Source organism: Rattus norvegicus, chromosome 1 (assembly GCF_021556685.1).
Source record: "Rattus norvegicus strain SHRSP/BbbUtx chromosome 1, alternate assembly SHRSP_T2T, whole genome shotgun sequence".
In the NCBI taxonomy this organism is placed as follows: domain Eukaryota; kingdom Metazoa; phylum Chordata; class Mammalia; order Rodentia; family Muridae; genus Rattus; species Rattus norvegicus.
Window position 1 is genome coordinate 213,275,154 of NC_141534.1, and position 71,084 is coordinate 213,346,237.

Sequence of the window (71,084 nt, forward strand, 5' to 3'; positions counted from 1 at the left end):
AAGGGAGGAAAGGGAAGAGAGAAGAAAAGAACTATTTTGGCTGGCGAATGGATGGGTGGGTGGATGGGTAGATGGATGTATGAATGAGTGGGTAAATGTTGAATGGAGAGATGGCTAAGGGGATATTGAATGGATGGGTAGGTGGATAATCAGGGCAGAGGTCAGGTGAGTAGGTAGGGGGAATGGATGTGGAGCAGAGAGATAAATAATACATGAAGAGAGTGGATGATAGATGGGTGAAGGCATAAATCAGTGGACGGTTGGCTGGGTAGGTGGCTGGGTGGATGGATGGATGTTGGATAGATGGATGTTCGGGACATGAATAATTGGAAGAGTGTTAGATGAATGGGGAGATGGATGGATGGATAGATGGATGGATGGATGGATGGATGGATGGATGGATTGATAAATAATGTTGAATAAATGAGGTTGGGAGCATACATTCATACATACATACATACATACATACATACATACATACATACATACATACATGAATGTTGGTAGATGGGTGGGAGAGAGGTGGGTGGTTGGATGGGGGAAGAGTAGATAGATGGGTGGGTAGAGAAAACTAATCATCCCCCTACAAACTCATTGTCTCCATAGAACAATTCATTTTTCCTTCTTTGTCTCCTTAGAACTGGACAAGGATCTCAGTCAAGGGACAAGGCCAGGTCTCCCTTCAGCCTGTGTTTGTCCGTTAAGTACTATTCAGTTTCCTCCGAAAACACCTATTCCTTCTCAGCCTGCATCCAAGCTTTCCTCTGCCCTGTGCCTTGTGGCCCAAGGGCCCTGGTTTCACTCCATCCACTAGTGGGTAGCCATGTGCCTCACACTCTCCTGCATGCCAGGACAATGTAGAGGACATGTTGCCCCAAGCAGGTGATGGCACCAACCTCAGGCTCAGAGTCCTCTCCCATGATCAGAAGTGGCGAGAGGCCATGACAAAAGCATTTGAGTTAATTATGACAAGGCTCCCAAGGGGCAGGAGTGGGCTCCCAGAGAGGCACTAGGAAGTGGGTATCAGCTGAGATTCAAAGATACTCAAGAAAGGCACATCAGGTCCAGAGAGAACATGTGAGTTCGCAGTGGCAGCCATGGCAAATGACTCCATGCCCAATGGCCTAAAAGCAATGAATTCTTCTATATTCCCAGAGGCAACCAGTCTGAAACCAAGCCATGGCAGAGAGATGCTCCCTCCAGAGGAAGCACCTGCCTCGCCAGCCTCTGGCGGCTGCCTGTGCTCCCTGGCTTTGGTTACATCCCCAGTCTTCACTTATGCCTCACTTCGCTTGCCCAAGTCTTTTCCTGTGTCTCTTACAGGACTCTTGTCATTGAATCTCTGGCTAACAAGGATGATGCAGAATATTGCCCTGAAATTCCTCTGTTGGCCTGCTCTCTTGACAGTAACACAGTAGCACGGGCTGGGTGAGGTTCGTTTGGCTGATTTCAGCTCATGGATCTGATGAAAGACTATAGGCTGCAGTTGGCATTAGTCCTCTTGCTGGTGGTGTCCCCGGTAGCCCAGAGCATCCTACAGAGACATGGGGTGTGTCCATGTGCTCATGCGTGGCTGTGTGTGTGTGTGTGTGAGTGTGTGTGTGTGTGTGTGTGTGTGTGTGTGTCTGTCTGTCTGTCTGTCTGTCTGTCTGTCTTTGATAAAGCCATCAAAATTCTCTACTCTAACCTCATCTGACCCCAACCACTTCCTGGAGGTTCTATAAAGCATCAGGAGGATTAACTCCAGTCCCCAACACCACACAATGGGAACTATGAGCTCCAGGGGTGGGCAATAATCCAACATGGAATTACCCTCCTCACATGGCCAAAGAGAATCATGATCACAGGCCCTGGGGGGATCAGAATAAATGATTCCCTTCTATTAGAGACAGGGTCTCACTAGGTACCCCTGGCTAGGGTTGCCCTTAATTCTCCATCTTTTGCCTCCACTGCTTGAGTGCTGGAATGACAGAGGTGTGTGACTATGGGCTTTTTCAGACCCCCTTTTACACAAGATACATGTCCTGGGCACTGGCCCTGAGGCAGGCAGGTTTCCTAGGGGACAGTGATAAGGCAGGACCACTTTGAATGGTGAGTGACACTTGTTCTCATGGGACCCAGGGCTGCGGCTGGCAGAAGTCCATGACTGGGTCTGAACTGGGGAGGGGTGTGATCCACTGCCTTGGGGGAGAGGGGAGGGAGAGGGGGCGGGAAGGAAGCAGTGCCTACAGGGCACAGGGGCTGTGACTGAGGGTCCCTCTAACCAAGGGGCCCAAGCAGGGAAGAAAAGCAGATAAAACAATGGCACCAGAGCCTGCCACAGGAGCTGGCATAGAAGGGCCTGAAATGGAGGAATAGACATGGCCATGTGAGACAGCCCTGCGTGAGAGCCATGGGGTTCTCTCCTCATGGGGGCAGATTGAAGGGACAGAAACCCGGGCAGGTGCTCCACAGACCTTGGTGCCCAGCAGGTACTCCTAACATAGGTGGCTGGGCGTTAGGGTCTTCCTAAAGGCATGTTAACTCCCTATAGTACACCCCGGACCACAGAAGGGCTTTCTACATGTGCGCAAAATAAGCTTTCACTGTGGGGCTGTCCAGGCCTCCTCCCGGCAGTGTGGCCATGCTTCTGTTATGCTGGGGTTAGGCCTTCCTGCCAGGGCAGCCTCATACCATGGCCTCAGCAGGCCCTTCCCACTTCAGACTTCACAGACCCTGTAAAGCAGAGCCTTGACTATTTGGAGAACATAAATGCTTGCCAGTGTGGCCCACAGCTCACCCAAAAGGTGGCGCCACCTTAGTGGCCGATGCTCTCCCAGGAATCAGCACAGCTATCTCAGATCTTCACAGTGCATCACTGTTCCTCCCCAAGCCACCATGCTTGATGTCAAGTGATCTCTCTCCTCTTTCCCCATGGCTCCCTTTAGTCAGGACCCTCTTTCTCCGAGTCAGGAACTGGGATCAGCAGCAAGCCTCGGCCCTTGTCCCCAGTGCTGCATCCTATTCTCTGTGCCTCCCTTAGAGACAGACAGCCTGCCTCTTCCCTGCCTGGAACCACTCCGTAGGTTAGAACTGTGTACCCTGGAAGTGCCAGGTTCTGTCCCCACCAGGCCAGTTCATAGAGGACAGGTAGCTGGGACCTGCTCTCCTCGATGCCCACAGGCTCAGAGAATGGCCCAGAGGCATCTTCCCACAGAGGCCTGGGAGACAGGGCCAGCAGGGCTCTGGGCCTGGGTGATGTGGTTTTGCACCGTGGATCTGGATAAACTGGAAATGCAAAGGTTTGTACTGGGCAAGCGGGGCCAGGCAGAGGAAGGCTTCAGAGAGCTGAGAGCTGGGCCAGGGCCAAGCCCAGCACACGGTCACCGGAGCCAGTGTGTGCACCAGCCACCCCCAGCCCAGCCCTGCACACAGAGCCCCTCCACAGCAGGATGCTAGGGGGCTAGCCAAGCACGGCCTGCATCCACGTGGTATATTAATCAAACGGGCCCTGATAGTGATCAATGAGAGCCCTTGGCAGCGCCTGCCTGGCCAGGCTCCAGACTCACCTTCCAGCTTTGGGAAGGCCGAGGGTGGCAAATGTGGTCTTTGGCAAGAGATGGGGCATTGTCTCCCAGCTGTGGGAAAATGCATGCCGTACAAACATATCCTCAAAATGAACTTACAAGGAAATGTCCATGATGGCCTTATTAAAGATAAGTACCCTGACTGCACATGACAAAAATAAAGTCCCCATCCAGGCTCAGATCCGGCTAAGTAGCCTCAGAGGATCGCCTCTGTGAGGGTACAGACAGTAGGGAGAGACCACTCGTGGAAGTTGCCACAGGGAAATCTGGAAGCCTTTGTAGCCCCGCCCCCACCCCAAAGCCCCAGGACAGGGTGAATTCATGGAGGTCCCAGGCTGCCAGAGACAGGGTGGGCTACATGTGGGGGGCACTTTGGCCTCCAGGGCCTTGCATAGGAATGGCTTAATTTATGAACCTGTCATATGGCCCTTCGTCCTGGGACCCAGGCTAGTAGCCAAGGAAGAGCCCAGGGTGAGGTCTGCAGCCCCACAGCCTTGATGCCCAAAGCCATTTTTCAAAGGTGTTTCCCAGGAGCTCTGGAAGGAAGCAGGTTTGGGACAGGGCCAGCCAGCGGTGTCTGGGGTTCTTGGCAAAAGCGCTACCCTCCTAAGATCAAAAGTCCTTCACGGTATTCCCACTGGCCCGAGAGCCAGGTGAAGTGGGGCCATACACTGTGAGCTAGGCAACACCAGGGTTGTCTTTCTGGGCTGGACAGGGGCTGAACACAGGTGTGCCCCTCTGATCCATGGGGACCCTGGCCCAAGGGGCTGTGGCTCATGTTACAAAGACCCACAGTAGGGCCCCCTCAAATGGGCACTCCCTAGGGATACTCTCCGACTGCTTTGGGGATCATTAGCTCTGTGACAAAGGGGCTCAGACTAAGGAAACAGGGAAGCTACAAAGTTCACAGCCCTGCCAACTGACATGGCACTGCTCATACAGGCACAGGGAGCTCAGGCAGAAGAGAGTTCGACACAAGAAAACGCCTGCTGTTAACGGCGTAACCTAAGGGCTGGGTGTCGTGGTCTTAGACTCATCCAGGGTGGTCTCCCCACCATATGAAAACTGGAACAGCCTTTCGGAATCACCATTCCTGGGTCCCCTGGCTTGCTGGCTGCCATGACAGCAGGGACAGTGGCCCTGTGTGTTGTTGACAGGATGACCCTGTGAGCTGCAGCCAGGACAAGCCCCAAATCTATGCCAGATCAGGAGACTGAGGCAGTGGCCAGATTCATCTTGGGTACTCGTGGGACACCATGAGGAAGAGCAGGTCTCCAGAGAAAGTAAGGCTGTCTTCAGGAGGCCCCGTAGATACTCAGAGGAGGGATAGTTCCTATTTGTCATCTGAGAGAACTACTCAAAGTACAAAAAGCATGGGAACCACCTGACAGAGGGAAGAGCCAAGACTGACCCTTGGGTCTCCTCTGAAGAAGCTGACCTCCTCTCCCCCCCAGGGGGGGGGACAATTAACGTTATGAACCAGCAACTGGCTGGGTTGATAGAGAGAAATCTGTCCCCATCATCGTATATGACAAACTTCATAGAGGCCAAACCGCCACGAGGTATGAGGCAGGCTGGGGCTGAGAAGGGCTGCCACAGCTACCCTGTCCTGCTTCCTCCTCTCCCCTCCTCCCCACTCCCATCTGCCACACCTAGCGCTTGTCCACTCAGAACAGCCCCGGGGGCAGGCAGTCCCTATGTGAGGCCAGAGGACCTCTCCACAAGTAGATGCCACTGGTCAGAGAAAATGCCCGTGCTAAGCCAAGCGTGCCTACCCCGTAGGTTTGGTTAGTCAGGGTTTTGTGGGCGTGCCAGCCAGCTGGGGTCATATTGGAATACGGTGTGTCCTAAGCCCAGCAGTGGCATCCTTGCCAGAGGAGGTAGGCACACTGGGAAGATGAAGAGGAGACAACAACATGGGGGATGGGGGGCAGGAGTAACCCAATATGTGGATTCAGCTTTCATCAGCGGCCTGATTGGATTCAAATTCGCCTATCAATGTGTCTGTGAAGGGGCATTCAGAGAGGTTTAACTGAGGGGGACCCGCCCCGAATGTGGGTGGCATCGTCACATGGCTGAGGGTCCTGGAGTGAATGAAAAGGAGAAATGAACTGAACACCAGCGCTCTCCTCTCTGCTTCCTCATAGGGTGGGCGGTGGGGTGGGGTGGGGGATGATGACCGCTGTATCCCTTCAAACTGTGAATCACAGTGACTTCCTCCTCCCTTAAGTCACTTTTGTCATGTCACAGCAACAACGTGACATCAGCAACCCGAAAAACTAGGAAGACTCTTCCCTGTACCAGCCCAGAGGCACCAGCCCACCTTGACCTTGGTCTTGAGGCTTCAGAATGGGAAGGTGGGGCTTTGCAGTGTGAAACCATGCAGCCAGCTTGGCCTCGAAGCAGCTACTCCAGGAGGTCAGGACAGCTCCCATCACCCTGAGTTTGGGGAGGGAACTTACAGATCAGCTGCTGCCCAACACGAGGACTCCATCCCTGCCACTTTACTGACCACTTGAGGGACGAGGGGAAACACAACAGAAGCCAGTAGTCCACCTTAGTGGACTTGGAGGAGGGCCTTACCACCCTGACTCCTGCCTGGCCTGGAGTTCCCCTCCATTGGCCACCAGCCACCACCACTGGCTGGAGCAGAGATCACCGCCCTGCATGCCGTGGTCACGAGGAGTCCCTGCCCTTTAGTTATGTGGTAGTTTATGTGCCAGGGGAAAGCAAGGCCAACCAGTCCCTGGTGCCCCCAGACACATTCCTGGCATCTCACAAAAATGCTGAAGGTAACTGATTAGAGCAGTGCTTTGGGCTCTCTGGGCCATGAACTCTGAGCCGGAGGGAGGCAGTGACTTCACACCTCCTCCTCCCCGTCTCCCTCCTTCTCTCCTTCTCCCTCCCCTCCCTTCCCCCTCCTCTCCCTGCCAAGTGTGAGCTGCCTACCACATCAGCAACACCATCACCGTCTCTCTAGTACCAAGTTGGTTTCTGGAGGCTTCAGCCCTGATGCACACAGGAGGGGGGTGTTAAGGTGAGGAAGGTGTGTAAAGATCTGAGCCTCAGTCCCTGTCAAATAAGGATAATCATGTGTGCACGTTAAACTGCACATGACAGAGTCCCCAAGGTGGCCACCGTCACCCCAGAGTCTGTCCCAACACTGGCCCAGCCCAAGGTCAGCCATTTTCCCATTCAGATTCTGGTGCCTTCTACCCTCTTCAATGTCCGTAGAGGACAGAAGATACGTCAGAACATGGCCAGATTTGCACCCCAAACTGGACTGCTTGGCAGCTCAGGGGCACAGTGGAAACCATGTGGCTGGCCCAGAAGTGACATCCGTCTATCAGTCTGCCCACCAGATGCCTCCTGGGCATCTTTCTATATGCCAGTCCCTCCCTGAGCACCTGAGACTTGGCCAGAAGCAAAACACACCTCTATCCTGGTGGGGCTCACATTCAAGCCAGAGAAAATCATAATAGAAAACCACTAACTACACACCACATCAGACAAGAGGAACACCAAGGGGCAAGCCAGGCCGGGAGAGGAGGCAGGAATGATCTGCATATCTACGGAGGCCAGCTGCAGAGCACTCAGAAAATGCTGACTGTGGCCCCAGGACAGCCCTGGAGACACACTCCTGTCCCACACAGGATGCACACATTCAGATGTGGAAGAAGGCCACAGTAGAGAGGACAAAGCACATGGGCCTTGGAGTCAAGGAAAGCTGTCCAGATGGGAAGGAAGCCTGTATGGAAATAGTAAGGAAGAGCATTTGGGACACACCAGCCTAGCCTTAGTGTGAGGAGGCAAGGGTTCTGGGACAGGATCCGCTCACCGCCACTGGAGCTCTGCTGCCCTCTGCTGGCCTGAGCAGGGATTTCAGGTGTCCTGGTCTGGGACTCCTTCCATCCGGGCCTGTCTCCTGGACAACCTGTGCCTGCCACAGGCCCTCACCTGTATGCAAAACACCTATGGGCACCAGTTGATACTACCAGCTGGACCCTATTAAGGACACACATCCCGTTACCCAAGACAAGTCTGGGCACCCTGTGAGTTTACAAGGTACCAGTGACACCAGCCCACTGCAGGCCCCAGTGGAGGCTTGGTGGCATCTGGGTCTGCACACAGGTGCCAGCTGTCCCCATGCACACCTCACCTGTGGGAGGGACACAGCTTAGAATGCTCACTGAGACAGGTGCACACAGGACAGAGCACCTTTGTACAGACGCAGAGGGAAGGAGGTGCTGTCAAAGAGACCCCAAACTGTGTGACGAGTAGAGAGCAGAGCCAGGTCCCCACTGGCCATTGAGCCCATTAGAAATGCAGACCCTTCCTTGCTTCCTTGTCACGCCAGGCTTCTGACAGGCATTTTCCAGAGATGTTACACACCAGACAAAGCCTTTCTTAGGAGCTGTGGTCTCCAGAGTGCCTACAGATCCAGAGGTCAGTCAGGTCAATCTTAAGTTATACACAAGGAATGGGAGACAGATCCAGTATAGCACCCTGGCCTGGAGAACCCCACCACCACCACCAGATACTCTCTCCTGAGAGTCACCATTAAATAGGTCTATCTATCTGAGGTCCACAGATCCCAGAGGCTGACCCAACCCATGACGGCTAGAACAATCTTCACCTAAGAAGTCGTGCCTGCTTGTGAACCCCTCCCGCTCAAGACAGTGTGCATTCACCTCAGGGCAGCCCTCTGTCCCCCTGGTATCCATAGCCCAGCTCAGGCAGCTACCAATGCTGTCGCTTCAGAACAAAGTGACAAGCCAATGTGAGCAGAACCTGCGTTCCTGGATCACTACATAGAGACAGTCAAGAGCTGTCACTTAGGCCACTCTGTCCGTACTGACTTCCAGTCCCACCCCAGGAGTCTAGTGTTCTAGAGTCCAGCAGCAGAGCAGAGCTGCTGGTAAGACGCACTCACAGAGGCTGCCTCAAGCCTCTGTGACAGGCCCCCACAGACCTGAGTACTCAGACCAGACTGACTCCCCTCACAGCTTGCAAAGCCAGACATCTAAGCTTGCTGACATCCAGGCCCCACCCCTCTAACTGGCCCAGGGAGGAGCCTTCCTTGGCTCTGGCTTCCAGATTCCCAGGCCTCCCTCAAGACATGCCTGTATCACTCCAGGTCCACCTTCATCTCCACCGTGTTCTTCTGTCCCGCCTCTCAGGGACGCCAGTCATTCTATGAGGCTGGCCCTACTCCCACTGTGACTCCATCTCAAGATCTCTTCTGCAGAGTCCATGCTCAGGTAAAGTCACACAGTGCTTAGGGATCAGGACTCAGGAACTTTCGGAGATCACCAGGGATGGAGAAGGATGGACATGGCCGTTCTCAGAGCGTGTCCCCAGGTTTGTACAGCACAGAGACGCCCCACCCAGACTTATGAGCCAGAATCAAGGGTGGGAACAGCAGTTTGTTCACGAGTTCAGATGGATATCAAAGCTTAGGGACCAAGTCACCTCCCATGTTCCCGGCTGCTGCGGGGAGAGCCTGGCAGTGGAGTGGGTCGTCTTATACCGTGGGTTTCTTCCCTGGGGCTGAAGCACCTGGGACACGTGGCATACTTGACCATGCCTGCCACCCTCAGCTCTGCTAGGAGAAGCAGCTGCCCAGGAGGCTTCTAAATGTTACTAGGGTGGGACTCACGGAGCAGCTGGGTCACCTCATGCCCACGACCAGGCAAGCAGGCTAAGCCCTAGCTAAAAGCCAGAAAGAAGCTTTTCCAACACCACAGGCCAGCACACAGAGTAGAACCCTGTTGGAACACTCATGGAGAGTCCCCAGGATCCAGGAATCCCAGAGAAGAAAACCAAATGGTTCACCAACACCTGAATGCACACAGTGGCCATTGTTCTGCTGTGGCCAGGCCCACTGAGGTACCATATGACTACCACTGCCTACCCTTGAAGTGAAAATTATTATAATTATCACTATTTACTATTATTATGGAGTAGAGGACTCATGTTGCCCAGACTGGCTTGGAACTCACCCCAGAGATCCCCACCTTCCTGCTTCTACCTCCCGAGTGCTGGGATGATGGACGTGAGCACACCCGTCCCTTAGAAATCACACATGTGACAGTGTATCAGGTTGCCCGGTGTTCCCATCACTCTGAACTGCTCTCCAGTACACACACTCCTGGGGTGTTTCAGGCCAATCTAAAAACAGTTCCAAGACAGAGCCTGAGATCCTGTGGGTGCAAAGGCCTGGAGCACAGAAACGTGCCCAAGTCTAAGCTTTGACTCCCCCCACCCCCCACCTACCCAGAATGCTCTGACTCTAAAGAACCTCATACATTATCACTATCGAGGTAGGATTTGAGGAAGGCGGTTATTTGTTCAAACATCTCTTTTCTGGGTACTTGGAGTGTACTGTGGAGTGGTTTAGGACACTGAGAAACACAAGTCCAGACCCAGAGGCCTGCAGATCCACCATCAGGGGAAGCCTAGCAGGCTCACCCCTACAGCTCACGTGAGCAGACCCCTCCAACAGGCAAGATGGCTCAGTGGGTAAAACTTGCCACTGTAACTCTGATGATCTGAGTCCTTCCATCCCAGGAACCCATGCTAAAAAGAATAAAGAAAAAAGCAAGCCAGATTGGTGGCATGCATGTGTGACACCAGCACTCCTGCTGAGACATAGGAAGCCAAGAGAACGAGTGGGACGTCTGGGGGCTGGCCAGCCTAGAGTATGCTGCACAGTGCTTCAAACAAGAGTCCTGGCCTCAGAGAGAGAGAAGGACACACACACACACACACACACACACACACACACACACACACACACACACACACACACACATTTAAAACCTATTTTACCAGATTCTTTCCATCAGAATATGAGACACAGCTCCTCCAGGCAGAGGCCTTTTAACATCTGAAGATCTGGGGCTAGAGAGATGGCTCAGCAGTTAAGAGCCATCACTGGGTTAGATCCAGTGAACCTGGATTAGAGATCTAACACCTACATGGCACCTCACAACTGTCTATTTCAGTTCCAGGGAATCCAGTGTCTTCTGGTCTCCAAGAACACTGTACACATGTGGCACAGGCATACACTCAGGCAAAGCATCCATACACTCTTCTTTTTAAAAAGAGATTGACCACAGTAAATGCATCAGCACCAGATCCTGGTTCTCGTGCCCCTAATCCACCAGAGAATGTTAAGGGGTGGGGGAGGGACGTCCTCCAACAGTGAACTCAAGAACAGCAGGGATGCCACAGCAGCAGAATCGAGTGTGGGCCAGGCTAAGGGGAGGGGCGTTGCCATCCAATGATGAGAACTCCTGTGGCTTCCCTGGTTTGGGGAAGGGAGAGCAAGGATGTAGAGATGAATGACGAATTATCCTAAGACCCACAAAGGCACCAGGAGAGTGTATGGTTGTCCAGTAAGTCTGGAGACAGACAGGTGCCACATCAGTGTCTGATCAGGCATGGGGAGAAGCCCAAGGTCCCAAAGGCAGCTTGTCAACACCTGCCATCTTCATCCCATGGGATGCAAGGCCTCTGCCCAGACCACCTCCCACCACTGCAGGTGCCCTGAGAGGTGGGGGACACCAGGAGGTACAGGGGAGAGAGGCAACAGTTTCAGGTCCTACCAAAAACCTTGCAAGGCTGGGGCAATAGTTTAGACAGTGTAGCACTTACTAGCAAGTATGAGGACTTGAGTTCAACCCCAGAATCCATGTTAAAATAAGTAATGACACCCACATGCTTGTAATCCCAGTGTAGGGGAAGGAAAGACTACTTTCTGAGTTCCCGGCAAGTGGGAAACCCTGTCTCACAAACAAGGTAGACAGCTCCTGAGAAGACATCTGAGGTTATCCTCTGGCCTCCACACACATGTACACACACATGTGTACACACATATGTACACATATACATGTACACATACATGTACACACATATGTGTATACATACGTGTGCACACACATACATGTATACACATGAAGCACACACACAACATTCCTGTGCTGATTATCAAGACGCCAGAGTCCTATTCGTTTAGCTATCGCAAATGGCTAGAGTCACACTGACATGTGCCTGGGCATGCATGAAGCCCTGGATTTAATCTCAAGCACTGAATATGATAAAGATGTAGTGGGATTAAAAATTGATGCCTCACACAGAGCTGAGGCCCTTAGGGGCAGGCTGACTACCATCATGAGCCACCATGCTTGTCACCACAAGGAAGGGGGGCCTCTTGAGTCCTGCAGCCAGCCTGAGTTTGGTGAGAGCCCCATGGATCAGCCCAAGGCCCCTCCTCTCTCCGGCTTCCATCGCAGTCGCTGGAAAACAGTGGTTCTGGTTTCTCAGGAATCTCCAAAGGAAAGGATGCTCTAGGTCTGAGGAAGCTGTTGGTCCAGAATTGCCATCCCTAAGTGCGAGAGGTGCCTTCCCCAACCCCGTCCAGGACTGGCCTTGTTCTCTTCAGTGGCAAGCAGAACTCATATAAGACCGTCAGGCAGAGAGGGGTAACCCTTGCAGCAGAGCCCATCAGCCTGGCCAGTCCTGGGCTCTGAGCACAATTGGGAGCCAAAGCTCCCAGCCCTGGGTAGGTGGTGTGGAGACAGTGAACCCTAGCAGAAGGTTTAGCCACTCCAGAGTCTTCTAACCCACCCCTAACCAGTCTCTGGGAGCCAGGGAAGCTAATAGTCCAAGGCCTAGAAACCCAGGAGCTGCCCTTCAGGAAGTCCCTGGTCAAAGTTGGGCTTCCTCACCATCTACACTTCCTCCAGAAGAGGGACAGATGGGAGTCATGCTCTGATTATCTGAGACCAAAGCAGGAATCAAGTGGGCTCAGACCTTGACCACCTCGTGCATGTAGCTTCAGGCAGTGGCTAAGCTGTGGGATTCAAGTTCTGTCCAGAAACTCCCTCTCTGCCCCTGCACATGACATGTTCCAACCAGGTTCTCCGTGGAGAGGAGAGTTTCCTGCTAGAACCCTGCTGGCCAAGGCACACAGCCCAGCTCAACGGGGAGGGGACTACAACAGCATGAGGGTACTGTGCTGTTCTTTGAATACACTACCCCAGGGGACATTTGTGTCACCTGAGCTGTGGAGAAACACCTGAGCTAACTGTGCCATCCACTGTGCCCTTCCATGGTGCCCTCCATGTGCCCCTCACCGTGCCCTCACTGTGCCCTCACTGTGCCCTCCACTATGTCCTCCATTGTGCCTTCACTGTGCCCTCCACCGTGCCCCTCACTATGTCCTCCACTGTGCCCTCACTGTGCCCTCCACTATGTCCTCCACTGTGCCCTCACTGTGCCCTCCACTGTGCCCTCCACTGTGCCCCTCACTGTACCTTCCACTGTGCCCTCCACTGTGCCCCTCACTGTGCCCTCACTGTGCCCCTCACTGTGCCCTCCACTGTGCCCTCCACTATGTCCCCACTCTGCCCTCATGGTGCCCTCACTCTGCCCTCACTGAGCCCTCACTGTACCTTCCACTGTGCCCTCCACTCTGCCCTCACTGTGCCCTCACTGTGCCCTCCACTATGTCCTCCACTCTGCCCTCACTGTGCCCCTAACTGTACCTTCCACTGTGCCCTCACTGTGACCTCCACTGTATCCTCCACTGTGCCCCTCACTGTAACTTCCACTGTGTCCTCACTGTGCCCTCACTGTGCCCTCACTTTGCCCTCCACTATGTCCTCCACTGTGCCCCTCACTGTGCCCCTCACTGTGCCCTCACTGTGCCCTCACTGTGCCCTCACTGTACCTTCCACTGTGCCCTCACTGTGCCCTCACTGTACCTTCCACTGTGCCCTCACTGTGCCCTCACTGTACCTTCCACTGTGCCCTCACTGTGCCCCTCCACTGTGCCCTCACTGTGCCCTCCACTGTGCCCTCCACTGTGCCCTCACTGTGCCCTCCACTATGTCCTCCACTGTGCCCTCCACTGTGCCCTCCACTGTGCCCTCACTGTGCCCTCCACTGTGCCCTCCATTGTGCCCTCCACTGTGCCCTCACTGTACCTTCCACTGTGCCCTCACTGTGCCCCTCCACTGTGCCCTCACTGTGCCCTCACTGTGCCCTCACTGTGCCCTCACTGTACCTTCCACTGTGCCCTCACTGTGCCCTCACTGTACCTTCCACTGTGCCCTCACTGTGCCCTCACTGTGCCCTCCACTGTGCCCTCCATTGTGCCCTCCACTGTGCCCTCACTGTACCTTCCACTGTGCCCTCACTGTGCCCCTCCACTGTGCCCTCACTGTGCCCTCCACTGTGCCCTCACTGTGCCCTCACTGTGTCCTCCACTATGTCCTCCACTGTGCCCTCACTGTGCCCTCACTGTGCCCTCACTGTGCCCTCACTGTGCCCCTCCAAGGCTGAGTTTGAGAATAAAACCAACAGCAACTGTGGCTGTTGCTCCTGTTGATTAAAAATAAGCAGAGGCAGAGACGGGGAAGGAGGGAGACCAGCTCTGCTAAGGAACAGCCTCTCATCTACCACCACAATCAGAAGCCGAGAACTATGTCCTTATAGTCCTAGTGAGTGCCAGGCCTTGAACCCAGGTTCAGTTAGGTAGTGGTCTTGGCCTGTCCACTGTAGAAGGCAAGCTGTGGTCAAAAGAAGCCGCAGCTGGGAGTGTGGCTCCATTGGCCAGGTGCTTGTCTCATGCACGATGCCCTGGGTTTGGTCCCAGCACTACAGGATCTGGGTCTGGTGGCACAGGACTACCGTACCAACATTAGGGAGGAAAAAAAAAAAAAAAAAGGAGAAGGGCCAGAAGTCCAAGGTTGCCCTCAGAAATGGTGAGTACAAGACCAGCCCCGGGTTATGTGAGAGCCTCCATCTCCCATTCAAGACCAAAGGATCAGGGCCAAGGAGGCAGGGAGGCCCGGCTCACCTGAGACAGGTGCTGCTGGGGCCCCAGTGCCTGCATGGATTAGCCAACTGCTGTGGGGCAGGAGGAGCCAGGTGCCCCACAGGTGTGCGCCGCACTCCTGCCTAGTGAGGCTCTAACTGAATGACCGAGAAGAAAAGCTCAGGCCCCGAAAGTGTGATTAGAGGGCAGGGTGATGCCCGCCTGCTGCCCCTCTGCTGGCCACTTTGATGTGAGGTGCGTCACCCGAGCCCCACGCCCCCTCTAACTTTTAAGAGCAGTGGTGTGCCCAAGCCCCATGGGCTTTCTCTCTGAAGCAAGGTGCTGTTCTAACCTGTGAATAAAAACCACCAATTATCTCCAAGGCTGGAAACTCAATCTGGGCTGTGCTAGGGACAAGAGCCTACGCCTAGGAGGAGCAGACCAAGACCACATCAAACGCCCTGCTCCTGGGCCCCAGCAACAGATCAGATCGGGCATCAGTCCTGGATCCCAGCCAGCCATCTACAGAGGAGGGCATCAGGAAGCCATGGGAAGATGCCCGATGGCTACCATCTGCTCCTGCAGGTGACAGTGCTGAGGAGGACAACAGGATTCTTGCCGCAGCCACCATTGCTCTGACCCACACCCCCAAACCCCACACAGTGGATCATATACCCACCCCAACCCCACCAGGCCACCCTACCCCCATCCAGCTACTGCTCCAACACTCTCTCCTGCCACCACCTCTGTTCCAGGCCCTGTTCACCCATACTCCACCATCCTTGCCCAGGATGATCGGGTCTCCGCCCCTGCCTCAGCAGTGGACTCAGTACCACCCAGCACCTCTCCGGCTCCCCTTCTGTCACGTTAATGTTCCACACGATACAGGACATGTAAGAAAGTCACACATATGACCACACACCAGGCCCAGAACACGAGGCACCCACACCTTCCCTCATCCTTGCCTTCCCAAGAGATGGCTACTTCTATCGGTCACCTCCTGTGGCACCTGGCAGCGGTTCTCTTGTGGACCCCAGAGTTACAGGCATCTCAGTAGCCCTAGGGTATGGTTCCAGGATGGCCCCACCCCATCTGGATGACAACTGCAGCTCACCATAGTGAGTTCCACACATCACAGAGCAGCAGCAAGACCTAGGCACATTCATGGTCTTCAGATACTTTTGATGGGGAATCAGACCCATGGCCAAGTGCCCAGCCAGGGGCAACTGCACTGTTAACGTGGTCAGGATGGATTACCACTACTCTCTGGAGACTCAGACCAGGGGTGGAGGCTCACACACGATCTCAGCGGTGGGGTACTGAGACAGGAGGGCTGCCAAGAGCCCCATGGAGAGCCCATGTCACATAATACAACAGCAATGGTAAGAATAAGCTGAAGTGAAGCTCTTCTTCCAAGGCAGGGTTTCTTCTGAGATGGAATCACTCTGTAGCCCTGGATGTCTAGAATTCAGTATGTAAACCAGGATGGCAACACACAGAGGTCCACCTGTCTCTGCCTCCTGAATACTAAGATTAAAGGTGTGCCCCACACCCATCTGGCCAGACCTTTAGAAACACAAGTGATTTACCTGCAATCTCACAGCAACAAAGCACCCTGAGCCTCGCGGTGGTAATAGTGTCAGTGTTTCTGGACCAAGTCTCATGGTAATAGTGTGGGTGTTTCTGTCCAGACAACAAAGAGCTAGAGTGGTGGTTCCCAACCTCCCTAATGAAATTCCTCACATTGGGGTGATACCCCCCCACACACCATAAAATTAATTTTGCTGCTACCTCATAACTATTTTTGCTACTATTACGAATCATAATGTAAATATCTGATATGCAACCCCAAGGATGAAAACTGCCGACCTAGACAAATAAAGGTTCTCGAGGCTATTGGAAGCTACTGTGAGCCCTCAGGGTGAGACGTGGGCTGAGGGCAGTGTGGAATATCTCTGCAAGAGGAACCAGTAGCTAGGTCACTGGCTAACTGTCCTGGAAATTGCTCAAGGACATACATTAAGGAGACTGGCCACCACTGGGAGAAAGAAGAAACCAGAAAGTCCACTGTGTAGGGTTGAACCTGGAAGAACTAAGCTGGAGAGATGGCTCAACAGTTAAGGGCACTGACTGCTCTTCCAAAGGACCTAGCAGGTCCCAGGTCTGGCCTGGAGGAATTCCGAAAGACAGAGAGGCAGAGCCACACAGCCTCACAGGTCTAGGTAATGCTTCCAATGTGGCCTGGGATTGCATGTCAGGGACTTGCAGGAGCCCCTAGTAGCAGCTTCTGTCCAAGGTATCTGGTGTAGAAAATGAAACATTTCAGTGTTCAGGTTGTAAAGCGCTCGTGGGGCAGGTTAAGATCTCCATGTAGATGTGGTCTCCATGTCTCCTCAGGGCCCTTAAACTCCCAGCATGCACTCGGCTGTCCAACTCAAGCCCAGTGCTCGGCTGAAGTGTGGGCAGCCCAAACTTAGGGTTCAGGCCAGGGTGCCTCACTTCACCAAGAGCTCACTGTCACTCCAGCCTCCTATGCCACCAGCACCGGTGTCTTCATCATCCGTGCCTCCTGCTGACCCCAGGACTCTCTGGTCATAGGAACACCAGGCCCTTCATAGAACCCTGACCCTAGCACCAGGCTCTTCAGCCTCAGTGGTCTCCCATACCCACTTTCTGACAGCCAGCAGGGAGAGTTGTACGTGGCACCAGCTCCACTCTACACCAGGCACTGCAGGCTGCACAGCTTTTGTGCCCAGTTCTAAGAAAAAGGGGGAAACCCACAGAGCAACCATGAAGGCCCTTGAGAAGTACAAGCCCACAATCCTCAAATAGGTTGCCCCCACCAGAGCCACTAGTGACTGACAGCATTTGAAATGGACAGCACAGTGAGCTGAGGTGGCCCCTCTGGTCCCTCCACACACCCCAGTTAACTAGCACCTCGTGTAGCCTCACTGAGGGTAGGGCGATCTGAGTGGAAATCAACTCCCCACACCCACCGCACTCTTAACAAAATGACCTGCAGGTGCATTTCTACACAAAAGCTAGGGTGGGTGACTCTGGGTGGACTGGGCGGCCCTGGACAGCAGAGGCAGAACCAAGTCACTGATACTCATCTAACAGGCACCAGGCCAGGCTCACTCCGACTTGAGACACGTGAGCAGGCCTGGAAAACCCAGGAGTAACTTCTGGGGCTCTCAGGCCGCCAGGAATGGATAGCGCAGCAGAGCCAGTCTCACCAGTAGGTGGCGCTCAAGGCTTAGCAGTTGGGATTGGTGACCAGAGACAGGGCTTCTGCAGGCTGCCCATCTGGTCCAGCCAAGGTGCCAGAAAACTGGCCCAATTCCTGACAATTGGTGTGGACTCCAATCAACACTCCAGGAAGGCAGCTTGCTGAGGGGCAGGTCCCAGACTGTCTTCAGGAGTTCTAAAGACCCCACACTGAGGATGTCATGGAAATGACCAGGACTTCAGCCTGAGCACAGTGCTTTCCTGATTTTTCTGAAACCCCCTGTCACACTCCCTCAGGTTCCCAGAAGTCCAGGCACTCTAGCCTTCAAAAGAGCAAGCCCCAGGCCCCCATTCCATGTCAGTGCCCATGGCAGACATCACTCGAAGCTAGCCCATAGCTTGAAAGGACCCCAAGAAACTCCAACAACCCCAGAGTTGCACTGAAATGGGGAACCCAAAGGTCTGTCTCAGAGCCTTGAGTTGGTCTTTCTCCCACCTTCCTGCCCCAGCTCCCTCTGCCACCAAACTCAACAAATGACACGGGGCCACCTTGGGCTTACAAGTCTTTGTGCATGTCATTAAAAGATGCTTCTCATCACAGGTGGGAGCTCTCACCTTACAACCTGGTGCTCTCCCTACCCAACAACCCTGAGGTAGAGGGAGAGGTCAGAATAAACACAATCTCCTTCTTTACAAAACAGAAAATGGCTGACACAGTGACCCACCCCCCCCGACACGCCTATCACATCCATAGGCACTGAAACAAAGAGGTGACATTCCCTACACATGACCCTGATGCCCTGGAAACCTGCCAGCTACTGTCCTGGGCAGGCTTGAGTTCACAAATGCCACTGACGCTGAAGGCACAGATGAGCTTGTGGGTAAAAGACAGCCGAGGCCTTCTCCATTCCTGGCTTTGAGGATGCTTGGAAATCTCTCTCCTTAGTGAGTCACCCAGGCAGCTCTGAAGAACAGCAAATGGAAGAAGGCCGTCCTGTAGTGCTGACCACCAGTCTGTCACGGCTACAGAGATTGCACGGTGGCTACTGCTGAGCAGCTGCAGGAGAGGAGTCCTTATTCCAGCCTCTGTCTATCCTTGAGTGGTCTGTCCCAGGTACCATCTTTTCATGCTCAATCTCGACCGGCTGCTGTCTCCACAGCCTGGGCCACGCCAGCATCTCTGTCCTGTCGCCCCAGCTAGAGGCCACTCTGATGTCACCTGCACAGATGCAAGTGTGGATGCTTGTGTAGCTTCTCCATCAGTTCCTCCTCCTTGGGCTCTTCTAGGATATCTCTGCGGGGTAGGGACAGTCACACAAAAGCTTCAGAGAGGTGGGCCTTCGCCTCTCGGAGACTGCAAAGTCAGCAGGTAAGATCTGCAAGTGCCCAGTCTCAGAGATCCCAACCAGGAGGCACCTTCCAAACAAGCAATGGCAGGCCGTGGGGACATAGACACGTAGGTCCTGCCTCAGGAAGATACAGGTGCTAAAAACCTCTGTGTGCATTGACAAGCACACTACAGAGGGCTGAGGAGGGACTCTATGTAGAGCATGTGTGTAGCACGCACACAGCCCAGATTCTACCCCCTCATCAAAAAGAATTAAGGGAAAAGCCTGGAATCCTAGAGCGCCCCTCTCACACCAACGGGCATGGCTACAGCTGACTGCACACAGCCAACACCAGTGAAAGAAATCGGGGCTCCTGACAGATGGCCCTAGGATGGCAGCCACTCTCCCATACAAGCAGAGGACACACTCCATGATGTCACAAGAGGAGAAGGCATGGCTCCTTCAGGCTACCTGGCTGTGCCCTATGGTACCAGCCAGAAGCTACGAGACAAGGGAAAATAGATGGTCCCTTCCATGTGCTGGAGCCTAAGCAGAGGACAGCCCAAGTCCCTGGTAGAAGCAGAAGTGCCCACCACCATGCTGTGAGCATCTCTTGCCAGCCCAGCAGCAGTCCAGATAACTGGGTACCCTGCCAGAAAGCCTCCCTCCCCCCACGCCCCGCTCTGTCAGCTCCATAGACTGGAGACACACTCCCGAGCCCGCACCTGAACATGAGCTCCACAGACATCTCGTAGGTGATCTGCTTGGTCCCAACCAGGAGCTGCTTATGACCTTGAGGGTCCCATCTGTGGAGAAAGTTCTGGAGCAGGAAGAAGAGAAGGTGTAAGTACCCATGCTTCAGAGCCCCCACTGCCCAGTCTGCAGTCACAGTACAGTCACTGTGGGGAGCAGCCCACCCCAGACATCTGGATGCAGAGCCCATGAGATCCAGGCCCCTGAAACAGCAAGATGCCCAACTTCACCCTTAAGCCAGGTTGGGGTCGTGAGAACCCCAAAGACCAGCAGAGCAAGCAGCTCAGAGGCTCCCTTTAGCCTGTAGTCTTGGCTAGCATGGCTTATCCACCAAAACTCTATAAACAAATCAGTAGCAATCTCAGGCCTGAACAGGGGCAGCTGGTACCTCCAGAAGCAGAGCCAGAAACAGGTTGATCCAGATGACAGAGGACACCAACCACCACAGCACAAAATACACCATCGACCACCTGTGACGGACAAGGAGGCCAGAGGGATCTCATGAGTGGGATGAGAGCATTCCAGAAAGACAAACAGCTACAACACACATCTGTGGGGTCTCATCAGTCCTGCTGCTATGCTACAATGTATAGTGTAGTAATCCCCAGGACACCAGAACAAGCCTAGCATGAGGTACAAGTTGGGGCCCTCTGCTGAGCTGGTCAAAGTTCTCCAAGCTATGAGCTAAATGAGCCACCCGACTGTTCCCCTAGGACTCTACCCCATAGAAATCCCCAGGACCCCAGGCAGTCACGCATATACATCCTTTATTTCGAACCACACTTGTACCACCTGGGTGCAGAAGCCTGGGGCCCTGGCTATCTCCCAGTGTAACATGGATGAAGGTTGAAGCCTGCCAGGAGACAGCTTGGTCAGCCTTCTAAGGCCAGCAGCTGGGTTCCCTTCTCAGGCCAGGCCCTGGGCCTCTGGTGTAATGTCAAGGTCATAGCTAGTACTGGGGCAAAGACTTACGGGCCGGAGTAGTGCTTATAGGCTTCCAGGATCACCTGCCAATTGTTCACCACCATCACGTCCCACAGTGTGATCAGAGCAGCCTATGGGGCAGCAGAGGTAGGGTCCAGGAGGGCCCCAGGACAAGGAAGAGGGGGAACCAGAGAACAGGGCAAGACAGAAGGAGAGTCCCAGGCGAGCTGGACCTAAGGACAAGGCAGAGGACTTACAGCAAAGTCGTCGAAGTTGTTGGGCCAGTAACCTAGCTGCTCAAAGCTTCCACACGGAGCTGAGCTGTTATCAGGAACCAGGCTGGAGACACAATGATCCTTGGTTAATGGTGGTTATAGCCAGGGGTCTACACAGCTGGGCACTGCCCCATTTTCCAGCCCAGCATCGACTCAGACCCCAGGAGAAAGGGCAAAGGAAGATACCACTACCTACCCACACGGGGAGAGTGTCTGATGTGACCCCAAGAGGCTCCCATCCCCAGAACCCTGGGCCCCAGGTTCTGAAGAAGGCCCCAATCCCACCCCAGCGATATAACAGCCTAGACCAAGGGTGGGAGGCTGTGCTCAGGACACCCAAGGCAAGACACCTACAAGAACTGTTTAACAGGGAAGGCCCACTGGCATGCCCACGGATTAATGCCCTCAGGCACAGACAGCCCTCACCTGCTGTTTCCGGGAGGCACAATGACACCTCGGAACAGGTTGATCCCAATCATGGCGAACACATAGTATACCACCTATGGAGGAGGAGAGGAGAAGTCGGTGTCAGTGCAGCCACAGGGCCAGGTTGAGGCCAAAGTGGGTGAGGCAGTGGGGCTCAGGGACGCCTACGCCCTAAAGATGTAAGCTGAAGAGGCCAGAAGCACCAGGCAGCTCTCCAGGGGATCTGGGTGCTACCCAGGTTCTACAGTTGTAGGCCTGCTACTACAGACGACAGACCAGGCCCTCTGGCCCCAGTGGAGGCCCAGTCACACCTCGGCTTCTGTCTGACACACATGGCTACAAGCCCTAAAGTATGTCTACAGAAAGAGTATCCCCTAAACTCTCAAGCTTGGGCCCTTGGGGGGCCCAATTTCCTCTCTGTTCCTCACTGCGGTACATGACCCAGGGGTCATGAAGGACTGGTCAATTACCATAAGGACCTTGGCACACAGTGAAGACAGTAACCCCAGGCCCTCTGTGGAAGGAAGGAGCTAACAAGGTCTGGCATCCTAACACTGCTGTGAGCCTCCTTACCAGAGCAGAACCAGACCAACCATACCCAACTTGGACTCCACAGAGCCAGCCCACCCAGGCCAGAGCCCCAGAACTTACCACCAGGATCCCACCAAATGCCCGCAGGTTCTGGATTAGGCCCAGGATGGTGCTGGCTACCACAGCCGTTGGCTGTGGGTAAGATGAAGACTCAAACTGACAACAGTGCCCCACCCCTTCTACACACACACCCTCACCCTGACCAGTAGGGCAGATTGGACCAGCAAACTACTCTATAGCCATCCACATACATCTAGACACACTTGGATGTCCACCTCAAAGCCTATACACCTATACACCTATACACCTCTACACCTATACACCTATACACATTGCATTCCCGCAGTCACCCACACACAACCTGTACACATCCACACCCACCAAATGTACAAAGCCCTACACACACATGCACATGCGCACATGCACACACGCACTCACACACAAGTTCACATACACCACAGCCGCACATATTCTCCAAATAGCCCCAGCCTCCTGTGGGTGCTGTGTCACAGGTCCCTTTGACAGAGCCTGGCACCCACATCCTGTGACTACCCTCTGCCTCCTGGCTCACTAAGATCTGATTTGCACCTCTGTGACCTGGAGGCTAAAAGAAATGGATGTCTGGGTTCTTGATCCAGTGACCCCACCCCAGCAGCTGAAAAATGTCAAGGAGGCTGAGGATATGTTCCCAGGGCGCCCTGATGATAAGTGCCCTGGCCCCAGCCCATGGCGGGAGACACACCTTTATGCTGGGGATGATGCGCAGGAAGCGTATCACAATCAGAATGTTCACCAGCCGAGTCATGTCCCAAAGCGACAGGGGGCCATACTGCTCTGGCTTCCTAAGAAGATACCGGAGCCGTGTTACAAGGTTTGGGGAAGCAGAGGGGCTAAGAGATGAGGCAGCAGGGGTGACCAGACAGCAATAATCACTGTATGGACACCAGGCAGAAAAAGCTCCCAGGAGGTGGGAGACTGAGCCCAGCCATACCCTACTCATGCCCAGTGCCCAGGCAGCCATAACCACAGCTACCATCATACCTCCCAACACAGCCACAGCCACACTTAGCACAGTCATAGCCACACTTCCCAGCACAGCCAAAGCTCCCAACTGCCAGTCATATCTCCCACAGTCACAGCCACATCTCCCACAGCCAGGGCCACACCTCTCAGAACAGCCCCATAGCTTGAAGGCAGAGATGGTAGTCAGTGCCCAGGACCTAGGTAGACCTGCCGAGCTCAGTTCCTGAAGAAGAGATGGGAAGCTTGTCCCAACCCCAACCTATTCCTGTCACTGACCCTGTCTCATCTGGAGCCTATGACTTCTGACCCTATCTCTGACCCCATCCCCTATCCCATGATCCAGTCCTGTCCCCCGATCCTATGGCTGCCACTCCACTCCAGCACCCCCCATGGCTTCTCTGTACCCTCATTCCTATCTAAACATAAGCCAAGGTGGCAAAGGGGTGGACTGTCCCTGCCCATCTTCAAGCCATTCCAGCAGGCAGCCAGAGACAACTCTGCAGGCCAGTGCTGGACCCCCAGCCCTCTGAAGTCTCTCCCAACTGTGTGATGCAGGCCAGTGCTGGACCCCCAGCCCTCTGAAGTCTCTCCCAACTGTGTGACTAAGACAAGGCAGTGCGGGGATCCCAAGTGGACAGAAGTGGCCCCAGGCCTGTGCTAGGCAAGTCTCGGCTCACAGGAATCTCTCACAGCAACCTTATGTGCCATCCTGCTATCGGCAGCCTCCCCAACAAAGGCACAGGCACAAGCCTAGCACCACTGCCTATGCCAAGAGTCCCGGGGCCCTAACCAGAAGTCTCTCCATACATTAAGAATGGAGGCTGGTGGGCTCAAATCACCAGAGCCCCAGGACCCATTTTACAAAAACGGAGCACACAAGGGGTGAGCCAAGACCACACACTAGGCAGGCGTTAGCAAAGGGATCAACCCACACTGCAGGCCTGAGTTGGGCCTCATGTCCCACAGTGGATATGACAGGCAAGAGGGGACACTGCCACCTGCTAGGCTACCTTACAGGAAACACAACCACTGCCCACCAAGCCATTTCTGCATGTCCCCCTCATGCTGGGCAGACTCAGCCCACAGTCCAACAGCCTTACTGGTAGTGTGGGCCATGCCGGTGGCAAGGAACCCCATGTGGTCCTGGAAATCTCACCTAGGCGCAGTGAGACAGGTCACTGGCCAGGTTGTGTCCCCAGGTTCTCTGCAATCACATACCATCCTGGGTGCGGCAATCGGTACACGGCCAGAGTAGAAATCTCCAAAACCTGAACCACAGAAAGAGGGGCATTGTCCAGCAGTGCTAGTCCAGGCGGCACCTCCAGCAGTGCCAGCCCAGGCAGCTTGCAACAGAATCCATCCTAAGACTTAGGTCCATCACTTAGGCTCGGAGCTCAGGCCTGACCCCATACATCCAGACGATAAACTTCTGCCAGCCAGAACACATTGGTTTCAGGAATCGGGACTGGGGAAGTCACTTCGTCATACGTGGACCAAAAGGCCTAGCTCTAATAACTCTCTGTGAATGTCTCTCAAAATGTCACCTGAGGTCACTGCTGTCACGCCCACACCAAGTGTGAACCTCTCACTCCAAGCAAGTGGGGATTCCCAAGGGCACCTCGGCTGGCTGAGACCCCTAACACTCACTTGTCCACACCAAGGCTGCACTGTGAACCAGCGGCACTGGAGGACTGTGCCGAGGGCTGGTTAGTACTGATAGCTCTGGGTCCTGCTGGCCCTCCCTCAGGATGGCAGTCCTGCCCCTTTAACACTCAGAGACAATGGGGACCAAGTTCCTGCATCCCATCACGGACTTCACCGCAGGCACCTCAAGCCAGGAGCCCCACCTACTCCTGGGTAGTCCACTGTACTATCTGATCCATCTGTGCTACACCCAAAGGGCCCAGGGAGAGCTGCCAGCCAGGCTCACAGAGCTGCCGGGAGAGGTACCCCAGCTTGCACGGACTTTACCAGCAGGATGATGGTCAGGAGGCCATCGAACACGTTGCTGTGGTAGAACAGGTAGCCCCGTAGGCCCAGCGCGAACACCTTGAACAGCAGCTCCAGCAGGTAGTACAAGATGAAAATGTAGTTGAGAATCTGAAGAGGCAGAAAAGCCCAGAGCCAGCTTCACTTGCTATATCCCCACGCTGGCCCAAGGATGCTGAGGCCTATGGTCAGAGTTTCCTGTCCTCCCCACACACATACCCCGCAACCTCGCCTGCTGCCCCTCCACTCTCTCTCTTTTTTTTTTTCTTTTTTTTCAGAGCTGGGGACCAAACCCAGGGCCTGCGCTTGCTAGGCAAATGCTCTACCACTGAGCTAAATCCCCAACCCCCCATCCACTCTCTTAACCCCCAACCCATCCCCCATCTACGGCATTGCTAGCATTTCTGCTTCCTGTTCTGTCCTATCTCTGCACCTGACCTGGGCCTCCCTGGCCAACAAAGAAAAGGCACACGCTGGGCAGGCTCTTCCCAAAGGAACCTGAGCTTGCAGAAGTTTCTTCCCAAGAGGACAGAGGGCTTGGTGTGGGAGCTCGTCAAGGAAGATGGCCTCTCCCAGGAAGGAAACACGAGTAACTCCTCCTTTAAAGGAGGTCAAGTGGATGGGGACACACACACACACACACACACACACACACACACACACACACACCCAGAGCATGGAGAGGCTCACTCCACTCCCCAGGTAAAACACTGTTCTCTTCTGAGATGTCAGACAGCCTCTGCTAAAACACTGATGGAATCTAACCTGAGGACTCATAGAATGCCCACACTCAAAGTGGAAAGCCTCAATTCCCAAGGAATTTGACGGAATACTTTAATATCAGAGAAGAGAGTGTTTTCTTCTTAAGGGAAAGCTCAGAGCCTGAAGCCAGACAGCCCACAAGACCCAGTCAGTCTCCTCTCTACCAGACCCTCAGCCTCACACCCCACTACGCAGGGGCCCATGGAAGTCACTCTGTCCCCAGCAGCCACTTTCTGCCTGCATAACCAGAGCCTCCACCCCGAGGAGGGATCACTGCTCTGGCCAGCCACCCTGTCCCCATGCTGCTACTCCTCACTGCTCAGCCCCTGGCAAAGCTGACAGTTTCACGGCCAGCAGCCCCTGAGCTCACCCCCAGGACAAAGTCGTTCCGTTCCCCAGGCAGCAGGTTTGAGTCCAGCACCAGGAACACCTGCAAGCCAGAGTGGGGGACAGCTTACCATGGTGGCCAGGGTGAAGAGGGAAGGCTGGCTGCAGGTCACACCTTCACTAAGCTGGAAGGAGGGGTGCAGGAGAGGGCCTCTCACAGCACCACAGGGTCAGCCCCAACTCACACAAATAGACAAGAGGTTTCCCAGAGCAATGAGGTTCCCCAGGTAGTCAAAGTAGCGGTGGCTGAAGATGAACTGGGCAGTCTGCAGAAACGGAGACTGGTACTGGGGCTTCGGCGGGCGCTGCAAAGGGAACCCACACTCTTAGAGCCATGGTGAGGCACAGGACCCGCCTCTTGTTCTGGGGGGGGTGCATATTCCTGCCTCACCTCCTGCCCTGCCCTTTCTAGCCTCAGAAGCAATCTCAAACAGAAGCAGCTTTTTACGTGAGAAGCTAGTCGCCATGACCTTTACAGCATATAGATAGAATGATCTGAAGCCTACTGACCTGTGCATAAGCCACGTCACATCAGTCATTTGAAATGTATGCTGGGGGGTGGGCTGGAAAGACTCGTGGTTAAGAGGACAGGCTGCTTCCAGAGAACCAAGGTTCCATTCCCAATATATACTCACAGTGACTTACAACTATCTATAACTCCAGTCCCAGGCGATACAACACTCTCTTGTGGCCTCTGCAGGCACCAGGTACAAGGTGGCACACAAGAAGAAATACCCGTACAAGCATGCACGGGAGCCAGGGAGTCAAAGAGATGGCTCAGTAGTTAAGAAACACTTGCTGCTTTTGCAGAGGATCTGGGTTCAGTTCCCAGCACCCACATGGTGTTTCACAGCCATCGATAACTCCAGTTCCAGGTGATCCAATGCCCTCTTCTGACCTCCACAGGGACCAGGCATGCAAGTGGTATACTTAAATATATGCAGACAAATCGGTCACTCATATACTTAAAACAAAGAATAAACCTTGAGCTGGAGAGATGGCTCATCAGGTAAGAATATTTGCTGTTCTTCCAGAGGACCCATGTTCAATTCCCAGCATCCACCTGATAGTTCACAAATTCTCTAACGCCAATTCTAGGGCATCTGATGCCCTTTTCTGGCTTCTGCAGGTATTGTACACACGTGGTACCTGGACATACATGCAGGCAAAACACTTAAAACACTTAAGAGGCTGGAGAAACTGCTCGGTGATTAAGAGTACATACTGCTCTTGCAGAGGACCCGAGTTCAGGTCCCATCATCCACATCTGACAGACTGGGTCCCATGAGATCAGAGGGATCTAATGTCAGATGTACACACACACACTAATTAAAAATAAATCTTTAAAAAAAAACCTTTAAAACATTCCCAGAGCTGGCTCACCAAGTGCTAGGACATCACAGCAGCAAACACGGATGCCCTGTGGCCAGCCAGAGTGGACAGTGGTGGGGACAGCCTCAGGAGACCCAGCATTTTCTGAGGCACATTTGACACCACCATGGAACATGGCTGCAGCAGGCTCATGCAGTGAACCACGGGGGAAGCCTGGAATCCCTGTGAGCCCTCCCTGTGGTGACAGAGAGACTATTCCTGCTGCCCCCAGTAGAGAGACTGCCCTCACGCATAACCATAAGTTCCAATGATAAAACTGAACCGCTGACTTCCTCAGTGACAGGCAAAGGCCACACTTCTGGGGACAGCTCTCAGGGAAGAATGGCTACCAGGGGTGAAGGGAAGAGAGTTCATCATCAAGGGTGGTTTAAATGGGAAGATCCCAAACTTCATGAACTGTGTGTCAGGTACAAGCAGACACCTATAGCTACATGAGGTAATGTCCCTTAGAAAACGTCAGAACACCACACTGAACAGAGTGACTCCTCTGGGAAGGAGCCTGGACAGTCGCTACTTCTCAACTCTGAGTTACCAGCAATACCAGGCCACTGATTTACAGTTCCTGTCAGCATCCAGCCTTGCAGTCCCCCTGGCAGCCTAGAGCTGCAGCCTGACCTCCTGACATGTGAGCTAGTGTGCAGGGGCTGCCTACCCAGAGGCCCCTAGGGGCTCTGCACACCCTGGCCTCTGCTGCATGGTCCCTGGAGCACCCAGTATGGCTGCTTTCACTTACCAATGGCCCACAGACCAGCGCTGGCTCAGGCAGACCACAGTCAGTCTGTTCCCAGAGGTTTGGATCACCTTCTCCACATTCTCCACAGAGGCCTGAGTCTGGCCAGTGAAGGTCTCCTTCTAAGGCCATCCTTGCTAGGGCACTGTCCCTCAGCCCCAGAGCTCTTCCTTCTCCACAGCAAGTCTTTCATCACCCCTGAGACTTCCTTGTTTACATTTCCTTTGTGGTTTCGGCCTGACTGGAGGCTCGCTAACACCTTGGCTGAGAAGGGTTCAGCATCTCCATCATGTTCAAACTTAGCAGAACGTAGCCACACAAGCCTGTGGAACTGAGAGCTGAATCCATCAGGCTCCACGTGACAGACGATGCTTTTGGGGAGGGCAGAGAGGGGATCTTCCCATTCTTCCTTCATAGTTACAGTGGTTACTGCCCTTGTTGAAGGACATTTTGGAAGCTTTACAGTGCTTTCTCTGCACCCTTCAGCTCCCTGCTCACCGGCACCACCCTGTCCCAGGTTCCTCTCTGAAGGTACCTGCCCCTGACGTTAGCTGAACCTCAGGATTGCAGTACAGTGCCCACTGACCTTGGTTTTGGAGGGAAGCATGACGTAAAGTCAAGAAAAGAATATGGGCCTCAAAACTTCCAGGTTTGAACACGTGTCTCAAACCCCAATCCTAGAAAGAGCATGCCCCACAGAACAGACAAGCAGCTGGGACAGCCAAACATTGTCATGCACGTCTCTAATCCCAGCGCTCACAAGCAAACACCGTGAGTCTCTGTGAGTGCAAAGCCAACCAGGTCTGCAGACTGACATCATGGACAGCTATGGCTACATAGAGAGACCCTGTCTCAAAGAATCCAAAAAGTAGCTGGGGAAGGGGGGCAGAGGAGGGATATGGCTCAACTGGTAGGCTGTTCCCAGCCTGAGTTTACTCTAATGGGCCTCGATTGACACACACAGTCCATATGTCCTTCCTCTGCAGCAGCAGCCGAGTGGCAGAATGCATGCACACCCCACCCAACCCCACCCCATTCAACAGTGGCTGGCAAGCAGCAGCCTAGGGAGAACCTGGGCAGCCCAGCAGGCACTACTGGGTAACTGCTCTCTTGCCCAGGTCTGACTCTATCTGAGAAAAGGATACCTCAACCATGAGGCCTCCAAAAGCAGCCTCCTGAGGCAGCAGACCTCCCACCCACGCTGGGAACCATCCCCTGTAGCAGAGCCTCCCGGTCCTGTGAGGCTCATCCATGATCTCTACAGCCTACGTCCAACAGCACCGCCTGCCCCAAGTCAGGGGGACCCTGACACCTCAAAGCCCACCTGGTCCAAGCAGAGGGCTGATGGCAGAACAGTCCCCTGCTAATGAATCCTTATCACCAGACTCCTGTGCCCAAGGTAGGGGCAGGAGTGACACCCCCAAGGACAACAGCAACAAATGCATGCCCCCGGAAGGCCTCGGGAGGCCTGAGAGAAACACGGTTTTAAGGCAGCCACCCGTGATGGGGAACTGAGGCCGCATAAGCTGACAACTCTCCCACAACAGCTGACGGGGTGAGCTGATCATTCTCCACAGAGTTCCCACACTCAAAGTCAACCCCACCTTGTCAGAATGTGATGCACTTGTAGACAGTGCCTTTTCCAGACGCGGCTGTGTGAAAGTGGGGGAAGGGGTCTTCTTCCACATGCCTATGTCCTCGTAAGAAGAAGGTTTGGGGACATACACACAGAGAGTGGCTATATGCAGACACAGGGAGAAGCTATCATCGGTCAGTCACAACCAGAGGCTGGGACTGTGACCTCTCCATCTCATAAGGTATTAAATGTCAAGCGCTGTGACTATGTGGCTGAATCTAAGGCAGGCTGAGCGATCAGGTCACACAGCAGTGAACTGTCAAGGCTTCTGCAGCAGGACACATAGAGCCCATCTCAGTCTGTCCTGGCTCAGGGCCCGGCTTGGTCCTCTCAGGGCTGGCTGGCGGGTACAGCAGTGCCTCTGCCTGCCTGAGGTACGAGCTATGCATGGCAAGGCTGCCCGCTCAGAAACCCACACTGGAACATACAGGCATTCTTGTCCTCTGGCTGGGCCTGAAATGGAAGCCAAGACCCCCAGGGGACCGTCCCCAACGAGAGGCAAAGGCCTTGGAGAGAGCCAGCCTTCGACCTCCCAGGGGAATGGCCAGAGGACTTTGTTTGAGACAGAGAAATGTAGAATGTTTCTCTGGGTTAGGCTCACCCAGGCCATTTCTCCAAATAGTAAATGTCTTCATCCAACAAATTCACCAGCCAAAGGACTCCCGTTGCCAATCCTAGGGACTAGGGATTCAGGGCAGGCAAGTCCTAGGACCTAACACCACTAGCCTTGGTGGCCCCAAGCTGAGAAGACCAGACCTACTTACCTCTTTGACTATACCTTTGTCAACCTCATCAAAGAGTTTCTGGAACTCATCGGCCAGGATCGGGCGGCCTTCATAGGAGTGCACCTTCTGTGGAAGGAAGGCCAGGTTGGCCACTGGCAACGGGAGAGAGATGCCTGGAGCCTCTCCCAACGGACTGTCAGCAGTAAGCGCCAGACGGACTGACGACCCACCCGACAGGAGCTAGGGAAGACCCAGGGAGGGCAGCAACCTGTATGATGGCTTGTTTGTGGATTTTGTTCAGCTGGGTTTTCTGAAGCACTCGCAGGAAGTTCTCGGGATTTACCCCGACTCTGTGAAAAAAGAAACCCCACCCTAGTGAGCAACAACATCCTGTGGCAGTTCCTCCGGCCTGAACTCCGTCCGCTAGGGATCCACCCGGCTGCACGGAAAAGGAGCCTGGGTGAGCCTCCACCACGGCTGAGCTGAAGGGCCTTACAGGCCCCAGGTACATCCCCTGGAGATATCCCTTTAAAGAGGGACAGCAGACTTGCTGCCACTGAGCAGTCAAGCCCAGAGCCATCTCAGTGGCACACCAGTGCCCTCCTTCCTCAGCCCACCTGGTGGTGTGGACGCCTTAGACACAAGTGGGCTAACAGGCAAGAGTAAACAGGACAACGGGAGCACTGAGGGCTTGGCAGTTCATACAGCTCCCAGTGGAAGATCAGTCTGGCGCCAGTCAGCATGGGCTGTTAGGAAACCCCTAATGAGGGGTTGGGGATTTAGCTCAGTGGTAGAGCACTTGCCTAGCAAGCACAAGGCCCTGGGTTCGGTCCTCAGCTCCTAATGAGTACCCTGCCCACCTTCCCAGAAGCAAAAGACCATATTGTCCTGGGAAAGGACCCCACCCAACACTCACAACTCAGAGGTGGTTCCATTTGGCCCTGCCTGAAGGGTGAGGACTTCATAGGCCGCACGGGCCCCTAGTCGCCGCCGGAACAGTGAAGTCTGTAGAGATTTCTATGAAGAGGAAAGCTCTGATCACCCAGCTCTGGCATTACTCACGCCTGTCTTCATTCCTGCTCACTGCTCTGGGGAGCGGGATAATGGGGAGCCTGGGGAGGCTCCAAGAGGGGCTGTGAAGCAGCCCCACACTCCTTAGGCATCAGAGGACAATCACACCATTACAGGGGACAGTTCTCAAAGGAGGGAGTCCAGCGACCCTTTAATACAGTTTCTCGTGTTGTGATGACCCCCAACCGTAAAGTTATTTTCAGTAGGAATTTTAATGTAAATATCTGATATGCAGGATATCTGATATGTGCTCCCTGCGAAACGGTCATTCATCACCCCAAGGGGTCATGACCCACAGGTTAAGAACCACTGTCCTAGGGGCTGGAGAGACGGCTCAGTGGTTAAGAGCACTGACTGCTCTTCCAGAGGCCCTGAGTTCAATTCCCAGCAACCACATGGTGGCTCACAACCATCTGTAATGGGATCAGATGCCCTTTTCTGGTGTGTCTGAAGACAGCTGCAGTGTACTGATAGATAGATAGATAGATAGATAGATAGATAGATAGATAGATAGATAGATAGATAGATCGATCTCTATATATATCTTTAAAAAAGAATCACTGCTGTAGGGTCTACATTTCTTCTTTGTGCATTTAGGGGGTGGGTTTAACAGACACTCCAGGAGTTGCAGTCTCTAGGTGTTTTCCTCTTGGGCGTGGAAAGGCAGAGAAGGAAACCCTGGTTAACCATAGCAACACCTGTGCTACTGAAACATCCTATAGCAGAGACAGTGTTCCTGAGCTGGTCCACAGAAGGTGGCCACCGGCTTCCCCTCCCGCCAGCGTCAGCTGACTCAGGGCCTACTTTGCCTGGCCTCTGAGGCCAGTGGCTCACCATTAGGTAGCCTCGGAACTGATTATAGATGATGGCCGTCAGCAGGTTCATCAGAAACAAGCTTCCTATGAAGGAAAAAAACAAAACAAAACAAAACAATAAACCTGGCCAGAGGGAAGTGGAGCAGAGCCTGCAGCAGCCAAGAACCACAACCATCCAGGGCTCAAAGGTCTCAGCAAGACCAGCACAATGGCTGGGAGTGACAGGGCCCACTGTCAATGGCCACCAGGGGGAGTGGGGACGGCATGCTAAGATGGGGTGGGGAACAGACTGAGGTAAAGTTACTGGTGGTGTTGGTATATGGACACACACAGGTACAGGACGGGGAACTGAGGTGCAGCTATTGGGGTCAAGCAGGCTGAAATGAAGGATAGGTCTGAGGAATACTGAGGAGCCATGTTGAGGAGACAGTGCAGGGCAAAGAGCTAAGGTGAAGCTACACAGGAAGCACCATGAGGTAAAGGTACAGCATGAGGGGCGGAGGTGAAGTCACAGGTGGACCACCTGACATGAGGTCCTAAGTTGGGAGCAGGCTGAGGTGAAGATTTGTGGAGTGAGCTGAGGTGAAGCTGTGAGGAGACGGGCTGAGGTGAAATTTCAGGGTGGGGATATACTGAGGGGTCAGGTGAAGGTGAAGGTCTTGGGTTGGGGGGTGAGCTGAGGGAACGCTAGAAGGAGAAAGCAGGCCGAGGTCAAGTTAAAGGGTGTGGGGGACGGGAAATTCCAGGGTGAGGGTAGACTGAGGCAAAGTTCCAGAAGCAAACTGAGGAGAGTTAGAAAGTAGTGGCCAGGGGTTGGGGATTTAGCTCAGTGGTAGAGCACTTGCCTAGGAAGCGCAAGGCCCTGGGTTCGGTCCCCAGCTCCGAAAAAAAGAACCAAAAAAAAAAAAAAAAAAAGAAAGAAAGAAAGTAGTGGCCAGCTACAGCCAGCCACTCGTGAGGATGGGGATCTTGTCATGTCTGGGTGAGCATGGTCCAGTGCCACACAAACCCACAGGCACTTACCTATCAAGGTGAAGATTATGAAGAAGAGAGCATAGGCCCGGTTCTGGGTATACGCAGGGATCATCACTGAGACAAAGGAAGACCTGAGACTAAGCACAACTGCGGCAGTTGGCCCCATTTCCACCCCAGCCCCTCCTCACCAGACCTCACAGAACAGCTGAGAACTTCCTGTTCAAAGTCCAATCTCAAACACAGTACCTATGCCTGGGATAGAAGCTCAGCTCCCTTCACTGATGGGCCTCCCTGTGACCACACCCCAGACCACACAGCTCTCCCTACAGTGACCCGCTCAGGGTCAGGCTGCACAGCACTTCTGGGATGGGAATCCCAGGCTGCCCTCAGGGGAGGTCGCCAAGGCCGTGAGAAGACCGAAGACCAGAGTAACAGTGGTCCAGGCCACAGTGGAACTCAGGACTGCAGCCTTTCATCCTGGCACAGTCCGTATCAGAGTAGTTGGGAGGACCTGGCATCACCCAACGATGGCCTGGTAAGACCAGGAAGCTCTCACATTTGATGTTCTTGAATGGCATGCACATCACATTAGACCCAGGCAGTGAGTGGGAGTGAGGCTAAACCCCAAAGAGGCCACCATAGGAACCACTGGCTAACACCATGTCACTAAATACTACCAGACACTTTCAGTTTTTCTAAGGAATAAAGAGACAAGATAAAGGGAACGAAGAAAGAAGGGAGTGGAAGGGAGTGGGGGCCTAGTACCTTATCCCCATGCTAACAAAAAGGACTCACACACTCAGGCCAAACCACATCTCAGCCTCCCAACCAGCTCTCCCAGGCCAGGTTCCCTGCCCCTCCCAGCTCCCACACACACCATCAGGGTTGTTGGAAGTAGTCAGCAGCACTAGGAGTGAGGTCAGTGCTTCTGGAAGGTTCCGGAAGTAGGTCAGCCTCTCCTTGTTCTGTGCTTCATCCTGAGAGCAGATGAGGTAGCCATCTGGACCTCTGTCCCCCAGCTGAGGTCTTAATCTGATGCACCTTCACTCAGTCCCACAGCCAGGACCATACACAGGGTAAGGGGTGAAGTCAGCACCCTGTATCTGTCTATTACTTCCCAGCAGGCTCTGTACTCACTTCCAGACAAGTCAGGACTCAGGGCCTGCATGCACTTCAGCAGGCTTCCCACCATAATGGCCCATCCAGAACCCAGTGAAAACTCTGAGCCAGCCTAGCTGAGCGCAGCAGTCTGGCAGCCAAGCAGGGACCAGCCAGCCTCCTTGGAGCCTGTGGGGCACTGTGTGCACAGTGAGGAAGAGCCAGGGGGTGGGACAGACAGACCCATACTGGAAAGTCTGACCTCAAGGAAGCTATCTCTGGTGACGTGGGACTCCTGGGAGAGACCTCACTGCTCCTGAAGCAGAGGCCCTAGAAACTCAGAGGCCTTATCCACACATCTATGCCTTACCATAGCAGACAGCCAGGGTAGCCATGCCTGGACTCCCACCCCCTCCCCTCTCTGCAGAGTCCTGACACAGAGGTATCTGTCTCAAAGTAGCCTCAGCTTCAGACTCCTGAACTCAGGGTTGTCTCTGGAGCCACCTCGTGCCTACCCAGCCAGAGTAAACAGCAGGCCAGTGAGTGACACACAGCATGCACCCAGAGCCAGCTTTCCCCTAAAACAACTTCCAAGTCGAGTCCCCCTGCCATCCACAGGCCGACTCTTCCAGCAGCATGTTTGTCAACCGAGTTGTTTTTATGACATTTATGTCCCACAGCCCTCGTCATTTGTGCCCCTATCCCCTATGGACATGTATACTTAGACCCAAGCACTCACTGGACACGAGGCACATCATGGAGACACCTACAAACACAGACATGGAGACACTATACAAAGACAGGGAAATAAAGACACAGAGGCACAGACATGGAGACACACCCAGACACAGACACTATCCATCTTGTCTTCCCCCACCCTGGCAGCACAGCTCCCGTATGTCACCTCACTCTCAGGAAAGCTAGCCATGACCACACTGTCTGTACCCCACAACACATGCTGAGATACAGGATGACCCAGCCTGGCCTGGACATAGCCCTTGTTAAACATAGAAGAGAGACAGAACCTAAAGTGGGGCGATCAAGGCAGATGTCCCCACAGATGGACAGGTGGACAATTCCCCATGGCAACAAGTTCTAGGGTCACAGCCTCAACTGTGGCTGGCTGGGCTGGGCAGGGCAGAGGCCCAGAGTCAGAGGCCAGGACCTCAGCCAAGGATTGCAGGGGCTTGGAACAAGCCCCAGGAAGGGCAGCCCTGGCTGAGGAATGGTCAGACTGGAGAGGAACCTATAAGCCACTCTTGGTGAAGGAACCCTTCTGCATGGTGGAAGCAGCCAGCACAGAGGACAGGTAGGACAAAGACGCTGGCAGTAGACAGGCCCTGGGCTTAAGAGGGGTCATGACACCCTTCCCGGTCTGTTACCCTTGGCTACTCGGGCTACTACAGAGCAGACAGGCCTGTGAGCCCCACCTCCAGCCAAGGCCATGCTTACCTTCTCAGCAATGGTGAACAGCAGCATCCCGATTACGGTGAAGAGACACAGGTGGATAGTCAGCAGCAGCCCAACACTGGGGGGAAAATGGTGTTGAGCAAGGCACAGCATAGGCCACACACCCAGCGAGGTAGGACAGGGTCCCCTCCTCTCCTCAAGCACAGGCACAGGGTCCCCTCCTCTCCTTAAGCACGGGCACAGGGTCCCCTCCTCTCCTCAAGCACGGGCACAGGGTCCCCTCCTCTCCTCAAGCACGGGCACAGGGTCCCCTCCTCTCCTTAAGCACGGGCACAGGGTCCCCTCCTCTCCTTAAGCACAGGCACAGGGTCCCCTCCTCTCCTCAAGCACGGGCACAGGGTCCCCTCCTCTCCTCAAGCACGAGCACAGGGTTCCCTCTTCTCCTGAGTATTTTCAGCCCTGGTACAGGGACCTGAAGCCAAGCCTACCCTGCTGACTCCTCTATTTGTGGTAGGACGCAACCCCAGGGACATGCCATGGACCAGAACACAGAGGACAGAGGTCACTTCCATCTCTTTGGGCTGGACAGGCAGGAAGTCACCCAGGTGGCCTACCAGGAAAGGGACTGGAGGCAGACAGAGGGCATGAGTGACATTTTTACTGGCAGGAGCCAAGAGAGCTTGGGAGGGATCTGGGGAGTTGAAGGCCCCAAGAGCTACAGGGCTTCCAGGCTAGCACAGCTTCACACAGTGTAAGAGGAAGCTGAACTGAAGCTGTACAGATGGCCATTGAGAAACGAGCCATCTGCTGAACTCAGCCATTAGGATTAGTCATGGTAGGTATGAGTCTGAAATGTCTGAACCAGTCTGACCAGGATCCCAAACACCGCCCACTGACCCCTAAAGGATGTTGGGCGGGAGTACCTAGAGGGCTGCTTGTAGAGGAATTTTAATTCAGCCACAGGGCTAATCTGGCTGGAATGCAGAAACACCCTTAATATACACCTTTAAGCCCAATGTAGGTAAGGTTAGTTTACAGAAGGAAGCAGTCACGTTGGAAAGTGACACTGAATTAATTAAGGGGCAGATAAAGTGACGAATCAGAGAAAGTCTTGACAGAATGAATCAGATAGGATAAACCCAACTCTCACGGGAAGAAACAGGAGAGGCAGGTTAAGAGCAGTGCAGGGGGAGAGTGGAGTCCATCAGCTGAATGCAGTACAGTACAGGTCAGCCCTTGAAGTCAAGAGAAAAAGGAACCAAAAGATTAGAACAAATTACCAGAGTTAGTTGGAGGCTAGAGTTAGTCAATGAGAAGCTGAGAGAAGCCAGACTGAATCAGTCAGCTTGGAAAGGAGTTTGAACCAGAGCAGCTGAGTTGAACCAGCCAGCCAGAGTTCAGAAAAGACGAGCTTATTCAGCAGTGAGCCTCTGAGATGACAATTACATCAGGTGAATAGAAGTTACTTTCTCAGCTGCCCCACCCATCCCCACATAGGAGCAGGCCCATCCTCCGGTCCGGCTGAGCTTGCTGCCCCCATGCTCACCTAGCCATTTCTGGTAGTGACCACCGTATACATTTCAGGGTCTTCTTCATCATGGAGGAATTCTGCAGCAGGAAGAAGGGTCGGAGTAGCCGGCGCACCCGCAGAGACTAAAGAGAACAAGGGGAAACTATGCGCTGGGCCAGGACCACCCATGCCTTCCTTCCAGGGATTCCAAAGCCTGGAGAATGGAGTAGTCCCTGCCAATCACTCCAGCCATCCTGAGCCTGCTTGTCAGTCATGATGCTGAGAGCTCACGGCTTTCCTCGCATCTTGGCCTGATGCCTCCCCAACCCCCACTCACTGTCCTGGGTTGCTGTCCATCACAGCACCTGTCCCATTAGAATTATCTATTGGCAGCCTCTTTCTAGCACCGGGTACAAGCCCACCAGCACCAACACACGACAGGCTCCCGAGGGAGAGTGCTCACACAGAAGGACCCCAGAACAGGAGCCACAACAACCAGAAAAGCGCTCAGGGCTTTGGACCAATCCCGGATGCCCTGTCTGGCTCTCATGACTAAGATATCAGTGCCCTTGGCTCCCCAGAACACCATACACCACCCACAGTAGGATCCCAGAATCCCAGGGCCCTCTATCCCTCCTGACTGTCATAACCCCTCCAGGAACCTGGACCACCTGGGTACAGGCATATGTGCAGGGTATGACATACAGGGACATATCAGCTTCTTATGGTCCTGCTGGCTGCTTGGGCCTATCAATACACAGACTAAGGATGAGAGAGGGTACATCCACGTGACTGTCTCCAAGGCTGGCCACGCACCACACTGAGAATCACATCCCAGATCTTAGAGTGGAGGAAAGTACCCGGGTAGGGATAGGGGTTGTCATAAGCACCAGAGCCTGGCAGACCTGTGTCATCTGACCCATCCATCAGGAGGACATTATAGGGTAGGAACCAAAGCTGCACACCAGGTGTCTGGTCCTCCCCATCAAGGCACCCAGCGCCTGTGGAGGGTTCTGCTAGCTGCAGAGGTTCTGAGTGACATGGCAACCTAAGCCAGAGATGGACCTTGTGTGGCATGACATCCGAAGGTGAAAAAGTCCCTCAGAGAGAGGTGGCATGCAGGCAGGGATCCTGCTAACTGGACCTGATTCTCAAGAGCAAAGAGTTGTCATGCAAAGATGTGGAGGATTGGGAACAAGGGGTTTGGAGGACATACATGGTCAGGCCCCTCCAAACAGGCACAGACTGCTCAGGGCTCAGGCCCCAGAAGTGTTTAACCAGCATCAACTCAGCAGGTTCTACAAATGCCCTGAGCCTCGGATCCCAGCTATACATGACATGGCCACCAGTACAGCAGTAAGGGCTCTCCCTGGGGCCAACGACACATCTACCATGCAGAAGCAGAGCCCAGTGCAAGGCCCTACATGGCCCTGGTGACAGGCAGCACCGTATCCTCTCCCTGTAGCTCTGCTCTGCCCTCCTGTCCACGGTGTCTCCTCAAGCACCACCGCCTTGGAGCTTGGAAATGACTCAGTGAGCAGTTCCTACTACCTCAGAGTGACCCGTGATACTACAAGTCAGAGGAAGCCCCTTATAGAGAGGCCGCCAGATCTGTGGCCTGCCGGAAGGGTTTCCAAGGGCTCAGGCTCAGCTAAACATGATACTGGGGGTCAGTGACCACATTTCAACTGTTCATTTTACAATGCTGGGCCCTATCGGTCTGGAAGTACTCGTTTCCAAAGGCAGAAGCCACCAAGGACACATACTGGCCCCACCAAGTGGGAACCTAACTTGTCTAAAGGGGGATAACTGAGTCCAGGAGACAGGACAGGGCACTAAGGAGGTTCCAAGACCTCCAGGAAAGGCTCCAGCTCTGGGGGGGTGACACAGGTGTAAAACATTTGAACAGCATGCACAAGAGCCATAGGCCCTGGCAAGGGATGACACAAAAGTCCTGTATTTAAAAAAACAAAGAACAAGCAACAACAACACAACAAAAACAAACCTAAAACAGGCAGAACTAAAGGACCCACTTCTAGGGATGAAGGTTTCAATCTCCAAAACAAACCTAGCCAGCTAACAAGCTCTGAGGCACAGGGACAGCAGGGACATTATATAGACTATTTAAGGGACAATATAAAGACTAGTCAGGCAAGGGCTGCTCTGTGACTGCAGCCCATTCACTGGATAGACTCTGTTTTGTGCATCTTGAGAGCCTCTTTTCTTTGTCTTTCTCCCTCCTAGCACTACATAGGCATCCTTGGTGGAGGTACGGTTGGTGGCTGGCCAAGAGACCCATGGGAAGGCATCAGTAAGAAATGACGGCTATACAACCATCCCCCTCCTGTTCCGGGAAGGCATGGGCACTTCTCCCTCAGTCAGGAGAGGAGCTGCACCTTACGAGGGAGGGTAAGATACAGTCCTGAGTGGACATAGGAGGTGGAAGGTGTCAAATAGCTGTGGAATTGTGCCTCCATCCCGTCAGCCTCTGCTGGGTACGGGAGCAGAGACCCACCACCCATGCATCCCCCAGCGTCTCCCTGTAGGACCTAGGGAAGGTTGCAGGCTGGTGATAAGAGCTACCCTCCTTCCCATCACCAGCTGTCCTTACCAGGCAGGACCAACCCAAAGGGTGGAGAACAAGCCAGCTCTGCACTCCACCCCTGGAGTTCCCAGTGTGACTTCCCATCACCCCTCTGGGCTCCACTAAGTCCCCTGCACTAGTGTTAGACCCTCTATTCAATTCCACCAGCGAACCCACCTTCCCAGCACACCCTAACAGACCCATGAAGGCCAAACCAACCTTCTCCTGTCTCTCTGCCCATTTACTAGGGTTCTGAGTGCTTCTGAGGAAGCAGGGCATTGTGGTCAGAGCTGACACAGTAGATGAGGCTTCCTTACAACTGAACTCAAACTGCTCTGGATGTGAAACTATGGGCACTGTATGCCTGGGACACCTCTCTTATAAGGGGCCACAGGAGAGTTCACTGAACCTGAAGGACCAAGAGTCCCAATGACTTGGACCCTGCTTCTCGTTCCTCTCACCAATGGGACACCACAGGTGAAAACTTGGCCCTTGAGCCACAGCCGCTCTCCTTCTGTGAGAGCAGGATCCCTAGTAGAGGGAAACCAAAGCCCTCCAAGATATGGGCTCATGGCCACAGAGGGCTCGGCTGCACCTGCCTGTCACACCCACAATGCTGTCTCCGTCTCACAGCCCACGTACCACCTACCTCCTCACAGTTGAGGCTCAGCGAAACGATCCAGTCCACCACAGACACAACCAGCACCACAAAGTAAGCCAGCAGCCACAGGTTCTGCTGCAACTGGGCCTGCCCCACCAGGTAGCCCTGCAAGAGACAGGAGGCATGAACAGGAAGCCAGGCAGACATGGGTCTTAGCCAGGCAGAGGACATCAGTACACACACAAGGGTGTGGACACAGAGCGACGAGTTCCAACAGTCTGGTCGTCACGCACTACTGGTAGGGAACAAAATGTTGAGCTGGGGTCAGGAAGTATGCATTCATGCCAAGGCCAATTGGGACTCACTATGCAACCTCAGGGTGGCACTTGGCCTCTCTGTATGGTTCCTTATTGGTGACAGTTCCATCAGCTTTGTCTATCTAAGCCATGTGAGCAGGGGAGCATTTAAAAAGACCGGAGGACAAACAGGACACACAATGGGTGGGCTTGGCAGGCACTCCAGGATATGGACTTATGGCCACAGAGGGCTCAATCTAGGAGGTGGGGTCCCCGCCCAACCTGCCCTCTTGATGTCTCACCATCACACTTGCCTCTAGAGGTCACGGCCTATGGATAAAATCATTTGATCTCTTTCACCTTGAGAACACACACATGCACCAGCCATTCAGACCAGTGAATACAAGTTGTCGCCAGTTAAAACCCACAGCTACACATCACACCATGGGCAAAGATAGAAGAGATAAGAAATTGCCTTGAGCCCACCAATATCTCTCTCTCTCTCTCTCTCTCTCTCTCTCTCTCTCTCTCACACACACACACACACACACACACACACACACACACACACACACACACACAGAGTTGGGGGACCAGCATTTAGTATACTCCTCAGCCCTCACACTTGGGACTACAGGGCAGATGTCAGACAAAAGTACCACCCGACAGACAGGCCATAGAAAGCTAAGGAAATCCAGGGCCCAGGCCAAAGGCTGACAAGGCTAACAAACACTACAGTGCTGTAGGCAGCACACAAGCTGTACTGGGAGTGTCACCTCCATCATCAGAAGAATCTAGCCACGTACAGAATCCAGTCAGACACACAGCAGGCCTGTGTGGGCGAGACGTCACCTACACTGCACCTAACTCCTCTACTAGGGATGGTAAGGTGAGCTGTGAGGAGGGACCACCCACAGTCTCCCAGTGGAACTGTCCGAATCCAGCTTTCACACAGGGTCCAGATATGAAAGAACCCAGGCCTGGATCAGCTAAATGCTACAGTGAGTACAGGAGCTTGTTCCTCAGCTCGAAGGCCTAAGTTTGATCCCCAGAAACCACAGGGTAAATGGAGAAAAATGACTCCCCCCAAGTTGTCTCAGGCCTCCTTATAGGAGTGCACATGAGTGTGTGCAAACAGAAGTAAGCAAACTAAGACAGCACCCACACCCCAGGCCTTTGTTCAAAGTGCCAAAGCTCACTAGCGACCACACAATGAAAGCTTGGGACAACACTCAGAGCTCTGTGGGTAGGACCTGTGTACCACCCATCTCACCTTCACAGAGAGGTCAGCCAGGAAGACCAGCAAGCAGAGCGCCTCAATTGTCTCTGTCAGGCCACAGGGTGGCTGCCAGGGCTGGGAGCGGTAGCGCACATCCGCAGTCCTTGTGAAGGAAGATGGGACCTCCACAAAAGCCAAGGCCAGGATCAGGAAAATGGTGAAGCCCAGCACTCTGGGAAGGAGGCAAGCAGTCAGTGGGTGAGGGGATGCTGCCTGTTGAACCAGGAAGCATGCTGTCAGGAGCACCAGGGTCTAGGGGTGGAAGGCAGAAGCTAGTACTTCCTAGGTATGGCTACCATGCTTGGCCCGGTGACACAGCCTTGCCCAAGACTCAGTGGCTAGGCTGACCCAGCATCCTAAAGGGGAATCTCTCAGTAGCAGTAGCTGTCTAGCCACAGCTGGCTGCCCCCTGAAGGAGGGACCAAGGGTCATCCCTGTGCCCAGGAGGACTGGAAGGATGGCTAGCTCAAGAGAGCATAGGATTGGCCCAGCCCCACCAAGCAGGCCTGCACGGTGGGTTCCACTGGGATGCAATCTTACCGTTGGCACACGTTCGAGTAATACCAGCGGTAAAGCCACAGTGAGCCAGCGTCCAGGCGGTGGTAGATGGATCGGTACTGGAAACAAAGGCATATAAACATGATAGATCCTCCCCCACACAGTCACACACAGGGCGAGATGAGCAGAGTCCCTCCAGGGCCAAGCAATAGAGCACAGTGAGTCTGGTCCCTGGGCCAATGCTGCACACATGGTCCCCAAGTGCTATACGCAGAGACGTTTGGGTTGGGTCTCTCCAGAATCTCACACACAGGAAGGTGTGTGGTTCTTCCAGTGTTGTACACACAGGACATGAGCGCTGTCTCCCCATGATACACACAAAGGAGCTTGAGTGGGGTCACCTCTGTGACACACACAGATAGGTATGGGAGAAGTCCACATATGTCTATGCCCAGACTGTATCACCACACATGGCCCAATGCAGTGCTCCAATCTCCCCAGAGGCAAGACACATCCAGTGAGCTATAGGTAGCCAGTCTGTGTCAGAGAGACAAAGCAACCCCTCACTGGGTCTCAGGATTAGATCAGCACAAGCTGCAGACCTTGCCCAGTGGCGAGAGCTCCCTTGACACGGGCTAAGACTATGCCTTCCTGCCTCTGCCCAGAGTTTCTTCTCTTCCATGCAAGGATAGCTACACCCTCCAGGATATCTGTATTCACCCTGCAGACGTCTCCTGGACCTCGACCTGGCACAGGGTAGCCCAAGACAGGCTTCAGTATGTGCTAAGCCAATGACCATGATTCCAACACCAAGGAGATGGCCTCCATCAGAAGACAAGAGGAGATGGCTCCACGTGCCTGCCATCATGTCTATCCTAAACTCGAGGCATTCGCTCAGGACAGTAAGGAAAAAAGGGACAGGGCAGACTCCAAGTCAGGAGGGCAGCCACCACACACCTTTATGGCATCTTCAATGAAGACCACAGCCTGGTCTATGCAGAGCTCCTGATCAGCGCCTGCAGGAAGAGGGAACACAGCAGGTGAAGGAATGGGACAGTACAGCCTCACCTCTACAGGCTGAGTACACAGGGGGAGGGAGGGGTGTTGGCTGATGCTGTCTGCAGCCAGAGGCCCTTTACTTCAAAGTGGGTCTGGGTCCAGGTCAAAGTCCCGACCAGATAAGAAACACATACATCATGAGTAAAGACACCAGGCCCAGAGTGGAGGCAGCTCTAGTCCACACCTGCACTGCCCAGGGCACAGCATGTGTACAAGGACACAGAGGCAATGAGTCCTGCAGAATCCCGGCCTCATACTCAGGACTCACAGCCCACCCCCGTCTACTAACTGGGCTAGTGCAGGTACGGTCGCCCCTGTCAAGTAAATGCCAGTGGCCACCTATGTGGTTCCCAAGTGGATGCCATGAGGCAAATGTGGTGCGGGAGCCCCTGGTGCTCAAGGGGGCTCCCAGAAGGGGCTGCTGACCATTCTGCTAGTCCATGCCACCTCTGCCTCCTGTTCAGCCAGCGTCCTCCACTGTGAGATGGGGTAACCTCTCTACAGTGAGCACAAGATTTCAGACCAACCGGGGGAACTACAGCCAGACCCAAAGGCCTCGTTCTCACTCTCCAGCCAATACTAATAACCACTTAGATCTAACTCCCTCCTACCCCTACCTCAACCCCTCTCCTCAGGACCAAGCAGCCCCCAAATAACCCTGAGCAGAGGAACTAGGGGACTGCTCACCCCAACAGTTCACACCACACTTGGAAACAAGGTGAAAACCCCTGCTTATCTCAGTTTGTAGTTCTGTTTTTTATAAAAATCTGGCCTCGTGGCACTCACAGGAACCGCGCCCTGCTAAGAACAGAGCCATCATAGCAAGAAACCCTAAGACCAGCACACAGACATGGACAGAGCCCCGGGGGCTGCCTACACTGTGTGCCCTCTGTCTCTAAAGAGCCACCTGCTCCAGATCTTGGGGCTCACAGACCAGAGGCAGTACATCCCAGAGGATGACCAGAGTTGCACCTCAGTCTGCTGCATGCACCTAGCCATGCTACAACACCCTGTCAACCAGGACCTCAGTTTCTCCACGTGTATGCTGTGATGGTTTTTATGTGCTCGGCCCAGGGTGTGACCTTGTTGAAGTAGGTGTGCCAATGTGGGTGTGGACTTAAGACCCTCACCCCAGTTGCCTGGAAGCCAGTATTCAGCTAGCAGCCTTCAGATGAAGATGTAGAACTCTCAGCTCCTCCTGGACCATGTCTGCCTGGATGCTGCCATGTTCCTGCCTTGATGATATGGACTGAACCTCAGAACCTGTAAGCCAGCCTCAATTAAATGTTATAAGAGTTGCCTTGGTCAGGGTGTCCACGGCAGTAAAACCCTAAGACATATGCCCATAAGGGTTATCCTAAGGATACCCTAAATGTTTCTAAGAGAGTCGCTGAGGGTAGTGAGTGCAGGCACTCCCAATTTCCCGGAATGGCTATGAACGAGAAGTCATACTGCTGTGTTCCCAGCATGGCAGAACTGAAAACCGACTGGCCCAGTAAGAAAGCAGCTGAGGGCAGCCTGAGAGAGCCTGGAAGCCTAGCCATGCCAGAGGGAAGGCAGAGCGGGCATGGAGCCATGAACCACAAAAGCTCCTTCCATCTAGCCTCTGGCTGCTATCGTGTAAGATCCTGGGTCCCGCTGCCCAAGTTCACCCAGGCGGCAGGTGCCTGAAGAAGGCCCTTCCACTCATACCTCAGCATCCTTCCCACCCTGCAGTAGCCAGCGGGGACTTGTCACAACCTCTAGGAAGCATGTCCTGGGTTTCTGGGGGTCCCCAACGCTCAGAGTCCATATTATACCCCATCCTGTTACTTGGTAACTCATTCTGCCCACCCACTCCCTTTCCTGCTGCTTTGCCACAGTACCCCATCACATCACACATTCTGAACTTGACCCTGCCGAGGCCTAGCTCTCCAGAGCCCGTAAGACCTCACTGCAGTTGTCTACCAGAAAACCTTCCTCCTACTTGAGAGTCATGAGACTGCCCTGAGCTCATGACTCTAGGTGACAAACACCTACCTGTTCATACCTATAACCACAACCATTGGGGCCAGGGGCCTTCCGCTGTACACACAGGGTCAGAATGAGGCAAAGTGAGGGAAAGTAGCAGAGGCTCAGACAGTGTCCCCTACGATATCCTCTACTCCCTGACAGCCAGGTCTAGGCCTGCTCTCTCACTCTACGCAGTCATTCAAGATCCCTATCCCACTTGCTGTGTGACCTTGACAAGCCCCTCACCTTTCTGCACAGGTTCCTCCCCGACCTTTCCCAGCAGAACCCACGGATAAAGGTCCTCTGCTTTGTAGTTAGTCCGCAAAGCCCATAAGTACCGTCATCTTGTTTTAAGCAGTCAGGAATAAGCTAAGAACCACTCTATGAAGCCTTTGACAGAGGCCAGTCAGGTGAGCCTGGTTTAGCAGGACACAACTACAGCGACCTCTGGGATCCCTGGAGAGGCCTTCAGCAACAGCTACCCACTCTGAGAGTTTATCACAGAGCAGCCAAACTCAGAGCCTAGAGACTCTCTCACCCACGGGATGCTGGCCCGGAGACTGAAAGCTCCACTCTCGTAGACAGCACAGCCCAGGAGATGCAAATACAGAGAGCGTTGTCTGGGTTCTCAACAGCCCGACCCAAACCAGTGTGTGGACAAAGAGCCTCCAGAGTTTCTCAGGCGACACTGCCCAGCCTTCCCACGGAGTCTCTCATGTGACAATGCCCAGCATTGAGTCTCGCCTCAACAGAGAGACTAACCCTGTCAGTTCTCCATTCTGCAGGGGCAAGATGTACAATCATCATGGCACCGCTGTCCTGGACATCTGTCAAGACCCACACACCAGACTCCACAGAATCTCTCTTAGGATCTTCAAAATGTGTCCCCTACCCCACCAGTGTGTCACTACCCCCTTTTATTGAGACTCGAACTAAGTAATCTGCCAAAGACCCACATCCAGCAACTGGCAGCTCCAGAAAGGTCCCCAGATGTCATCACGCAAAGCATGTGTCCCCTGAACCATATGCCCTGTTCCTGTTAAGGGGTCTCAACACAGAGAGGGAAGGGGATAGATGAGTGGTCACCTCAGTGTCTAGCTTCCTGTCTCCCATTACCAATCCTGTGACCTCACTATTCAATGAAAAGGCACGTACTATGGGTAGACAGGTGCGTGCCCCACCTGCTATGGTTGGTACTATGTGCCAACCCAGTCTGCTCCCAAATAGGAGAGGAAAGGAAGTCCAAAAGGGGAAGTTTAAATAACCAGACCAGAACACACAGGGCAGTGACCACACCAGAAGTCAGGGTTGTGACCTTAAATAGGTCATAGGTGAGGAGGGCGTGCTTGCTTGCGTTCTCTCTCTCTCTCTCTCTCTCTCTCTCTCTCTCTCTCTCTCTCTCTCTCTCCCTCTCTCTCTCTCTCTCTCTCTCTCTCCCCTCTTCCTTCTCAGTCTCTGTGTGTGTGTCTCTCTGTCTGTCTGTCTCTCTCTGTCTCTTTCTCTGTTCTCTGTCTCTCTCTGTTCTCTCTACCTATCTCTGTGTCTCTGTGTGTGTGTCTCTCTCTGCCTCGGTTTCTTCATGAAGATGCCTGGGAAGCTGACTCCACTCTCTCTGGTCAGCAATGTCCCTGACCAAGGAAAGGAAAAGGAAAGAAAACCCTGAGACACTAAACGGAACAGGGAAGGAAGCCACCCTGGCCTCAAGACACCAGCTTCAGCCCCTAGCAGCCAAAGCTAGGGTGTTCCAGAGGGTGTTCGGCCACTTACTGCCTGGGGACCATGGGCTGGAGAACGCTTCTCTCTCTAAGCCTCAGTTTCCCCATGAGGAAGAATCTAGAGTGGTGGTGCTGTAACCCCAACACTTGGGAGGCGAAATCAAAAGGATCTGGAGTTCAAGGCCAGCCTGGCTACTTGAGACCCTGTTTCAAAAAGTAAGAAGAAAAAAAGAAAAGTAAAAGTGAAAGTGCCACCTCACTCACCAGAGTGGGCCTGGCCACCACCTCGGTCCCGGCCCAGAAGGGGCTGCGCTTCTGCCGCCATACCACCTCTATCACCGGCCAGACCGGTCCCCGCAGCGAGAGCCCGGCGTTCCGGAGGAGGAGCGACCTCTCTGTGATGACTCCCAGCGACACCCAATGAGAACGGAGAGCTAGTGCTGGAAGGCGGAAGCAACAAGCCCCTCCTCCAATGGGTGGAGCTCCGCTTCTTTGCAGAGGGGAGGGGCAGAAGAGTGAGAAGCTAGGCTCTCAAGGAAGTTTTTTTAAACAATGCAAATTACTACTATTCCCCCCCCCACCCCCAGCCCTAGGAATGTCAGGAGACTTTTCTAGAGAGTGCTGAGAGTGAGTAAGTGAGTGAGTGGGTGAGTGAGTGGGTGAGTGAGTGACTGACTGACTGTGACTGACTGACTGTGACTGACTGACTGTGACTGACTGACTGACTGACTGACTGACTGACTCTGACTGACTGACTGACTGACTGACTGACTGTGACTGAGTTTGCTTGCTTGCTTGCTTTAATTTTGAGTGCCTTATAACAAGCCAAGCAAGCTCTCAACCCCCAGCTACACCCAAAGCCCAGAAGTGTTTAAGCAAGCATTTTGTGTGACTCAAAGCCCAGAAGTGTTTGAGCAAGCATTTTGTGTGTCTCTGACACATATGAGTACTGTGTACAAGAGAATGACCACAAAGGTCATCCCCCACAAAAACAAATCTTAAATTTCTCCTCTGAAAATAGGCTAAAGCTTGAAACTGAGCATGTTGCTGCGCAGACATGGAATCCCAATACTACAGGCAGAAGGGACAGGATTGATACCAATCTGGGAACAGCCTGCTACTAGTTAATTCCAGCAGAGAGAGAGAGAGAGAGAGAGAGAGAGAGAGAGAGAGAGAGAGAGAGAGAGAAGCTGAGACAGAGACAGCTGTTATCTGTTGCCTGTCAGTCTGGGAGGTCAGAAGTCCAAAGATAGGGGTATTTTTTGAGGCCTGAGAGACTGAAATCAAAGTATGGCCACTCTACTGGGATCTTTTTAAATTTTTTCTTTTATTATTGTTGTTGTTGTGTGTGTGTATATATATGTTAATGTGCATGTCCATGACTGTGTGTATATGTATATGTGTGTATATGACTGTGTAGTGTAGGCATGTTCAGACATACCACATAGCTAGCACATGGGAAGGTCAGAGGACAACTTTCAGGAGGCTGTCTTCAGCCTCACTATGGGATATTCTTCAGAGACTGAGAAAAAAAACCCACCTTGGGCACATCCAAGAAACAAGCTGAGTTAATTTCCTTGAAGCTTGGACTGAAAGCCATGCTTACACACTTGCTGGATGTATTCCTGGGGTTCTTGGGATGGCTCCTGGGGTCACTATATCCCTCCCACACGCACCCTCTTCACAGCTGCAAGCACGGATTGAATCCCCAGGTTCCAAATGTGCCACCTCCACATTCGGCCCAAGACCTACTCCTCTCTGACTCTGCTTTGCCCATCCCCACAGGTTTGTTCCCTGGGGAGGGCAGTTAATGCACGTACATCAGCGGTGGTGGCTCAGGGCCTTTAATCCCAGCCCTCAGGAGGCAGGATCTCTAAAAGTTTGAGCCTTGTCTAGAGTTCTAGGACAGCAAGGGCTATACACAAAGAAGCCCTATCTCAAAAACAAAATAAAACAAAACAAACAAAAAGCCACATGAGCCATAAGGTTTACCATGTTCAAGTCCAGAGCAGCCGTGTGGAGCCACTCACAATACTGTACTGGGGTCACTCCACTGTCTCACGCTCCATTCCTCTGGAGATACTGAAACTATCCTGTTTTCAAACTGACAGTCATTTATCATTTAATGGCATTTATTTATTTATTTATTTATTTATTTATTTATTTATTTATTTATTTCAAGCACATCTTGCTGAGTTGCCCAGGCTGACTTCAAATTTACAATCCTCCTGCCTGGATCAAGGGTAATCTCTGTCTCTTTAAAATTTATTTATTTTTTTCATTTCAACATGTGTGTGTGTGTGTGTGTGTGTGTGTGTATTTAAAAAAAACCCATCTAATTTAATAGAAACAAGGTCACAGGGTAAAAGCCTTATGTAGCCCAGGCCACTGAGGTAGTTCCCCGGTGAAAGCACTTGCCATCAGTCTGAAAACCTAAAGCTGACCCCAGTACCCATATCCCATGTGGAGGATGGAGAGAAAGAGCTCCTGACAGTGACCTTCTTACCTCTACTCTCTCACACACACAGTGGCACACACATGCATACAAAATAAATAAATCGAATTCAGTTTCAGAGATGATATTTTCTGGAGGCTGTCTCCATGGCTACGAGCACTTGCTCTTTCAGAGGACCTGCTGTCCAAGCACTCACCTATCAACCACTTGTAAACCCACTACCAAGACATCCGAGGCCTCCTCCGACCTCTGGAGGCACTAGGTACATGATGCACACACGGACGGACAAAACACTCAGACAGAAAATAAAGGGTTTTTAAAGATTTATTTATTTATTTATTTATTTATTTATTTATTTATTTATTTATTTAATATGAGTACACTGTAGCTGTCTTCAGATACACCAGAAGAGGGCATCAGATCTCATTACAGATGGTTGTGAGCCACCATGTAGTTGCTGGGATTTGAACTCAGAACTTCTGATGGCTCTTAACTGCTGAGCTATCTCTCCAGCCCGAAAATGAAGTTTAAAGATGAAATTTTCCATAGATAGGATGGACCAGTGCTCAAATTAAAAAAAAAATGTCGGGGTTGGGGATTTAGCTCAGTGGTAGAGCGCTTGCCTAGGAAGCGCAAGGCCCTGGGTTCGGTCCCCAGCTCCGAAAAAAAAAAAAAAAGAACCTTTAAAAAAAAAAAATGTCGACAAGAGGCTGGTACTGTAGCTCGGTAGTGTGGCGTTTGCCCGGCATGAATATGATTATGAATGTGCCCCTGGGCGTGAACCCAGCATACCTCCCCACAAAACACACACACACACACACACACACACACATATACACACACACATACACACACACATACACACACATGCATGCACACACACGAGACAGATGCAAATTAGTTCCACAGAGCCCATCAGTCCACAGACATCAGATGATCAGTTCTAGAAGTTCTCACAGGTCAGGGCTAGTCCTGAGCAGCCCTGACTTCCTGGGGACCTGACCAATTTTTATGTGTGACTCTACTCTCCCCAGCTTATATAGCACAAATGGGGCTAGACCAGGGACAGGTCTACTCTCTGGATGCCCCATGGTGCCCTGACACTGTTTACCTTTGCTAGTGTACGCTCCACAGGTAAAGTCTCAGTCACACAAGATGGTCCCACCTCGCATGCAAACCTCAGGCTTCATGACCTTCAGAGAAATTGGTTATAAACATAGGATGCCCCCACACCCATTCTCAAGTTTAAAAAAGAAAGACAGGGGTTGGGGATTTAGCTCAGTGGTAGAGCACTTGCCTAGCAAACGCAAGGTCCTGGGTTCGGTCCTCAGCTCCGAAAAAAAAAAAAGAAAAAAGAAAGACAAAGAAAAGAAAGCTAGAATGGCTCACAGAATTAAGGTAGACATTTAACTACTGCTGGTATAAGTTATTGAACTACATATGCCTTGGGGAGTGGTCTATGTGCACCTGAGTGCAGTGCCTGAGGACACCAGCAGAGGGCATCAGATCACCAGAGGAGGACAAGCCATCCCTAAGCCTGGAGTTACACTTGGGAGCTACAGATGAGGGTGAAAGGGAACTGAACTCAAGTCCTCTTCAGCAAGAGCAAGAAGAACAGGAAGTGCTCTTAACCACTGAGCCTTCTCTCCATCTCCTACTATCAGTTCATTATAAAGCTCAGGACTCAGGCACAGCTCAAAGGAAGAGGCGCACAGGTGCGCTGCCTGACAGGGGTCTCTGTGCTTTCTCAAGACACATCACCTTCCTGATGGTTCCAAGGTTTCTTCATCAAGCTAGGAGTCTGGGCTTACTGTTCAGGATTTTTAAAAAGGTTCCCTTAAGTAAGCCCGATAATTAGATGTCAGTCATGTTGACCTAAGCCTGTAGACACCAGACTGATCCCTCTGGCAATCACATCCTACCCTCAGAAGCATAAAGTCAAGGATGATAGAAGGGGCTTAGTATGAATACCAAAGTCTGTGCCCACCTTGTAGGGGAGTTAGAAGCCTGGAACTAGATTAACAGGAGACAAATATATTTTCTGATTATGGCATAATTCTGTACGGCGGCTCTGGGGAGGTCCTCTTCATCCCCATTCCATGGTGATTAGCTATACTGAGTCCCTTCTGGATTGGCTACCAAAGGCCTAGTGTCTCTTCATACTCAGTTACCAACAAGGCAGCCAGCTCTATCAGAAAGAGCCCAGGAGGGGTTGGGGATTTAGCTCAGTGGTAGAGCGCTTGCCTAGCAAGTGCAAGGCCCTGGGTTCCGTCCCCAGCTCCGAAAAAAAAGAAAAAAAGAATTCCACAGAAAGAGCCCAGGACATAATTACAGCCCTTCAGAGAAGCAATAGAGGTCACTCTCGATGTGTCCTATGAACCAGTAAGATGCAAGCCAGCAGCAGGTTCTGTGCCAGATCCAGCCTGCCCTTAAGGGATGTAATTACTGGGACCTGGAGCGTAAGACAATTCATCAAATTTGATAGAGTCTTTTCTATCAAATACTATAAAACTTATTATGTTCAAGACAAAGAATTAAAGGGAAGCAGAGGCAGGTGGAGCTCTGTGAGTTCAAGGCCAGCCTAGTCTACAGAGTAAGTTCTAGGGAGGCCAGGGCTGTTATGTAGACAAACCCTGTCTTAGAAAAACAAAACAAAAGACAAGGAATTAAAATCTTTTTACCTTCCTCACCTTGTAAGACTTTTATGCAAATATTTTAATCATCCCACCTGGCGAAAGCTTTGTTTACACAGAGATCAATGACTGCACTGTTCTGGGAATCTGATGGTCTGGAGCCCTGCACCAACTCTTTTCAGACTAGCCAATCGAATAAGCCCGTGAGGTTGGACTTTAGCCAATGGAGAAAAGACACAGCCCCCACACGAGTTAGAATAAAAACCAGATGTACACTCTGGGAGAGATGGCTCAGAGGTTAAGAGCACTGGCTGCTCTTCCAGAGGTCCTGAGTTCAATTCCCAGCAACCACATGGTGGCTCACAACCATCTGTAATGAGATCTGGCACCCACTTCTGGCTGTGCAGTACAGAACATTGTATACCTAATAAATAAGTAAATCTAAAAAGATTTTTAAAAAGCAAATCGAAAACAGATGTACTTCCTTTCTCTGTGTGTCCGCTCTTCCCAAGTGTCCCGTCTTGATGAAGAGGCAATGTTGCCTTGTCCAAGCACTTTGGTTGGATTTTTCTTTGTGGTTGATCTTTTTTTCTTTATGACCCCAAACTTCTTTCTTTCTTTCTTTCTTTCTTTCTTTCTTTCTTTCTTTCTTTCTTTCTTTCTTTCTTTCTTCCTTCCTTCCTTCCTTCCTTCCTTCCTTCCTTCCTTTCTTTCTTTTGTTGAGACAGGGTTTTTCTGTGCAGCCCTGGCTGTCCTGAGACTCACTGCTGTCCACACTGGCCTCTGTTCAGATAACCCACGCATACTCTATCAGCTGACCATGAGGTGTCTCTTTCTCAACTGTTCATTGCTGGGCTGGGCGGGAGCCAAGCTGGCAGGATATGTAAATGTTTGCTGCTTCCTCACTTGTCCAAAGAGAAAGGTAAGCTGCTATGGGTAAGGTCCTGCAGCCTTCAGAACCAACTGGGTGGGTAAGGAGTGTGGTTTTTTTGCATGATAAAGAGCCAGTGTGTTGAGCTCTAGCAGAAGGATCAAGAGGGGGACAGAGGAGGATGATGAGAAAACAGAGCTGGGCAGGGAAGCAAGGAGGAGCCCTCGTAGCCAGGACACAGTATCGAGAAGTCAGGTTAAGTTTGGCTGGATTAACTGAGGGACTGCCCCAGCAAGCAGGCCAATAGCTTTATACTACACAGATATCTTTATTATTAAACTTCAAGTGGGTCCCCCAAAAGGCCTTAAGCTCAGAAATCTACCTACCTCTGCTTCCCAACTGCTGAAATCAAAGGCATGCGTCGCTATGCCCAACATATTTCTAACATAGGGTCCTTGGGGATTCTCTTAGCCTGTGTTGCTATAACTGATTGAGGCTGAATAATAAAAAAGACTTCACTTGGCACAGAAGTGTCACAATGCCGGCATTCAGGAGACAGAGGCAGGAGAATTCAGTTTGCTTACCCACGCTTGGGGCCAAGGAACCTGCCATCTCTGAGTTGCTGATAAGGGAATTGAGGCTGGGGTAGGGGGCTCTGTATGGTTCCTGCCCAAGGCTGGATCATCAGATGGACTGGAACAGCGTCCCACAACAGACTCAGCCTTCCACCCACAGCATCAACAGCCACAGGTTCAGCAGGTGAGCTGCTGACAGAGTGACACAAAGGGCTGTCCGTAGACACAGCAGGATACCGGTGTGCTAAGCCAGATGAAGTGTTCAACAGCCTGAACCAGGAGTTTGAGGTACAGATGAGAAAGGGGGCCTTGCTGGAAACTCCCTTCCCTGAGCTCCTACCCCTGGCCCTAGGCATGCAAACAGAATAGGAGATACACACTGGGATCCAGTCCTCTCCTCCCTCCCATAAAGCACCAAGAGCCTGTGGGTACCACACACTGAGCCTGTCTCTGCACAAAGCTGCATTTCCCAGCAGTGTGTTTGTGGTCTGGGGCCTTGGGTCTTGCAGTGTAGAGAAACCACCTCTTGGTGGAGACACTGGCTTGAACTCAGTCCCTCTCAGAGTCACTGCAGGAATCTTGCCGGACAAATGCCAACCTTCCCTCCCAAGAGCACTACAGTCTGTGCCAACCGTGGCTGAAAGTCAGAAATACATCAGCTTCCCGACACTGCCTGTGATGTTACTTGAAGTGTGCCCACCACAGTGCCCTGGTTTTAAGGAATCCTCCAAATATAGAACCAAATCCTGAATTCCCCTCATCCCCCAGCTTGGCAAGTGTTCTTGAAGAAAGCTTTAGGGATCCAGGGAGGCTGACAGGCAGGGACCTTCCAAGGGGACCTAAGCATCCTCATGACCTGGCCTGACAGGCTGACGTCCAAACCACTGGTCCATCCTACCCAGGCACACCAGGGCTTCCTGCACCACACACTGTGGAGCTAGGTTTTGTGGTTGGACTGAACAACAAGCATGTGCCAACATGGATTTGAACAGCTACTTTAATGGATCTTGTTGATTGTTTTAAGTTTCAAACAAGTGGCTGGGCTGCCTATTTAACATATCAAAGCACACTTGGCACCCAGGTTCTCCCAGCAACCCTCAGTCACTACCTGGTACAGGATATGGTTGGCATACCCCACCCTCGACTCTAGACCTCCCAGCCCAGTGGCTTGGCAGCCCATCCCCCAGAGGCTCTTTCACTCTTCCCTATTTAATCCAGACAGTTTGTTTACCATTCCTCCCTGTCCCTTTCTCTGTTCTCTCCCCCTCTTTCTGCCTCGATGCAACTTCTCTATCCTTGTCCCCTGAGACTGATGAACTCACCTGGGAACTATTCCCAAATAAAAATGCTTTTACAATTTTAATTAGGCTTGAATTGGCTTATTATGTCAGCGGAGAAGCCTATTACATTCATCCACTATTTACACGTGTATTTATTGAGCACCAGGAACTATTCTATGCACCGTTCAATGATGCTTCAAGTGCAACAGCATCAAGTGGTTTCTACAATCGTCCGGGAGAAAACACACATCACCTGCCTTGTCAACCACAGCCTGATACCTGGTAGACCCTCAATTCCACATTCATAAACTGCGAGCCAAAGCGATGGAGGACTGCCATTTTACAGAAGGGAGGCACACCTGTGGGGCCTCAGTCTCTAAACCCATTCTCCCTACCTCCTTCCCTTCACATCCATCTCAGGGCAAACAGTAACAAAGAGTTCTAAAACCATGGTTTCAAGTCACATTGTAGAATATGCCTGTAATCCCAGCATTCTGGAGGCTGAGACAGGAGGATTACCAAGAGCTCCAGTCTTGTTCTACAAAAGAGAGCAAAGACATAGAACAGGGGCTGGGGAATACAATTGTTAGCGTCTTGGCATCTCAAGATGTGGTTATGTGGCCATGTGGTTCTCAAGACCACATAACCAGGTATAGGAGCACACACCTGTAATGCCTGTGCCAGGAGGATCAGGAGTTTCAGGTCATCTCCAGCTACACAGGGAGTTAAAACTAGGCTGGACTATATGAGATTCTGCCTCACAAACTAATAGTAATAGCAAAATAAAAAAGAAAGCACACTCCCTTCTCTAAGGCCCTGTCTCACTTAAGCCTTTAAACTACCCCCAGAATCAGCCAGAGATGATCCCTCTGCCACATTTGAGGAAACTGAGGCTCAAATGTCCCTGTGTTTCACATAGAGAGTGATGGATCCGCAGGCATAGTCTAGCCTACACCTGTGGTGTCTTAGGGATTTACTGCTGTGAACAGACTCCATGACCAAGGCAAGTCTTATAAAGGACAACATTTAATTGGGACTGGCTTATGGATTCAGAGGTTCAGTCCAGTATTCTCAAGGCAGGACCATGGCAGCATCCAGGCAGGCATGGCGCAAGAGGAGCTGAGAGTTCTATATCTTCATCTGAAAGCTGCTAGCAGAAGACTCAGTTCCAGCCTTGGGTCTTAAAGCCCATGTCCACAGTGACACACCTGCTCCAACAAGGCTCTACCACCAAATAGTGTCGCTCCCTAGTCTGAGCATACACAAACCATTACATGTAAGAAGGACATTTAGGTTGGGCACAGAACCCAGAGTGGTGTTGGTGAACAAACTCATACATCCCTGACCCAAGGATTGACCCTTGTCCCTGGGGACTGACCCCTGGGAAAGCCAAATCCTTCCCAGGCCAAGCCTGGGCTGTGCTTGCTATTTTGGGTTCTTCTACCCATGACACTAGCAATGGGAATCTGGGAGACACCAAATGGCTTATTTTGTTGGGAACTAACTGATATGTAGTAGCCAAGGGAGAAAGGAAGGGACAGGAATCTCCAGGGTCAGGCAGGAGTGCCAAGGGCTACAGGACAGCACTGAGGGGACACCGAGGGGACACCAAGGGGGTATGGGAAGAGTAGGCATGGGAGCTGACAGCGGGAAAGAATCATCATCAAGTCAGACCCTCTTCCTCCACACAAGCACATGCCCAGCTCAGAAGGCTTCACACAGCAGGAATGCTGGTAGTTAGGGGAGGAGGGAGCCAGGATGGGCAGCTGGGTAAGCTTCAGAGTTGTGGATTCCTGACTGTGCCTGAGGGACACTGGTATAGGCTGAACATGCTAGGAGCTGTAGGGACAGAGATTCCAAGAAAGGTCTGAGCTTATCACCGACTCCTAGAGCAGTGGTTCTCAACCTGCAAGTTGCGACCCATACAGGGTTGCATATCAAATATCCCACATATCAGATATTTATATTACGGTTCGTAACAGCAGCAAAATCACAGTGATGAAGTATCAACAAAATACTTTAATGGCTGGGGGTTACCACAACCTGAGGAACTGTATCAAAAGGTCGCAGCATAAGGAGGGCTGAGAAACCACTGTCCTAGAGAAAGAGGTCACTGGTACCTATCTGAGTGCATGCTGTCCAGCTGAGGCACACGTTAGAAGAATACTGTCTTGGAAATAGCTTTAGAGGTGGCCCACCTATGCATGTTACCACTGCTGTGCAGTACAGGCGATCCCCGGGCAGGTGGGAAGACATCATCAATGTTGGTCAATTTGTTTGAGCCAGAGCCTGGGCCTGACGGTCCTGGACAAGCCAGGCTCCACCCCTCCCTCAGTAGGCAAAAAAAAAAAAAAAAAAAAAAAAGGCAGAGGAAGGATGTGGCCACACTGGGAAAAGGAACAGAGAGTCCAGTGGCCTCTTGAAGTCCATCTTTGTGGCCCTTGCAGGGCTCGGACTTAAGTAGAGGGCAGGAGGTTTGCATAGCAAGACTGTCCTGGTTGAGGATTGAAGATCATCATTGAGGACTGTCTTGGTCCTGACCATCATTGTCATCTTGGTTTCAATCTCTGTTGTGAGACCGACAAGTTGTCAGACTGTGCAAACTCTTCCTGTCTTCCCCCTGGCTGGCACCAGGCTGCAGCCATTCCATTTCCGAACATGAGACTCCCCAAGAAATTTCAGTAGTCTGATGATCAAAGGATGGGGCGCAGATGTCTCTTTAACACATCGTCTTCATTCAGCACACACCTTAAGTCCTAGCACTCAGAAGGCAGAGGGCAGCCTGGTTTACGTAGTCAGTTCCAGGACAGCCATGGCTACATGGTGAGACTATATTTAGACAAAACAAAACAAAAAAACAACCATCAGATATCTTTATTCCTGCTAGAAAGGACATCACCTTGTTCCCAGCTATGGACAGCTCTGTGCTTGTACGGACACCAATCAGTGGCCTCTACCTCCAGGAGTGCAGGGCAAACTCCAATTGCCCCCAGTTTCCTTGTTCTCTGAGCTCCTGATGTGACCAATGTGTACCAACTCTTCCCAGGAGCGGTCAGGAATGCAGAGCTCAGACCTTCCCTCAGAAGGCCCCATCTTATCTGGGGCCTAAAGAGATTTAAAGCACATAGATGTGTCACAAGGAACTGAGGCCCCATCAACATTGCAGAGGCCCACACCACACCTCACTGGGTCACACGCAGGAATGAAGCACAGGTCAGACCATGCTGACCAAGTAGATGAGCTTGAAAATAGACATTGGGACAAAGGTTTCTCAGCACCCGTGGCTGTTCTGGAACTTTCTCTGTAGACTAGGCTGGTCTCAAACCCACAGAAATCCACCTGCCTCTGCCTCCTGAGTGCTGGAATTAAAGGCTGAATACTGACCAAAAGCAACTTCAGGAGGAAAAGGTTTCATTCAGCTTCCATATCCCAATCACAGTCTGTTGTGCGGAGAAGTCAAAGCAGGAACTGAAGCAGAGACGATGGAGGAGTGCTGCTTACTGGCTTGCTCCCTCTGGCTTGCTCAGCTTGCTTTCTTGTACACCCAAGACCCACTTACCTAGGGATGGTCCCACCCACAGTGGGCTAGGCCCTCCCACGTCAATCCTTTATCAAGGAAATGTCCCCACAGACTTGTCACAGGCCAATCCAGTAGAGGCAATTCCCCAGTTGAGGGTCCCACTTCCGCAGTGACTCTTGCTTATGTCAAGTTGACAGAAACGGCCCAGCACAGAGCTCATCTCTCACACCCGTAACAACCAAAGATGTTTGTGAGAGGGAAAGTTGGAGGAAAAGGCGCCCACAGACCACAAGAGAGGAAAGAAGTGGATTATTAGGTGCACTCACTCCTGCCTCCAATGTTGGCCAGGGTGGGCACTAGGCTTGCATGTAAATGATCACCTTTCAACCGTTTGCCTCTAGCTGGTGGCGCTGTTTGCGGAGGTTATTTAGAAAATGGGAGATGCTGGCTGTGTGGGGCAGGCCTTTTGTCACCACCTTCAGCCCTAGCTCTCTGCTTCCTGTCCACAGTCCTGATGGAAGCTGCTGCTGCAGGCTCCCAGCACTACAAATGAAGCCACTGCTCCAGCCACCATGACTGCCCTTCTGGGATGAACAGTACCGTCTACCAGATGTGTGCAACCCACAGAGAGCTATGGATGCCGCCAGGACAAAATGGTAAACTTACCTACAACATTGCAATATGTTGCCCTAACTCAGTTGTGTGGTTCTCCATCGTGAGCCTTGCAGACAACAACAGATAGCAACATGGAAGTTTGGAAACTCTGCTCATGAACCCTAATGACCTCAGGCGTTTCTCTCAGGTTCCCTCACAGCAGAAAAAGCAATAAATACAGAGATACTAAGTCCAATCTCCAAACACACACACACACACACACACACACACCACACCACACCACACATGCGTGCACACATACACACACAGACCACACACACACCACACACAACACACAACACACAACACACACACACATACCACACACACACCACACACATACACACACACACACCACATACACATACACACACATACACCACACCACACACACACCACACACATACCACACACACACCACACACCACACACACACCACACACATACCACACACACACCACACACCACACACACACACACACACACACACCACACACACCACACACACACACCACACACACACACCACACACATACACACACATACATACAAACACCACAAACACCACACACACTACACACACACACGCGCGTGTGCACATACACACTCACCACACACACAAACATGCATGCGAGCATGCACATGCACACACACACAACACACACACACAGAATTTTAAAAGGAAATAGCAAAAACAATCCTTTAGAAGCCTTGTTAAGACATGGGCATGTCAGAGGGTGAGCCTGATCCTTAGTGACATGTGCAGAGAGATGCAGGGGATACCATGGTCAGAAACAGGCTAAGGCAGCTGTCCCAAGAGGAGGTTGCAGGGCTGCGCCAAGTCTCCTCAGACCCAAATGTTGCATGAAACTCAAGAGAGGGTGCTTTTCCGCACCCATTTTATGTTAACCTATAAGGCTGTAAGAGCTGAGAAGGCATTAGAACAATAGACCCTCTTTGTTCCCAGGCTACAGCCTCTGTATGCCATATATGTATGTAAGTGTGCTTGTGTGCATGCGTGCATGTGTGTATGTGTGCATGTATATGCATATATGTATGTGTGTATGTGTACGTATGTATATATGTGTGTATGTTTGTGTGTATATGTGTATGTGTGTGTATGTATGTATGAATTTGTGTGTATGTATGTGTATGTATATATGTAGTTATGTATGTATGTGTATGTGTGTGACTATGTTATATATGTATGAGTTCTCTGATCACGCAGATTCCACAGGCCTTGGCAGGTCTGAGCAGCTGGGGATCCTGAGTTGGTCTTCGTCAGTTGACTATAAATGTTTTAACATTTATTAATTTTGTATTAAAGGTAGATAGAGTATACACATGTCACTGTGCCTGTCGAAGTCCAAGGACAGATTTCAGGAGTCATTCTCCCTGCCCACCATGTAGTCCCAGGGATTAAACCCAGGTGGTCAGCCTTGATAGCAGCATTTTTCACATTGAGACATCTCTCTGGCATGACAATTCTGAGACCAGCTTTTGCTTTTCTGCTGGACCCCATGTGTGAACCAGTGTGACTGTGAAACACAAAGCTGCCACAAGATTCTAGTGCCCTTTTGACCGAGGATATAGCTCAGTAGTTAGGTGCTTGTCCGGCATGTACAAGGCCCTGATTTCCATCCCAGTCTAGGGTCACAATAATAATAATAATGATAATGATAATGATAATAATAATAATAATAATAATAATAATAATAATAATAATAATAAAGGGATGTGGCAGGCCAGCCAGCGATGGCATGGCTCCTGCAGACAGGAAGGTCCAGCTGTCCTCTGACATGGGGGGCTTGTAGCAAGCCAGGGAACTTGAGAATGAGAAAGACATGTATGCTCTTGGGATCACAGGACCAAGGCCGCCATGGTTCCACATGTTTCCTCCCTTGATCTGGCACGAATGTATTCATGCCAATCTCTGCATTGGCTACAGTTCTCACTACTGAGACAAAGCCTAGGGGAGGATTGGTTTATCTTACAGTATGAGAGAAGACAGCCTATCATTCAAGAATTGTCCTAGAAGGAGAAATATGGTGCCAGAGAGAGGGCTCCGTGAGTGAATTGCTGCCAAGGTATGGTAGCCGGAGCCTGAGGCTGTTGGCTCACATCTGGGTAGATCAGGAAAGGGTGTGTGTGTTGGTGCTTAGCCGGTGTGGTGGCCTGAATGAGAAATAACCCCTTATGCCCTTGGGTATTTGAACACGTGCATGGTCCCCAGTTTGTAGTGCTGTTTGGGGACCAGTAGAAGACCCAGAGGTAAAAAGGAGTGTTTTCACCAGTGGACCTGTCTGGACTCCAATCCTCACACAAAGTATAAAGTGAATTAAAATTTCTAGCTGGCCCGTACGAAAGACACACAACCCAGGTATGATTTTAGTCATTATGCAGAGACCCTGGTTAGAATTATGTTCATTTGCTTTCGGTTCAAGCTTCTGCTTACATCCCTCCATTCCTGGGTTCTCCACAGTTCTGTCCTCAGAACCTTCATTGCTGGGGTTTACTGAGTCAAACGCAGATGATAATGAATTCATAGGTGGATGGGCAGATGGGTGGATGAATGGATGGATGGGCAGATGGGTGGATGGATGGATGGATGGATGGATGGATGGATGGATGGATGGGCAGATGGATGGATGGATGGATGGATGGATGGATGGATGGATGGATTTGTGTACCAGTAAATGTATTGACTCATGGATGGATAGATGTATGCATGTGGGGGGGGCAGATAATAGTTTGATTGATTGAATAAGAAATGTCCCTCTAGGCTCAGTTATTTGAAAACTCGGTCCCCCCAGCTGGTAGCACTGATGGGGAGGATTAGGAGATGCGGCCTTCCTGGAGGAAGTGTGTCATTGGGCAGGCTTTGACAGTTTAGGTTTCCTTTCATTTCCAGTTGCATTTTCTGCTTCATGCTTGTATTTAAAGATGTGCGCTAAGCTTCCTGTTCCTGCCACCATGCCCTCTGCTTGCTTTCCACCATGATGGACCCAACATTAGCTTTGGGAACTGTAAGCCCAAATAAACTTCTCTTCTGTAAGTTGCCTGGGTCATGGTGTCCTGTCGCAACAACAGAAAAATAGCAAATGCAGTAGTGTACAGATAGACAGAAGGATGAGAGATGGATGGGAAGATGGATGTATAAATGGACAGGTGGGTGGATGGGCAGACAGACAGACAAATGAACAACAATGGTCTTCCACACAGGGACAGAAGGGAACAGAAGCTTCTGGATTTCCTGAGCTGCACTTTTCTTCACTTTCTGTAGTCAGCCTTGCTGCAGAAGGATAGGCCACGCCCTCTCAAACGCAGGAAAGCCAGAGTGACCTGGGAGAGAAGAACATGCTTCTTTCTAGCAGGTTCATGTTCCTGGGTACCTGTCTGACTATGGCCGGCCCCCTTGCCCATTCAATACACTGCAAGGACAGGGGCCCCAGCTATCTTGTTCATCCATCCAGTCCTTAATTCCTGGTACCCAGGAGGTACTCCATAAACACTCAAAGTGTGAAGGCAGTGTGTAGTGCTCTGTTGGGCTGCCAGCTGCAGAAGTTCCTGGGATAGCCCAGCATACCCATCCTGGCAGCCTAAAGCAGGGCCAGTCATAACCACAGAAGCACACTGAGAAACACCTGCCCCCAGGAACCCTCAGTGAGGGAGGGACCAATCCTGAACCCTTGAGAGAGAAAAGTACAGGCAGCCAAGTCCACCTGCATGAACTTTGACCAAGCAGGACAATTAAAAATAAATTTCCCACTGGGTGTAGTGGTGCATACCTATAACCCAAGCACCCAGTGGTATAGATAAAAATATCGAGAATTCAAAGCTAGTCTTGACTACATACACAGTTGAGGACAACCTGGACTACATAAAACTCTATCTAAAAATTAACTAATTAAAATTGTCTCCTTTTGACTGGAAAGGGACAGAAGACACCTATGACAGGGGGTTCCAAACCATGTGGACAGAACATTAAGAGCAAGGATGGCTCAGTGGGTAGAGGTGTTTGCCACCAAGTCTGACGACCTGCGGGCTCTCTCACTTGGACCCGTATGGTAGAAGGAAGGAGCTGACTTCCTCAAGTCATCTTCTGACCTCCACAAGAGTGCTGCAGCAACCACACAGGGCAAATTAATACAAATATAATAATTGTTTAGAAAGCACAAAAGCATGTCTCCTAGACCCTGTCTGTTCACCTCAAGTCTACACTCGTGTCCTGACTGAGTGAATGAATGATGCCAATCACTTGGCAACAATTATTGGCTTAATGCCAATCAAGGGCATGAAATTTTGAGGTCCAATAAGGGCAGTTCTCCCAGGCATCCAAGCCCCTGCTGCCACCCCAGAAGAAACCCCCCAAAGTAAGATGTGATTTCCCAGGGTCTTTAATGATTGGAGGCAGCCATGGGACCCCCACATAGGGCAAGGTCCTCTCTACTGTCCCTTATGAGAACCTAGCCTCTGGACCTCCTCTGCACACAGCCTCAGACCCGTTTCTGCAGGAAGACACAGGTGACTGCTGTAGGTTGCTTGTAGGACTCATGCTAAAATGGTCACCCCTAGTGACTAGGTTAGAAACGTGCAATCTTCCTGAAGGGGATGAATGTCCTCAGGAGAAGGACCTCAGAGAGCTTATGGTCCCTTGCCCTGAGGACTCGGCCAGCAGGCATGTCTGTGATTCGGGATGAAGATGAGTGTCACCCGTCTGCAGGGCTCAGAGAAAGAAGCCCCAGGTGCTCACGAACACGGGGCGTGGCCTTCTGTGGGCCCACAGCAGCCCCAGTGGACAGGTCAGTGACTCCAGAGACCCTGCACACTCAGGGTAAGACGAGCTCCCTCTAATAAGCACCTCACGCTTGTTTGTCAAAGAAACATATTTCCATACCAAATAAGGCCTCGGGCTCCACAGCCTCTGCCCACTTCACACAATTCCTTTTAAGTGTCCAAGCGCAATTATACTTGGCCAGTGCTGGGATCAGGCCTCCCCCGGGTTCCCAGTGTAAACAAGTGGCCCAGCTGGGACACAGCTGCCTGCCCCGGAGAAGGAGGCCGGGTCACCATCCTCCCTGCTGCCTGCCTAGCCTCTCTCAGCCTCTAGAATCTCAGAAAAATCCCTGCCCACACCTCCCCCCAAAAGTCCCAGGAAGCCAGCTGGCCTCAAACAGGCAAGCGTCCAAGGCTCCCTGCTCTCAGGTTCCTTTGGTGCAAGGGACAGAGAGGTTTCTCCATGGGCAGGAGGAGGCTCCAGCACAGGTGCAGGGAGAGGTTTATTTCTGGGCTCCCTGTAAGATGCCCACAAGGCACAGCTCCCCCAATCTAGGCACTGCTCACTCCCATAGGAAAGTGTGGCATTCCCTCAGGCTTCTTGGGTCATGAGAAAGTTGGCCCAGGGCAGGAGGCCTCAGCGCCCCACCCTCATGGCCAACCCTCTGCTCCCTCCGTACCCACCCAGGCTTCGGCTCCATTCCCTGGCCACTAACTTTTTCCAGGACCCCTTCTCTGGGGGCAGGGTGACTCATCTTCACGGAGAAGCTCACGCACCAGGCATGGTTGCTCGCCAACTTCCCTGCTCAGCCCAAGCAAGCAAGGGCTGTGATTTTCCATTTGCGACATCTGATTGTTATTAGGGTTGGAGAGAAGGGAATTCCTTGTTCCACAGGCCCCAGGAGGCCCCCAGGAAGGTTCTGGGGTGGCAAGGGGGACGGGTTGGTGCCATCTGGGTTGTGTAGCCTCTCTGCCAATTCTCCACCACTCTCCATAGGGGTCCCTCGCCTGCTGCCTCTTGGCTTCTCTGTGCTAGTCCCTCAGTCAGTTCAAACAACGGAGAAGACATTCTCCTACCACCTCTCCACGGTCACCACATGCCCTGAAATGCCCACTGGAAACAAGCGGAAGGCACCAAGTGAGTGAACAACCCGCAGCTCCCCCTACTGGGGCAGCCCTCTGGAGCTGCAGGATATAAGGGATATTAACATCTGGACTCCGGCCCCAGTGCTCAGGCCAGCATGACGTCATCAGGCAGAGAGATGAGTTCCCATTGGGGAAGGGGGGAAGGCTCCTGAACTGGGCATTCCTTCCCCAAGCCTCGTCACTGTTCAGCTCCTCCTCCTTCCCCTTCCTCCCCCTCCTCCCCCCTTCCTCCTCTTCCTCCTCCTCCCCTTCCTCCTCCTCCTCTTCCTCCTCCTCTTCTTTCTCCTCCTCCAGTTCTCCCCTCCCCCTTCTCCCGAGCCTGGAATTGGGTTTGGGGCGGGTTCTGTTTCCAAAGCCATCTCCAACAGGCAAGGCGGGTGAGGGCTCGTCCCCACCCTGAGCCCGAATTTTCCGAGGCTCCAGGCAGTACTTGGCTAGCCTGCTGCCCGTGGGTCAGCAAACTCGGAGTCCCAGGAGAAGATCTCTGCGAAGGGAACTCGGAGGATCAGGACGGCCACAGGTAGCACTATGGGACCCAGGGACTAGGGGAGGGAGACCAGGGACAGGGGCTGCAGGATCAGGAACAGGGGCTGCAGGGTGAAGGCTAGACAGGACAAGCGAATGAGATTGGCACCCTCAAGGCCGGGAAATGGTCACTGTCATCACAGGCAATTTGCAGAAGTCCCACCTCTCTGAGAAGGGAGCCCTGAAACTGTTGAGTGAAGCTATCCCCATGCAGAAGACCTGTTCCACTCCCCCAAGTCTGAGTGTCCCGGGGATATCGGAAGTCTTTAAGAGTTCCCCTCTGGTTTGGCATCCCCTGATATCCTACTCAGGTGACACCCTACCTTTACCCCTAGCCCCAAGACATCCTCCAATACCAGCCCCCATCTTCTCCTCCTGAGGGTGGGGGCTCCCCATCCTTCCTTCAACCTTACATCCAAGCCTGGTTTCTGGAAGAGTTTGAAGGGAACACCCAGTGGGCAACCGTCCAAGTGCAGAGCTCTGGTTCTCATTGCTCTCCGGGATGCCGCTGGCCGAGGACAGCAGTGGGCAACTCTCTCAGGGACACTTGGAGATTAGCAACATGAGGTCGGACAGCTGATAGTCTAAGCTTCTCCCTCTCCGGCCAGGCCTGGTGCTGGTGTTGGCTTCACATGAAGCTGTTTGCCAGAGAGTTCTGCCAAGTCTCCATTCCCCTCAGAGAAAGTCTTCTGTCAAGTTATGAGCAAAGACTTGAGTGGTAGACAGAAACACAGGCTTTCTGTGTATCATGGACAGCAGCAGACTGGCCCCTCCCATGGCCAGTGCCCAGGCTAGGCCATAGCTAAGGCATGAAAAGAGAGACTGGGGTATGGTATAGGAGAAGTGAAATGAGACAGCTAGCTCCTTTAGGGATGGTCTGTCCAACTGTCAATCCAAGAAGGTAGACAGGTAGACACCATCCAGTTTGAAGGGGAGGAGCCAAGGGTGCAGACATGGTAGCCTTTTCCATGGGCTTCAGCGAAGTGGGTTCTGTCAAAGCTCAGATCCTGCACATGCATTCACATGCATCCCCATACATGCATCCCCATACACATTGTCTCTCTCTCTCTCTCTCTCTCTCTCTCACTCTCTCTCTCTCTCTCTCTCTCTCACACACACACACACACACACACACACACACACACTTGGCTTCTAGATCTCTCTGCATGAGTGAGTCACTTTGCAAATAATCTAGGGTAGGACAGGGACCATGGGAAGAGATCAAATTAGTCACAGAGATGGCCCGGGAGCATTCTCACCTATCCCACAGGGCATGTGTCTAGTTGGGTAAGCCTGGTGGGACGAAAGGTCCCCTGAGTCAGGACATCACTGAGGGGGGAATGCTGAGAGTAGCAGGTATCAGAAAGATAGGCAGTAGTAGAGGATCCTGGGGGTGTAGGTGCCGAGAAAACCTAGTCTACCTTCTGTGTATAGCTACAGAATGACGCCTGGTGGGGGGGGGGGGCACACTTTGCAGCAGCAGCAGTCTGCAAACTCTACACAAACATCACTCATGCCTACTAATAAGGTACTCCCACTCGGGACACCCAAGCTGGTCCCACAATGAATGAGCCACTATTAGTCTGGGTACACCAGAAGAAGCACACAGGTAGAGGCGGGGGTGGGGGGGGCGGTGCGTGGAGGGGAAGGATAGCCAGGGGCAGAAATGGGCTCTGTACACCCTGGTTAGGAGCTTGTCTGTGGTCCTAGGAACACCATCCAATAGAATAAGGGGCTGGGGTGTGGCTTAATCCCCACCGGGTTCCCCCTACAGCAGAATGAGGCGTGGAGTTAAGGAGGGGCGTGTCACTCGCGCTGACCAGACTCTCACTGCAGCCAATGGGTGGGCGCAGCTTCCCCGGGACACATATCCAGGAGGGCGGAGGCAATGGCCATGCGCGTGGCGGCTGGGGATCCGCCCTGCTTGAGGAAGGAATTTCTGAGGAGTGGAGCAGTGTGCTGCCCACATCCCTGTTCTAGGAGAGGAGGGTCTGGCAGCCTGTAACCAAGTTGTGTCCTGAGTCACAGCTTCAGACCTCCCACCTGCTCTGTGGGTAGGCAGAGAGCAGGCTGCGGATGGGGCTCAATTCCAGGAGACCCAGGGTGGATATATTAATGAGCTGTTGCCTGCTAGGGTGGACCAGTCTCAAGCAGGGTCCGCCTCTCCCTAGCTTGACACGCAACACATCCCCAGGCCTCCAGACTGGCTGAACGAGGCTGGGCCCTACATCCAGCCTGAAACCCAGAGCCACCACAGCAATTTCTTGCTTTGCTGTCTCCAAGTGATCCTTACAGGAGGCAGCCACTGAACCCTGACAGTACACAGATCTTCAAAGTTTCATTATGTACCCTGATTAGAAGTGGGGCTCTGGGACTAGGTGCACCGTCCAAAACGAAAGAAGGGCTGGGGGCGTGGCTTCGTTGGTAGATGCTTGCCTAGCACAAAGCCCAGGGTTGGATCCCCAGCACCATATAAACCAGACATGGTGGGTGGTTAAGCCTGCAATCCCAGCACCGAAGAGATGGAAGCAGGAGGGTCAGAAATTCAAGGTCATTCTCAAGGTCAGCCTGGGTTGCATATGACCCGTCTTTTATAAAAAGGAGGGGAATGGACATCTGCTCCAGAGCTGAGATGAGGAAATATGATAAAGCAAGGCCCAGCAAAAGGCCTCCTCCTCCTGGAAATCCCTCTACTGGAAAGAATCTGGCCTCTGCCACCCATTTCTAGGACTGAATCCTGAGACCTCTAACACAAAGGAGTTGCTCCGGGTGTGGATGCAAGGGAACCCATCATGCACCTTGCAAGAAACACTCTGGCCCAGACATCTTGCAGTCCAATGAGAAGAGAAAGGAGAGAGGGTTTTTCCCTAGGGAGTGGCAGTGGGGCTCTAGGAGCCAAGAAGGGGATGAATATAAGCCCACAGGCAGGAGGAGCAGGGTACAAAGTCCCTGCCTCAGAGGGAACCAGGGTAGCCTTTCCTCTGAGGTGAGAACCATAGACCTGAAAGACCTAGGGAGCTGGGGCTGGTGAGCTGGGAGGTAGAAATGTTCCGAGGGGGGCCCAGGACTAATTCCACTCTACCATCTCTCTAGACTTTGCGAGACAGGGACACACACTGGTGAGCTCCCAACAGGAGCCTGGACTCCTCACTCCTGAAGATGGCTGGAAACTGCTCATGGGAAGCTCACTCCACCAACCAGAACAAGGCAAGTGCCTTAGTCTGTGGGAGCGTGTGGTTGGGAGGGGCAACAGAGCCCAGCATCTCTTCCTGCACTCACTGTCCAGGTCTGCCCTCCAGCCCTGGGTTCCAGTGGGTAGCAGGCACATCTGAACTTTGTGGCTTGGACTAGGTTAACTGGTTCCTCTGAGGCCAGTGCCATCATAAAAAGTAACCACTGGCCCTGAGCCTCCTGGGAGTCCCTAACCATGCTGTCTCTGGGTCATTGTTTATCAGTTTTGAAGGGTCTCACTTCCTCCCCCTTTCCTTCTACAGATGTGATGATCATTAGTCACTATTCACTATTCATTAGTCGCTATTCGCTATTCACTATTCATTATTCACTAGTCACTAGTCACTAGTCACTATTTGCTATTCACTAGTCACTATTCACTAGTACCTAGTCACTATTCACTATTCGCTATTCACTATTCGCTATTCACTATTCGCTATTCACTATTCATGGTCAGACCAGGTCAGAGAGCCTCCACTGGTTTCATGATGGCTCTGTGTCTGTTGTGTGTGCCATGGAATTGTGCCACTCTGGGCCACCCAAGGCATGTGTTGCTCCAAGTCTGGAAGCATGAGCCATGGATGTAAATCTGCAGCTGGCTTTAACCTCACCTAGAGCTTGCACAGTGCCCTGGGCTGACCCATCACTTTCTGTACTGCCCAGCCCTTGCTTCAGCCTGAGAAAGTGTAGACTTCTCTCTTTTTTTTTTTTTTCTTTTCTTTTTTTTCGGAGCTGGGGACCGAACCCAGGGCATTGCGCTTGCTAGGCAAGCGCTCTACCACTGAGCTAAATCCCCAACCCCTAGACTTCCCTTCTTAAGTCGGGAATTCCTCAGGCTTATTTCTTTATTTCATCCTCCCTAGACTAGAGAAAATGAAGGCTTATACCAGGAGTATGCTAAAAGGAATCCCAGAATCCCTAGAGAAGAAACAAGGCCCTGAGGGCGAGGAGACTCCGGAGAGGTGATTCACAAGGTAGTGTAGGGCTGCAAATAGTAGCGCCTGCCCAGAGCCTCACCAGTCCCTCCCATCCCTCACCCCTGTCTCCCCAGCCCCACCCCCAGCCAGGCCACCAACACCCAGCGAGGGACTGCAGACTTTTCTGGCTGGGTGTTATACACAGAGGGCTCTGCCTTTTGTCCCACAGGCCAGCACCTACACTGAACTGGTCCTCAAGGGACAGGGTTCTGCATCTAGGTCTGGTTCAGGGAGTCAGAGGCCTGGAGCAGCAACAGAGCAACTCTGGGAAAGGGCAGCAGAGAGAGAGCTAAGCATCTGGGTTTAGGGGTGGGCAGGAGACGTTAGCTAGTGAATTCTTAGAGGTAGTCAGGGGGCAGAACCACATGAAGAACTTGTCCTGGCAACCCAGTGTCTCCCTAAATTTAGCCAGCACCCATAGTCCCTGTTTGTAAATCTCTATTGACACAGCCAGGCCAGAGGATACTTCTCTGTATCTGGTCTTCACTACATGGTGGGATCTTCTTTTTCTCACTCTTCATTCCCTCCACCCCATTTCACCCCCTAACACCAGATAGGAGAGAAAGAAGGAGAAAGAGGGAACGAGAGAATGAGTGAAAGAGAGAGAGACAGAGAGACAGAGAGAGAGAGAGACAGAGAGACAGAGAGACAGACAGACATACAGAGAGACAGAGAGACAGAGACATCCCCAAATCTAATTTATTTCCTTTTGTTTCTTTCGTTGAGCACGACTACTAACAAACCACACTAATCCCCTTAAATAATTACCAACCACCAACTCCACCAAGCAGGGTCCTACCATTTATATAACCTCTGAAATTTCCCCAGAATTCCAAACAGTTCAGTGAAGCAGACTTACATCCCAGCACCTGGGCTCAAGATGAGAGTGCATTCTTATTTTATTTCTGTACTTTCTTTTCTTTTCTTTTCTTTTCTTTTCTTTTCTTTTCTTTTCTTTTCTTTTTTAAAGAAGCCAAA

General features: G+C 52.4%; 2 protein-coding genes across 10 annotated transcripts in view; one reads left to right on the forward strand and one right to left on the reverse strand.

Annotated features, from left to right (window-relative positions):
• Positions 1–18,169: 18,169 nt before the first annotated feature.
• Positions 18,170–47,840, reverse strand: Tpcn2 (two pore segment channel 2). Of its 8 annotated transcripts, none has more exons than XR_015626680.1 (26): positions 47,728–47,840; positions 43,655–43,713; positions 42,740–42,816; positions 42,194–42,371; positions 40,673–40,789; positions 37,476–37,582; positions 35,972–36,047; positions 34,299–34,398; positions 33,470–33,535; positions 32,466–32,530; positions 31,477–31,577; positions 30,829–30,910; positions 30,600–30,686; positions 26,263–26,382; positions 26,061–26,120; positions 24,911–25,039; positions 24,096–24,207; positions 23,083–23,162; positions 22,659–22,758; positions 21,977–22,048; positions 21,326–21,399; positions 20,882–20,963; positions 20,673–20,755; positions 20,089–20,170; positions 19,673–19,767; positions 18,170–18,913 (listed from the first exon to the last, which is right to left on the reverse strand). XR_015626680.1 is itself a non-coding variant. In XM_087562287.1 (26 exons), the coding sequence occupies exons 1-26, from the start codon at positions 47,786–47,788 to the stop codon at positions 18,835–18,837; spliced, it is 2,280 nt and encodes a 759-aa protein (XP_087418413.1). In that variant the 5' UTR covers positions 47,789–47,840; the 3' UTR covers positions 18,170–18,834. The 8 variants fall into 8 exon arrangements, 6 of the variants coding, with proteins under 6 accessions (XP_087418413.1, XP_087418416.1, NP_001386374.1 ...); XM_087562287.1 differs by having other exon boundaries at positions 24,158–24,207; positions 26,265–26,382; NR_174187.1 differs by lacking the exon at positions 23,083–23,162 and having other exon boundaries at positions 47,728–47,804.
• Positions 47,841–65,733: 17,893 nt separating this feature from the next.
• Mrgprf (MAS related GPR family member F) overlaps positions 65,734–71,084 on the forward strand; it is a 9,469-nt gene continuing 4,118 nt past the window's right edge. The window contains 2 exon segments of one of the 2 annotated variants that reach the window (NM_153722.2): positions 65,734–65,893; positions 68,992–69,105. In NM_153722.2, the coding sequence (NP_714944.1) occupies positions 69,058–69,105 (48 nt within the window). In that variant the 5' untranslated portion in view covers positions 65,734–65,893; positions 68,992–69,057. 2 annotated transcript variants of the gene reach the window in all.

Coding starts and splice junctions, on each gene's coding strand:
- Tpcn2 (XM_087562287.1), bottom strand. CDS start 47,788: ATGGCGGCAGAAGCGCAGCCCCTTCTGGGCCGGGACCGAGGTGGTGGC. Junction 36,048..37,475: donor TCACTACCAGAAATGGCTAG/GTGAGCATGGGG, acceptor TTTTCCCCCCAG/TGTTGGGCTGCTGCTGACTA. Junction 20,171..20,672: donor TATAAGCACTACTCCGGCCC/GTAAGTCTTTGC, acceptor TGTCCGTCACAG/GTGGTCGATGGTGTATTTTG.